Genomic DNA, 71,468 nt, shown 5'->3' with positions numbered 1-71,468 from the left:
CTTAGCAATAGGGTTGGGTCATGATTTTTGAATTTTCAAATCGCGCAACTTTGCACAGCGATTCGAGAGCAAAGCAGCCCGCCATCCACAGATCAACAATCAACCGCTAGCTCGATGTCATCAAACGAAGTGAGCTTAATGTTGAATATGCAAACAATAAAAAGGACTTTACTCCTTCGCGCCAAGTCCTTGACCTGTGTGTGAGAGGCCCAGTACAGTCAGTGATTTCTGAGGCCATAGAAGGAAAGCAGAGCAAAGACATCCAGGTCTAATTGTGAGCAGGTGACTAGCAGGCGAACAGCGGATGGACTGGAAAAACTGCCCCCGTTTCCAAATGCCAGTCACCCCGACTGGCTCTTCTCCCTCACAGACCTTTTTAATCTTTCATAACATTCCTTAATCCACCTGGCCAACTCTGCACACAGCATCCAGACACACGCTAACACACATACTTGTCTCAACCTTGCATTTTACTCCCAGGAGATGGATGTGTGTGGGCAGTTTTAACTGATGCATGCAAACCCCACAATGTCAACAAACAAAGGCGAAAGATCCACAACAATCAGTGAGTGGGGGACAACCAGGATGTGAGGAGGTCCACGTTACATGCTCACACATACATGTATTGTGTTACACTCTGCACCATACATCATACAAGGCTGAGTTGTTTATGTTCAGCTGACAGGTTGGTGTGCAAGGCGCAATCTCTTGATTACACACACTGGTTAAAGCCTTCGAAAAGTTGTTTGGGGAACCGGACCATCTGGTTTCCATATGTCTGTCACAAACAACTTTTATAATTGGCTGGAAACCCCAAAAATATCCGCACTGCCTGTTTGTGACTTGCTCAGCTCGTCATCGAACCATCTACCAAGCGGAAGCAATTTTATGTACCAGACAAACCAGGTATACCGACTTTGAAATATAGTTTGCAGCTTTGATATATGTTCTTGTTATGGCGGTTTTCCTGCTACTCCAGTTTTGCTAAAAACTGAGATGAGCAAACTATAAGTTTTTATAGGCTTAACCGATTGCCATCTTTTTAGTCCCTCAACTACTGGGTCAATACAATCTAACTTTACAATCATCCGTTAGAAAATAGCCAACAGCAAACAGCCAAAACTGCCCGGGCACAGCAGTGGGTCAGTTTCGCCTTTTAAAACCCACAAAATTCATAGAGACAAACCTGTTTCAGAACGTTGCAGCAGTGTGAATTGGACTGCCTGATAGATTATTGCTTGCAATATAAATCTTCAAGATTTATAAAGATTCAAGGTTATTCCAGGCAAATCCATTGGATAATATATGTGTTAACTCTGATCTCTACATCACACAGCAAATGGGACGAGAGCACGGCACAGAACAGGTCGGCTGTAATATCCTTTTTTTAAAAGATGAGGGAGACAATAAAAAAAAGATTAAGAGGCTTGGGCAGGAATAGGGAGAACATGAAGAGAACCAAGTTAGACAGAGTAAAAAGAAAACACAGAGATGTGATCTGTGAGGAAAAGGCTAAGTGAACCAAGAGATTCTGTAACAGGAGGATTTCAATCACAGATGATGTAAAACATCCTCTCCTGTTGAGATCTGTATGTTATTACCGCTTTAGATTGGTCAGGAAGCCAGAGTTTCCCTCCCAAAGCAACATGTATCTCCAACATTAACACTGTCGACCACAGATATGATGAGAAATACCTCGACGGAAGGGCCAAGCAAAACAAACTGACGGAGTGAAACACAGCAGGGCAGATAGAGATTTACAGAATCTGTTTGGGATACTTCCTTCACCCTCTGAGGTGCTCCCTAAGAGACAGCAAACTTCTTCCCTCTCATTCTTGATGGAGCCAGCTATGCTATCCGAGCATTAGGACTGGAAACAGCAAAAAAAAAACAGTTAGCCTGCCATGTCAAAAGGTAACAACATCTGTCTACCGACACCTCTAAAGCTCACTAATTAACATGCAAAATATATGTGTAGGTCTATTTATGTGAAGAGACTTCCTGTTAAACTGTTCCTTCCAAAGAATGAAAGTAAATTGTCAAAATAAAAGTGTTTTACCCGTTTACTGATAAACAAAGGGGCGAAAAGAAAGTAGTCTTTAAGGAGGTCAGATTCCATTCTTTACAGGTTTGACACTCACTCACGGTTATGTAATAGCATCTCATTGATTTAGCAGGGACATTTGTCAAATTCAAATGGCTTAAAATCATTTGTTGGAATCTTTTGATCCTAATCAAAGTAAGACATGCCACAATAGTTTATTACACAAAGTTGCAGATCAGTCTTGGTTTATATGGTTTAAAAATCAACAGCACGAGGAGTCACTTAGCCAGCTTTGCTGTGCTCGTTGTTCTCGTGTTCTGACAGTGTTTTACAGATGGACCCAATGGTTTTATAGCTGTTCTGAGGCCTAGGAGGAAGAGAGAGGAGCATGATGGGACTGATAGAACTCAACATGTCTGCTCCTCATCTGTTACACAAAACAGTTCAACCTATGAACCTCTAGATGTACCTGCTGTTTCCCCAAGACACTCTTTAAGCTCATCTCAGTCGCTATGTGGCGTCACAGTCATAACAGACTCAACTACATTGCTGTTCCTTGAGCTGGTATATCTATTGAACGAAGACGCACAAGCCCTTGGCCGACTCCCGTTTCTTCCCTCATCTCCCCACCTAGTGGCAATATTTCAGAGCATAATGACTGACAGTGGGATCTTGACTGATGCTTTGCTTAAGCTGCCTGCGCAGCGTATCCTCATGTACACGTTTTGTAATTGGAGCTAAAACAAACTATTTCACAGCACTACAATATGCTGAAACTTAAAAGAACTCAAACAAAACATGCATGAAGACTGCCATCATTTTGTTCTCCCTGGCAGAAATAAAACAAACAGCCCAAACCATTTTGTATTTAAAACCAACTAAAACCTAACAAATGGTGGGGGAAAAAAGAACAGTGGCTGTCTTCTCATAAGTGTCTGGTAAAAGAACTAAGGGAACAAACAAACAAATTAATATACAAAAAATGTTTACAACCACATTTTACAAACAAAAGCAAATACCCTCCATGCTTGAAACAAAGCCCTTCCCCTTGGTTGGAAGCATGCAGGTGCCTGGAGACTATTTATAAAAAAAAAAAAAAAGAGGCCAAGTTAATATGTTAAAAAGACAATCGATTAATACATCTTTTATTTTGTCTAAAAAGCTAAAAGGCACAGTGCATCTAGTAAAACCATGTTTTTCAACAAACAATTTAAAACAAAGGGAGCCTACCAAAATCACCATGAAGGCAGGCCTCAGCTTGAGCTCAGGTGTGCAGGAAAGAGGCCCAGGTGAGCTTCCTGTCTCCCTTTATTCCCTCTCCTCCTTTCCTCCCTGGGTCCTAGTGCTCGACTGGTATCTGCCCAGCCACATTAATCTAAGATCTAATTAACATATACCAGTTGTCTAACCTTAGGTATAATAGGATGGATGGATAAAATTAAGATCTATGACCCAATAACAGACCTACCAGACCTTTGTCATCATGGTAACAATGAAATATTAAAGGTCCGTCAAATATTAAAGGTCCAGTACAGAGTGGTTCGAAGCTCTTTTTTTTGTACCGTTTGGAGTGGTCATACCTATAGTTTTACTTTTTTTTTTTTTTGTTCACTTACTAAAAGTAGGGTATATTCTACTCTACATGAAACCATCCACGTTTTTAGGTTGATGTCACTCCCCAAACATTAGACTGGCTTCATTTTTTGCCAAAGGTACACTCATCCCCAGTAATGCAGTTGCAAGTTGGGTATGCACCAAACTCGCATTATCTTTTCCTGACATCTATGTTTTGGTTGGTTTGTCTTTACTACACTCTGTCAAGTGAAGTCTTGGAATAAGTCCCTGCTGCCAGCTGCAAAGAGCTGGACCACATTTTGATAGATTATGTCTTGCAGATTGATGTTTTCCTCAAGTTAATTCTCATACCGCAGTGAAACGACCATGGTTACCTGTAATGCAGGATTTTTGGTGAAAAACATCAGTTAAAACAACAATTACAGCTCACTGGAGACTAATTAATCTGTTTATTATTATAATTTTTTTTATAATTTAGGGCTGTATTTATTGCTGTATCAAATCCCTTTCCCATCATACTGCATGCAAACCCAAATGGTCAGCCATAGAGCCTCAACAAGCTGAAGTGTTCTTCACAAAGTACCGTGTGTCAGGTTTGAAGACTATATTTTTGGGTAAAAGAAAATAGCGAAACCCCAAAACGTCAACCTCTCGCCACTATTTCCTAACAGAGAAAGCCAACAAAAAAATGTGTTGAGGGAAGATACAAACCCCATCAAAGCCAGTTTTATTAGGTGTTGAATAAATGTTAAGTAAATCTAGATTAAAAGCTAATCACTGTGGCTCTCCCCACAAGAGAAATACCTAAACATGTTTGGGTTTAGTTCAATTTCTGATAATGATGATTGTGCTTCTGTCTGCAGTTTACATATTTAAATCAGACAGTTCTTTCCAGATGAGCAGATGGCCTCAGAGAGTTTTCGGTCTTCTCCTGTTTCTACACCTGCACACCGTCTCAGACTGTTTTCCTTTTCCACAAGTCATCTTTTTCACCCACATGATTCCTTGATGCTCACGCCAGCAGGTCAACAGTTTCTCACTCTCGCGCGCGCACACACACACACACGGACACACACAGACAGACACACACACACACACACACACACACACACACACACACACACACACACACACACACACACACACACACACACACACACACACACACACACAAGACACACGTGGTGTTCAAAATGGAAAGGACATTATCAGCAGACAAGTCGGTAGGAGAAACTTCCAGACACCGCTTCAGAAGAAAAATAATCACATTAAAAATTACAGTGACATTTGTAACACACCCGATTTTATTGTTCTCAGCCCATTAAATGGGCGTTGTCAGTTGGTTTTGGGGCGATATGGCTCATACAGCCCTCCTCTACCTTCCCAGTCTGTTAAGTAGGCCATTACTGACGACATAAATGACTCAGTAACAGACATACAAGACCTGTGTTGTCACGTCATGTCTGTAAAAACAGCAGGACAAACAGGACTGAACGGTGTTGAACTTTTTAGACAGCACAGACTACAGCTAAACCAAGCTATGATGACGCATGCTTTCAAACTGGTGAATTTACATGGGAGTTGTAATTTGTTGTTTGTGTTTCCCACTTATTCATTCAAAAGATTTCCTTTCTGGTTAAAATGTTGTAGTGGATGATGATTTCTCTGAAAATATAGACATTAAACCTTAGGAAAACTCTTGATTTTTTTTTTTTTTAGAAACACTGATATAACAAATGCTGACTAAGAGGGTGTGTTGAATAACAGAAGCCTGGACGTGATGTCATGACTCTGGCTCTCTGTGGTTTTGCACGAGCTGTCAAGGTCAAACGTCCAATGTGGTGCACAGACGCTCAAATTTGGCTTTGATCATTTCAGTTGGTGATTCCCATTTTAGACTCTAATGTCAAAGCACGAGTTCACTTAGGGCTTATTATTCCACAAAGACAGCTGACCAAAGAACATAAAACGTGACATTCATAACTTTGATCTAAATTTCTGGCTGGTCGTCTGTGACAGTTTTAGATTATATTATATTATATGATATCAGATTAGATTAGATTAGATTAGATTAGATTAGATTAGATTAGATTAGATTAGATTAGATTAGATTAGATTAGATTAGATTAGATTAGATTAGATTAGATTAGACTTTATTAATCCCACAGTGGGGAAATTTAGTCGTCACAGCAGTGTACACAGTATGAACAAATTTACAAATACATATGAAATAAACAAAATCATTATTTTAGAAAATAATAAGAGCAATAAAAGAATAAATACACAAAAACAAATACAATAAAATACAACAAAGATAAATTAATACAGCTTGGACGATGAATGGAAAGTGACAGGTGCTGTGGAATGAAATGACCAGTGCAACATTCTTTTATTGCGGTGTTGAAAAGTCTGACAGCTGTCGGAACAAACGACCTGCGGTAGCGTTCTTTCCTACACTGAGGGTGCAGCAGTCTTCCCCCATTAACAGTCAATATGGTGCAGATTGTTATGCAACCAAAACAGCAAAGACCTCCAGATGATTACTTATAGTGTCACAAAGCCAATACAGTAAAACCGCTCTTATAAACAAAGAGCACATTCCGCTATCATGAGGAAGAACAAAACATAATTTTGTTCCTTTTTTCAGCATTCAACCGTATGTCCACTAAAGACTTTGAGCTCATCGTTAAGTGATCAGCTTCTTCGAAACGTAGAAAAGGAAAACCTGCCGCTCTCTATAAGCTGTTGTGCTGGCGGGCCAGAGGAGGTTTCCCCAGGAACTGTTTGTTCTCACCCGCTCCAGCTGTGTTCTCCGCTGACAGAAGGTCTGGAACAAGACAGCTGAGATCATGTTTTTCACAGTCTTGATTTAGCATTTCTAATGCAGCTATAAATAATGTCGCAGACCAAACGCTCCATTACCCCTCTGTAATAGAAGAAGGAACATAATTTCAACAGAGTAAAAAAACAAAAAAATAGTGGTATTCATTTTGTATTTGTTTTGTCAGTGGGGAGAAACGCATCATCGCATCAAAGGGGATTTTTATACTCACCAACCAGGCCAGTGACTGTGTGTCAACTGTTTGCACAAAACAACAACAATCACCAAAACAGAATGCGATTCAGTGACAAAAATCCAACTGATAAAATAGTCGGCTAGTGAGTGTTGTTGCCAAAGAAGGTGATCTGAAGCTACCCCTGATGAAAGAAGGATGACAATAAGAACTGTTTTTCATAGAAAGCCTTGTGTTAAGATAAACCTGAGCTTCTTTACTGCAGGCATCAAAGCTATGTTATATCAAAATATCTTTTCCCACACGGAAATGTGTATCAATCAATTTGATGAAGGAGAAAGAACTTTCTGAAAGGGAAAAAAAGTGCCGTAAAATCCACACTGCCTGCCCACAGCTGGATTGATAACTAGAACATTAGACACATGCAAGAGAACTGAAACCCACAGCTGAAATATTCTGTGTGGACACGGCTTCACCATCACTCAGGATGCGCCTTGAGCTCGTCTGACAGGGTGCGGGACTATGACAAAAGAGGTTGGCTGTCATGTAGCGTACAGTACACTAATGTGCCTTTTCTGACAGATACTCAAATGATGGAATCAAATTCTCGTAAAGAGAAAAGAGCTCTATTCATTAAAGTGCCATAGGACCGCGAGTGTTTCCCTCGCAGACTACTTTTGGAAACATCAGGACATCACAGCTAGAGGCATTACACTCATCACACAGATACGCACACACTGGTTCCCAACAGGATAACCACTCATCCCAGAACATCTGTGTGGTATAAATCACTCTCAGAGAGGTTACCTCACAAACCACCAGGTCTCAAGATGACAGCGAGAAAAGCCCTTGGCAGCGACTGCCAAGCAAGAGGAAGGAATGTAACTATCAAAAACTGCAATACATCATTTTTAATTGCCAAAACACTGAAATTATGCTCAGAGAGGGATTTGGAGATGAGATGTGGAGACACACTGAAGAATGGGGTGATGCAACAGCAAGATGGAGTCAATAACCCATTATGCTAAATGCATCTCAGAAGGTCTGTCGATGTCAACCGATCTGCCTTGGATGCTGTTGTACTACTTATTTAAAAAAGGATAGCTACTTAAGTGGTGTGGACGTGGCTTATTTACAATGCATCAGATGTATAACAAACCACAGTAATATGTTAGTTTTTATAGACAAACTGAAGTTTATGCTGAGACATAAAGCATTAATACTTATTTTGTGCATTTGTATGGTATTGAAAATAATGATTTAAATATTTTCAGCATTTTATCATATTGTCAAGAATATTGTTTTCACATAAATACCCTGAAATATCATGATCATATTCTTAGACTGCACCAAATTCACTTTAATGCTGATATTTCGTGCAAATTTTAAATCCAAGTTGTTTAAATCCATTTTCATTTGTAAGCAGTCTTCTTCTTTCCTGCCTTGGCTGGAACAATGCTGTGGTTTTTTTTAACACATGAAAGCCACCTATTGATCAGAGGAACAATGTGACATGTGTATCGCATCTCCCACATGCACACACAAGACAAACAAAACAGAGAGCTGTCTCAGAAACACTGTTCCATAGCGCCATTAGAGGTAAAAAATAAATAAAATTTTTTTAAAAAAAAACGTATTTTCTACAAGTTGGGAAACACTTGTCTGTTAACACATTCTGCAGATAAGCACATTTCCACATTTGAGTTTGATAAACGTCAGTCCAATATTCACTCTCTTTCTAGCTCTGGTTTGGTCTTCCAGAGCCCGTGAGGGAAATATTTGGTTCTGTAGGTGATGGTGCTCTCCTGAGGTCACCAAACTTCCTTCAATATTTGCTGCTGACCAGTTAGCACACACTTTTTTAGACCAACTGTTAATCACATCAGTGACAATTCAATTCAATTAAATTTTATTTATATAGAGCCAAATCACAACACAGGTTATTTCATGGCATTTAACACAGTAAAGTCCTTACAGCAAGACTTTACAATGAAGCCAAAAGCAAGCTAATTAATGCTAACAGAATTGTAGCAGTGAAAGAGGCACCTGGTCTGAGAGTTCAACAGTGGGAGGATTGGGGCCTGTGGTGATGTTTATCAGGCTAGTAGGGCTTGGGTAAAGTCAATGATGACTTCCATACTCCTAACAGCCAATGAACTCTTGGTCACCCATTACATGCATTAGACTGCTGGTGAAGCACGTGGGCTTAAAAGAGGGCCGTAATCCAGCCACGTGCCTTTTCTGATCCTTTTCCCTCAACCCGATTCGCTCTCCCCCTGCCATTCCTCTGACACACACCCACAGAAAACATGCTGGAGACATTATCGGGTCCACATCAGGCATACAAGGAAAATACACAATGATAAGAGAGTAATAATGAGAGGAGGTGCTGGTGCGAGGGGCCCCGAGAGATTCAAGTAGAAAGAGGGAGAACGTGATATTACAAGTGATAAAAAGAGATAAAAGGGAATGTAAACTGATAATAAAAGTTATTGGAAAGTCTAAGATGACTTCATAAAAAAACTGCCATGTGGCTTTTCTCGTTACAGTAAAAATATTTATTAAAGCTCATCTGCCTCCAGATGTAGCTATTTGACAGGATCTTTATTAACAAAACCTTCCTTAACAGCTGTGGGAGCAATGATAAAACACGTTTAAAAAGGGTCACATTCAGAGGTACCAGGTTGCCTGCAGCAAACAACTCGCCTTGGTGGTTTAATGCTGCACAGAAACAAGAGATAAACTCTCCAGCGTGTGTGTTTCACACTGTGGTGAGGGCCATGGTTGCACTTTCTGCTCACTCTGTCATTTATCTGCTCATAAATCAGCAGACTTTTATAAGACACTTAACAAGAGTCTGTAGAGACATGAGGAAATGAGCTGCAGACTTATTGAGATATCAAATGCCACCTCTGCAGGCTTATCAGAATAATTACATGCTGTTGTTGAAGCAGACGCAGGAGGACAGGAGCCCTGTCTGAACCCTGTAATCCATTACTGTCCTGTGCAATCAGACATTTAATCCAAATCATCCTGTTTGTCAGTGTGCTGTAACTACAGATAAACATTCATCACAAGGCTTATTCATCTTCAATCACACTTTGGAGTTTCTCAAAACAACACTGATTTCAATCACTCACACAGGTGGTATGGAAACACAACCAGGGTAAAAAGATGTCTTTCTCGAGTTCTTTTTCTGAATCCAATGCCCAATGAAATGACTCAAATCAAAACAGAAAGGCCGATTTTAATTGGAGTGAGATTGATGCAGCCATTATCCAAAAACAAACACATACCCGGCCCTCTTGCGGCTGCACATTATCAAACACAACCAAAACACGGCAAGGCACGTCACTTGATGTAAATAAGCATCACAGACACCACAACAAAGTGAACAACTCCAACAGTAACTTTGTGCAGCTGGAAGACCTGACGGTTCCCATCCAGTTATCCCCCAGAAGAACTGCTCTTGTGAGTTGGGTTAGGCCTTAATAGTTTGATGAAATATTTGGTTTAGTTAAAAAAAAAAAAAAAGACAAACTCAAAACTGTCAATATTCATGATGAATTACAGGTGCAGATGTAAAATGTGTGTGTAAATTAATCAATTAAATGTATCTTGTACATTCTATACCATTAAGTTAGGTTAGGTTAGGTAGTTACTTTATTAATCCCTGAGGGGAAAAATTTTTCGCTACAGCAGCATACAGAAGCAATAAGATAATAATGGAATAATAGAAAAGCAATAAAATAGCAGAAAAATAGCAGTAAAAAATATAAAATATAAAATGCACAGTATATACAGTACAGTATATATCTATATATATTATATATTATATACAAACAACCAAGAAACAGTCAACAGTGTTATTGTTATGTGATGGATTTTGCCAGAGGTGAGTTATTGTAAAGTCTTATTGCGGTCGGCAGGAATGATCTCCTGTATCTGTCCTTGTGACAGCGGAGCTGGAGGAATCTTTTGGAGAAAGTGCTCCGCTGTCCCTGCAGCAGGTGGTGGAGAGGGTGGTCAGGATTATCCAATAAGTCTGTTGGTGTCACCGGCTCCAATGCTGCTCCCCCAGCAGACCACAGCGAAGTACAAAGCACTGGCCACAACAGACTGGTAGAACATCTCCAACATCTTGCTGCACACATTGAAGGATCGAAGTTTCCTCAAGAAAAAGAGTCGACTCATCCCCTTCTTGTAGACAGCGCATTGATGTTGGTCTTCCAGTTCAGTCTGTTGTCATGGAGACACCAGGTACTTGTACTCCTCAACCATGTCCACCTCCTCTCCCAGAACTCTCAGCGGTTGTGGAGCCGTCGTCTTCCTCCTGAAGTCGACCACCATCTCTCTGGTCTCGGCCATCAGGAGCAGGTGATTCCTTCCCGCCCACTCCACAAAGTCCTCCACTACTGCCCTGTACTCCTCCTCCCGTCCATCCCTTATACACCCTACCACTGCAGAGTCATCAGAGAACTTCTGCAGATGGCAGGACTCTGAGTTGTACTGGAAGTCAGTTGTGTATAAGGTGAACAGGAAGGGGGACAGAACAGTTCCCTGAGGAGCTCCGATACCACTGACCACCGTATCAGACAGCACACTGCCCAGACGGACAAACTGTGGTCTGCCTGTCAGGTAGTCAGTGATCCAGGAGACGGTGGACGCGTCCACCCCCACCACCCGCAGCTTCTCACTCAGCAGCAGTGGTTGGATGGTGTTGAATGCACTGGAGAAATCAAAGAAAGTGATTCTCACAGAGTCACCGGTTCCATCCAGGTGAGACTGAGCTCGTTGCAGCAGGTAGATGATGGCGTCGTCCACTCCCACACGAGGCTGGTACGCAAATTGCAGAGGGTCCAGTGAAGATTTCACCAGCGGCCTGAGGTGGGCCAAGACCAGCCTCTCCAGCACCTTCATCACATGAGATGTGAGGGCAACCGGTCGGTAGTCGTTGAGGCCAGATGGAGTCGTCTTCTTAGGGACTGGAACCAGGCAGGCATTCCCTGACTGTTCTGCTCGGGGCTCTGGAAACTCTGTCAAACTGCTTTAACACAAGACTACGTCAAAAACTAGTAAGTGGCCTGACCACCTATGAAACGTTAGAGGGCCTCAATTTGAAAAAAAGGGGTTTTAATATAAAAATGATACAGGGAGCTGTGCCATTTAGCAAACCAATAGTGTAGCTTAACTTTTTAACTCAGCTGGTCAGGGAGAGACCAAGGTGTTTATTGACAGGTTTCTTGTTTACAAACATTAGTGTCACATTATCAGTATAATATATTTGAAATTGTTTGTAAATTCTTGTTGACTCGATAGTACAGTGCCATTTCAGAGTTGGATCTGTTTGTCTGTCTTTTATTTGCATGTTAAAATAACATAATGTAAAATGGTAGCTAGTCGAATATGAGCAACTTATATTTTATAATGTTATGAAAACAGAACGAAGCATCGATTTAGAGCCTTTTTGTCATGTAAAGTCCTTTGAATAAAAGATAAGTAGTATTTGTCACTGACATTATGCGATAGTTAAAAGTAAATACGGTATCTCTAGAAAACTCAAAGTCTCTTCAAAACATTTCAGGAAACTTTCATCCATTGAAAAAAACAAAACAATATCTGCTCTGAATTTCCGGAAGATAGCAGAGGACAACCATCGCTGATTAAAACAAATCATTTTTTTATCGTTCAGTCATTGTGGATTTTAGAGATACCTTCAGCACCACCTGTCTTCACTTTTAATAATAATAATAAAAATATGAATGCTAATAAACTGTATTTGTATAGCACATTTCGTACAAGAAATACAGCTCAAAGTGCTTCGCAGCAAGAGAATTACATGCAGTGTTTCACATAAAAACAGATATAAAGGAACATTTAAAGAAATGAGATAAAACAGATAAAATGTACAAGAAACAGATAACAAGCATAAGAAGCAGATAAAACGGATGAGAAACAGATCAAATGCATAAAACTGAATACAAGTAGACTTGATTTGGGTCGTTTTCTACGATTCAATTTATGATATGAAGTAGCGGAAAAAGCAGTTGTACGTCTTGTGCACTTTTCTAGAACTTTACTTCATACAGTCTTTTTGTGCTGTGGTCTTAGTAAATTCTTTAAGGTAGACCAGTTAGTGTACCTCCAGGTTTCTGCTAAACCTCGGTTAAAAACTCACACGGATCCAATCCGTTCGTACACCACTAAAATTCCCTTTTTAGTGGGAATCCTATCGACTTCAGCCAAACAGGCTACAACACCATGTTTGACCAAACACTGGCTGACGTTTACCAGCCGTTAAAGTCCATGGGGGGCGCTGTTTCACTCATTTCAGAACATGTCCTGAAAATGGGAAAGACATCAGTCTGTAATGTGAAAAAAATATTTGCCTAAATTATTAAATAAATGTATGAGTCAGTTGACAGAAAATCTGTTTTTTATCACTTTAGGAATCGTCACTTTATGACCGCTATTTTCCAGAATGTTTTAACATTTTAAAGGCAGATAGAGATTTGTCTGGGCACTGCCAGTCACTGGTCCTCACCCAAAGCCACCATATGGTCAGAAGAAAAGAAAAAAGGGTTTCAAGATTTACATTAGTTTTAACTTTCTTGCACAGGAGTTGCGTTGCCATTCATTACACCGCCAGAAATTTGGCAGCAACTTAAGTTGGCATCTGAAAACGGAAGAAAATACTTTTCTAACATGAGCAACATCAACCAGCCCGAGCAAGAACATCCCTCACCACTGGTGCTTTTAATATTTAAGTCACTCCTCTATTTGTGTTATCCTTGAGCAAAAAATAAATAAATGGCATGTCAGTCTGTCAGCGTGCAGTAATGATTTCCTCCCTTACTTGGAGTTTTCCATTTTTCATCCGTGTTGCCCGACACTGAAGCAACACTGACTTCATGCTGGTAAACAGTCCAAACTGGGCTGGTGCAGAACCACTCATTGGTGCGTGTGATTCTCCAATGATCATTAACATTTAACATGAAGAGACCTAAAGCAGACACACCCTCCTGTTCGGTTACCGTGGCGATTTTGATTATTTATTTATTTTTTATATTAAAATTAAATGACGCCATTGCTGGCCACCAACAGGCCGGCTGACCTCACCAAACCACTCCAAATATAATCCAAACCTCTGGAACAATGCTCATGCTAAAAACATAACAAAAAAAGTATGCAGCTGGATTCAATTGTTTCTGAAAGCAGCACAATGACACACACTGATTCACAGTTGTATTGTTTCACCAGGCCAATGATATGTTTACATAATGTGCTTGTGCACGAGTGTTAAATTACACAAGCAGATCCTGGCACATGTATATGGTGTAACGCAGGCGGATTACTGGTATACACTCTTTAAGAAACAGTCATGGCTGCAGACGAGCCTATAATCCACACCCGGTGTGGCTAATCTGCTTTTCGGATAATCCCGGAGCAGCTAAACACCTGGTCAAACAGTTTGGGAAAGCCAATAAGTCAGTCATTCTATGAGAGAGCGAAGTACACTCCCACTCTCTTTGAAAGTAACATTTTGAGCACAATCTTTGCGAGCAGTCGTGAAAGTAGTTTTAAAACTATCAATACCACCGTGTCTGTGAAATAAAGAGCTGTAATCACAATCTAACTTCCTGATTTAGAGTTTTATTTTAGATTTATTCTATTGCTATATGTGTTGCATTATAGGATAGTTATGATTTCAGATATATTATCATGTAAGCAGCACTTGCTGTATTAGTTGCTGCTTTGTCTCCTATCGGGCTGCCTGTGGCGGAAGACGTATTCAGACCCTGTACTTAAAGAAAAGTACCAATACTGCAATATAAAAATATTCCGTTACAAGTTAAAGTCCTACATGAATCTTGTGAATGTTGAATCTTTAACAAATCATCCTGTTTTACCAGCTGATTCTGTCAATAAAATCCTAAGTATATATATAAAATGTAGTGAGGCAGGAATGATAATATTTCCAGTGAAGAAGTAGAGCAGAAGTGCAGTTGCATAAAAGGGATTTCTTTTTTTTTTCTTTACCTAAATGTATTTAGTTTTGTTCCCCCACTGGACCAGATTCTGTATTTTATATAAAATTATTTATTTTTGAACACATTTCACTTATTTATTAGTCATTTACACAGCTGCATGATATGATAACACTGTTAACAAGGTAAAACAGTCATAAAAAGTATAAAAAAAAGTTCATATATTGAAACATTAGAGACGCACATGATTTACATCCTACACGACAACTCAAAATAATATCTACAATGTTATTTACATGACAGAGAGCTATAGGTGATGGTTGGCTGTTTGTCCCAGTGGCAGATGTTAAAGAACAGTGACAACAACTGTATGCACACACACACACACACACACACACACACACACACACACACACACACACACACACACACACACACACACACAAATCAAATTCAGCACACAAAATGCAAAAGGCATGACATTGTCACTGGGGTCTGCTTCACCAGTGTTTTTCACTCGTGTGGACGGCTAAAGGAAGAGCAAAGGACAAGAAGCATGTAATGTAAACAAGGAGCTAGCACGTGATCTACGGGTGCGATTGTGACAACAAACAAAATCCTACAGGTTGTAATCAGCTGCAGCTGTGAGGGTCCGCTGTTGGAACGAGAGGGGTCAAGTACATGTCCAGAGAGGATCGGCTGAGAATACCAGAGAAAACACAGGAATCAGTCTGTCAGAAGGTTTCAGATTGAGGAGCAGGATCGTGGCCAAATAAGTAGTCTCAAGACAGATACATTTTTTTTTTTAAGAACTGCTGGTAATCTTAACATTTTTTTCTTCCATCAGGAGAAGCAACTTGAGGTTGTCTTTCCAAGGAGCATATGTTGTTTATCAGCTTGCTTCTCCTGGTTTTCCTGTTCTCTCAGTTGCATTACATATGACATCTGAAAGCAGAGCATTTGATCAAATCCTTGGGCCGCTTGCCTTCGAGCATTTTTCCACTGAAACGTGTTTTCACTTATTTCTGGATCCCAGAGCAACAGACGGTTCATGCTCTCTGCCTTTCTTCCCTCACCACTGTTTTTTCACTCTTGTCTGCCTTGTCATTCATTTGCAAACAAACACCGAACCTTCTCGTTGACTGGAGCTTTGAGAGAAGGCAGAAAAATCCCTCGCCAGTCGAAAAATCCCTGAAAAGATCCTTCTACTCAACGTTCAGACTGTGAAAGGCTAATTTTGGATTGATAAGCAGCCTATAACAAACAGGAGCACTACATTTGGCCACCTTAAAGTAATAGTTTGACAATTTGGAGGATATGATTATTTGTTTTCTGTAGGAGATTTAGATGGGAAGATTAATAAAAACCTTCATATCTGTACTTTAAATATAATTATACTATTTGGCTGCTATTTAGCTTGGCTTAGCACAAAGACTGGAAACAAGAGCACACAGGTTGCCTGGCTCTGTAGCTGCAAAGTCCACTTACTAGACCCTCTACTGGCAAATCCACATACAGTGTTTTTCGAAGGGTAACCATCACCAAAGGTTCCTCTGCTTTCTTATGTTTTAAGTCTTTTTTTGTCCTTCTAATGTACTTACAGTACAAAGATTAATACATTTATATGTTGGGAACTTTTTCATGGTATCAGAAATTATTGATCCGACTCCCAGTGTCATTGCGAGCTTCCTGGTTTCACTTTTCTTTTCTTTTTCAAATTCCACAATAAAATCGTTGAATCCACACCAAATAACAATGCTGATCTCTTCCTGTTGATGTAAAAACAACTTTTATCCAGTAAAATTCTACTGTCAGTCCACCTGGTGACAGCCAGACAGGTCGAAATCGGGACTAGACGGATTGAAAGTTTCAGCTTTGCTTTTATTGTGAATTCCTAGTAAAGCTCACGAATGAACAGGTTAAATCTTAAAGTGTAAAATATGTAAAAGCCGGAAAATGGAGTTTTATAATCAAATGGGCTGATTTTGTTTCCTTTGTAAATGAGTCCGGTGAACTGTTAGCCTTTCTTTTCAGTCTTGCTATTAAATGGCTGCTGTAGCTTCATATTTCACAGTTATTGGAGTTCAGTGGATCTTATCATCAAACTCTCCCCCAGACACTGAATACACTGAAGTGCATTTCATTGAACTATTCCTTTAACGTACAGTTGAAGATTAACGTGCACAGTTCATCCATTGGTGTTGCTTTTGAGTCAATGTAGACTACTACATTTCAAAATAATTTAGAATAGCACCAGTGACTAAATCAAAAAAAGAATCTCTGATCAGATTGATCAAAACTGTTAACTATTAAATCTTGGCTATTAAATAGTATTTCAACTATATACATATTTACAGTTATTGTTCTTCCTTTTTAAGAATGGACAGATATGACATAGTGAACAGAAACCATTATAGTGCTACACAAAAATACTACTTGGTACAGTTGCGTGTCAGTCCACACTTCAAGTAATAGTAACAGGATGTCCGGTTTTCCCTACAGGGAGACATCCAGGTGATGAGCAGCAAGCACATCCCTTGATGTCGCAGCAAGCTCACCCAGCCAAGAGAAGGCACTGAGGAAGGAGAAAGAACCGTCAACGCCTCTGCCCACACAGGCGGGGACAGACGCAGACTTACTGTGGATATTATAAGACAGACAGTCCAGTTTAAACCACGCAGTCCAGAACCGAGAAATTCTTGATAGGGAGTTTTTGTGAAGCAAAAAAAAAAAATGTCAGTACAAAAGTTTCAACTTTTACCCAAAGAACAGAACTTTGGGACAATGCCATTTCAGCTCTTTTACGATAAGCTAAGCTAACCACAGCTGCTGGTTGTAGCTTCACATTTACGATAAAGTTGATTAAAGACCTTCTTGTTTGACTCTCATAAAGAAAGAATTTTTTTTTTTTTTACGTAAATCTTAAACAAGTCCTTAACATCACTTAAATCATGAGTCAGAACCATTTTAAAATGTTATTTCTTCCACATCTGTTGTGACCTAATGATGTGGTTAATAAAATATAGTTCGAATGCGCGGGATCACAAATCATTATCTTTTCCCATTGCGTACTGAGCTTCTTTCCATCTAGTTTTACACTGTGGTTTACACCAACCAATCAAAGAATGCTCTACAACAATCCTTGAAAGTTGGAAGTGCTAAACCCCCTCTGTAGTTTTGGTGGTATTTTGTTTGTCCTTATATGTCTTAATTTGTTCCTTTGAAAATGTGTCCCCTTGTGTCCAAGTTTCTTTTACGGAAAAAGAAACATTAGGATAGGAGCCTTGGTAGTGCACAGTATTTAACGTTAAATTAAAGGTATTAATATCCACCATAATTATTATAGTTTACTGAGAGGTTCAATCAACTCTATAAATCTGTGATTATTACATATTCCGACTAACTTAACTTTCATTTTTAACAAAGATGTTGATATTACTAATTGTAATAAAACTACAAAGTCACCAAACAGTCTTCATATGAATAAGAAATACCTTGTTGTTCACAGGAAAGCTTCATTTGTGCACTGAGGACTTCTCTCTGCGGGTATCCACGACATTGCTGCAGATGAAGATACATACACAAACACCTCAGATTTCATCTTTCCAGGTAAATAAGTAACTTTATTTACTATATAAAAAGTACCCACAACTCAACACAGACTCATCTGGCATGAAGGATCGCTGTGGTAGAAAGAGGGGACATGTACAGCCAGATACAACTTCAAAACAATCAGCGCCACTGCACACAGGCACAGTACTACTGCCTGGCTGTTGGCAGTGGAAGGAATGTCTGCATCTCATTAGAGTTTCTGTCTCACCGTATCATCTCCAGGCCTGGTTGGTGAAGATTTAGGAATGATAAATCTGTCTCCACACTGGTTTGGCACGGCTTGAAGTCCTCATCTTCCGCCAGCTCTCGACTTACAAACAAACCCCTTTTTTTACTTCAATCTCATCAGCCTCCTGTATCTTAAACTCAATTCCCTTTTTCCTCATCTCCGGGTTTGTTTGGCCCCATTTCCTTATCACAGTTTTTTTTTAAAAGGGAAAACAAGCGAGGAACTCACGCTTGATGCTGCCGCACAAAGTCTGCAAACTGCCGGTCTTTAGCGTAGAGTTCAATGATGCGTATCCTGTCTTGGATTTCCTGCAGAAACACATGATATCAGTCAAGACTGGAAACACTACATCACAGGCAGATAAACAGTAAACTGAACAGGATGTGGCCTCAATCAAAACATGACATTTTACAGTCAGAAAAAAACACTACAAGGACTCTATTTTAAGGCTGCAGAAGCCAGACGGTGATTAAAACAAGTTTGCTAAACCAGATCCTGGACAGGTAAAATTTGGATGTATAAACAAGTGATGTGCGCTGCCCTGAGTCAGCAGCTGCATCCATATGCCCTTGGATGAAGCACATTTTACCCCTGGACTTCTGGTTAACTATATAAATGTTGGAGTGTTAAATGAGAGACTTAAAGTCACATCTCAGTGCTTGGCACGCATGGAAGGCAGAGCTTTTGCAAAACGATGACGTAAGCCAGCACAGTGAGGGTAACTTTTTCTGTGATTATTCCACAGTCATTAACATATTGATTTGATTTTGGTGTTTTTATTAGACTACATCATGCTATCGAATCATTTTTTTTTTCAGCTCTTCAGAAAAGCAACTTGGGTGATTTTACAAGATAGTTAATGGGGTAAAGTCAAAGGAAACCCCCTCTTAACGTGGCTGAGACATCTCTTCTAAATGAACCAGTGGACGACAGACCACACACACACACACCTCCTTGGTCAGTTCACTGTTCTCATAGATGTGTCGTATCTCTTCGCTGCTGTAGTCAGTGGAGGCCTCAGCGCTGGCACTGCTGTACACAGGGCCTTCCGGATAGCGGCGGTAGTAGTGGCTGTAGCCTGTGGTGGCCTCACTCTCATACATGGGGTTGTATTTGGTCGCTCTCTCCAAAGATGGAACACTCTCTACTCGCCTGCAGAATGACACACAAACAGAGAAATCAGTGACAATGCAGAGACAGGAGGATAAATGAAGTCATATATCACTGAGGAAGAAAATTGATGTACAGCTGCAGTGAATAAAACCTGCATGTGGATTCATCTTAATTTACCTAGGATTACTCTCTAGACCCGGGGCCCAACCCGGCTGACCACAAAGCCTGTTGTGTTAGGTGTTAAGGCATTTTAGAAATAGATCAGCACCATATCTGATCAGTTAATTGGCTCAGGCTAATGCCGAGATTCTCCACAGGAGGCTCTGGGATCCATGCCAGACACACACACACACACACAGACAAACACAGAATCTGTTTACCATCCATCAGTGTGTGTGTGTGTGTGTGTGTGTGTGTGTGTGTGTGTGTGTGTGTGTGTGTGTGTGTGTGTGTGTGTGTGTGTGTGTGTGTGTGTGTGTGTGTGTGTGTGTGTGTGTGTGTGTGTGTGTGTGTGTGTGTGTGTGTGTGAGTTTAAACAAGAGAAAAGTAAAGCAAGGGGCAAACAGGACAAGACGAAAAAAAAAATACCAGACTCCAAATACCCAGGCAGAGCAGCAGTAATGCTGCAACTTAAGAAGGATAAAGATGTGGTGCAGTGAATAACTTTGGCCGTCTGAGGACACAGTCGTGGGTTTCTCAACTTGTTCTGTCCCCTTGAAAAAAATAACAAAGCTCCATTCATCCAAAGCTCATTACACTGAGAAGAACGAGTCCTAAAACCCACTAAATTGCAGTATTTTGTTCACTTTCAAACTGAAAAGTATGACTTGTTTATATTCATGAGTAGAGTTACAAACTTTTGTTTTGGAATTGATTTTAAGTTTTGACCGTTGACTTTAAAGACTCTTCACGGCCTTTCTCCCTCCTATCGAGCTGACCTGATTGTTCTACATAAGCCTGCCTGTAGTATGAGATCCTCACGCAAAAGACTTTTATCTATTCCCGAGACACAGATTAAAACCAAGGGTGACAAAGCATTTTCAGTCAGAGCTGCCAAGTTATGGAACGAGCTGTCTGTGGTCTTCTGAGTCAGTGACATCTTTTAAATCTCTTCTTAAAACATACTTTTATCAGAGAGCCTTTGCCGATTTTAGTTAACTGTAGTGATCAACTCTTATTTCTTTTACACCCTGTTTTAATTTGTTTTATGGTTGTTTAATACGATCATTGTGTTGTTGGGGTTTGTGTTGTTAAGGCTTGTTTGAATTCACAGGTCGCTTAGCTTTGTTTTAATGGCTTATTTTATGTGAAGCACTTTGTAACTCAAGTTTAGAAAAGTACTAAACAACTAAAATTTATTAGCATTATTAATGTCATTATTAAATTTTGCCCTGATTTTCCACTATGTATGCCATTGTTCCACATACAGTATATTCTGTTTCTGCTCGTTCCAACTGCACTGAAGCTGTGTTTATACCCATGGAAAGGTGTTGTACAAGTACTAATATTAAATAATACTCATATTCTTTCCAGATAAGTCTTCCTGCTCTGTGTTGTTGAAAAACAATATCAAATGATATTTGACTGGTCTACCTCACCGTATGGGGTCCTCTGAATCGTCCTTGTCATACTGATCGCGTAACGTCCTGGCCAGGAAAAAGATCACTCCGGAGGCCACCAATAGGAAGCCAGCAACAGAGGCAATTGCTATGCCGACCACCAGCGGCTCAGATACATACTCCTCACAGTGTTCCCCTCTGTACCACCAGTTCTCCCCGACTCGACACCTGCGGGTGACGATGGAAAATTCATCAACAGTGTGATGAAATCATTTCCACTGCTGGGAGAACCAAAAACAGACGACTGAACCACAGACAGATGAAGGCCACTTTTTAAAACTCAACAGAAGACCCAAATGTTACAGAAAGAAAACAGTAGTTAAATTATTAAAGAGCGTAAAAGTGGATGACTGGATGCTCACTGACGTTTGCATTTTGTCCTGATACAGTAAATAACAAGTCTGCGTGTGTCATTGAATCAAAACGTGTGGAAAAAAATCTCGTCACATGTTTTTTTTTTCCTGTCTCCATGGAGCAATACAATACTTTTGGTTTGGATGGTGTGAGGTAAATAACAATCCAACAGCATCTGGAGCTGCCTGCGTGTTTTATGATGTGGTAGTGGGTGTGAAACAAAGGTTAGCACTCATCTTGGCTCACAGGCCTCCTCTGTGTCTGTTCGTAATCAGTTGAGTTAAAGCCCGATGCATACAAAAGCCTGAGCAGAGCCAACCGACATGTTTCTGTCGCTGATTTGGATTATTGGCAAATCATCTTACGCACATTAACCCATGCAAATGCCTGTTTGGACATGGAAACACTTGCACAGACATTTTAACACACAGAACACAATCTGTTTTGGAGCAATTCTTGGAAATCTTTCAGATAATTTCAAAAAAGTATGGGGGGGAAAAAGATCCAGGGGTTTATAATGATATGAAAAGTAGGGCTGTATCAGGCACAATATTGCATTAAACAAAAATTTGATCAAGTATCCTGCAGCTGAAAAATGGATCATAATGCTAATTCAATTTTAGCAATTAATTCTCCACAAATGGGACTCATTGTTTTCATTTAATTACAGTGAATTTAATGCCTTTGGGTGTAAATAAATTAACATGGTGGACTGCCAGAGGATTTTTTTTTTTTTTTTTTCTTGACCAATAACACAAATCTTTAAAAAAAAAAAAAAATGTTTTGTAGCCAACAAAAGTGTAAAATAAAATGCATATTTCATTAAGTTGTATGTGACTATAATTCATAATTAAGGTGAGCTCAATTATGTGGAAACAAATAAAAAATAAAAAAAAGACTTGGGGCCAAAAGGAGCAGCTTTAAAACGAGACAACTCTGAACCTCCTGCATGAACACTTGAAAATCTGTTTAGTGTTATGTGATGAAGTGCTAGCCTTGCAAATCTGCAAACTCAGACACTTCTTCCCGCAAGCCCACACATGGATCACTTACCCTAATTCCCACCCACCTGCAGATGGCTCCCTGGCCGGGGATGATGTCACACTTGCCGTCATTGAGGCAGAAGTCCGTCTGCAGCTCACAGATACTCTGACAGGGCAGGCCGTCCACGCTGAAGTAACCAGCATTGCAGACGCACTCTGCCTCCCCTGACCACTTGTTTACTTTACACTCTGCATACTCATTACACGCCTGGAACTTACAGGGGTCGGCCATGTCACCTGGAAATTAAAGAAACAGAATTAGTGTCGACTTGAAAGAAAAATGTGCCACTTTTCATATGGATGTCCAATCAGAGAATCTTGAAAATGTAGTCGATTGAAGGAAGAAATTCTTCAATACATTTTCTGTCTCTGGGAGGGAGCTGCAAAATTTGTTGTCCTTTCTGCACCAGCTCTGTCATTTGACGTGTACGGTGACGTAGTCGGTGGGCTGAAGAACCACAGGCTAACTGAGCAGCCTGAGTCACCCAGAGGGCGCTCTAGATGCCAAATGTGAAATCATTCCTTGTGACATAAATATAAACCAGTAAATTTTGTCAGTGTTGTTGTATTGATCGAAAGCACTGATCTTTGAGAACATACCCGACTCCACGTCCAGTGAGTACTTATCGATGGCCAGGTTCATGGTCTGGTAGGCTGTGTTACAGAAGTCCTCCAGGATCAGATAGACAGTGGTGGTGACGCCATGAGCCACAGGCTTCCCAAATTTCATGCGGCTGTTGACCACGATGCTGCCGTTCCTGAAGTTCAGGATCTCCAGGTTCTCAAAGTTACTCAGGTTGGATTGAAGGTAGGGCACAAGCTGAGGAAAGATTGAAACACGTACGATTTGAGGTGACAAACCAAAGAATGTCACACAACAGTGGGAATACTGAAAACCTGTAAATTGTTGTAAAACATTTACCAGCTCCAGGAAGCGTTGCTCCAAAGCTTTATACTCTGGAGAACTCTTGTTGAAGAGATCATCTGAGAACATCATGTTGGTCACCCGCAGGCTGAAAAACACCATCAGTGCACGTCCAGGGTTTACAGGCATGGCGATACTGGCGCGGTCTGTGCCGTGTACCACACCGAACGGGAACCCAGTGCTGCCTTCCTCCGTGTGGTTAATCAAACCATAATGAATCACGTCATAACCGCGGTCTGGGATGTTGGCATCGTCCAAGCCTTCATTATTGGGTTGGATCTGGGGGATAAATAAAAGTAGATTGATTTTTGTATGTTGCTTCTAACTGGGGTACAACAATGTTTACTTTGTCTTACTGCTTAAATGACTAATTCAAATAAATGTTTGCTAAGAAATCGGTATAAATATCTTTAGTGTTTGTTGTGACGTTTCATTAATTTTCTCCAGTGCAATGAATCTATGGTTCCCTCTGCCAACATTGGTGCTGGAACTTTGATTGATGAAAAATGTGGGTAGGAACTCCAAATACTATTTAAATTTCAACAGACATACAGGAAGATGAACCAGCTGCAGAGCCCACATTTGCTGTTGCTTAGTGCATAAGGTAATATGTGGGCAGCTGAGGTTTACAGACCTTCTTTGTTGCTGTGAGGTTTTAAAATGAAATTAACAAAAACTAACTCGTGGGAAACAGCGATTTTTAGCAAGCTAGCCCAATTAGCTTTTTTTTAACATTTTGGAGTGAAATACGATAGTACGTTCGTGACACGATGGGTTCTCCCAAATTTGGAATGTTGTAAAAGGCCAATCTTTTTTACATTTCTATTAGTTAACAGCGCAGCATATGCGAATTTGAAAACATGCATTCTATCAGTATTTGTAGGCTACAAAAGGTGTGATATTCTGTAGTTAGTGGCACGAATTTACAGTACGTCTAAAAGATCAGATGACGGTCGACAGCTGATCTGCTAAGAGAAACAGCAACCCAAAGGCCTCGAGATACTGTATACAAAGATTTGTCCAACGTTGGTTCATTCTTTGGCTTTACCTCCTCCAGTGAAGGGATGTCGAGGTCAGGTTCATTATCAAGATTATCAAGATTAACGTCAGAGATGCGGGTAAAAGGTGACTCTCTCTCTGGAGGCAGGACGGTCGGCAGCGGAGGGCTCAGCGTTACTGTTGGCTCAGGTTCGTCTTCGTTCACCCGTAAAATCTCGACCTTTTTAAAGTCATCTGTTGAGATCTCAGTAGGCTTTGGTACCTCTTCAGGTACAGTCTCCTCCTTCACCTCTTGCCCCTCGCTCTCAGGTGCAGGTTCCTCAGGATGGGTCAACATCACCTCAATGGCTGCATCTGCGAGGTCTACTGAGTCACCTTCAGCAGGAAGCAGACCTGTTTCTGCTGCCTCTGGCTCTGATCCTTTTCTTGCTACATCTACTACCTCTGGAAGTGGGACTAGGGCAGGGAGGCCTTCTTCTTCCTCTGTGGTATCAGTTGCAATAGTGGGTGTCGGTTGTAACTCCACTGCAGCAACTTCAACTTCCTCTGCTCCTGCCTCAGAGGGAGCAACAATATTATTGCCGGTTTCCTCTGTTATCAACACATCCTCTGCAGCGGTCTCCTCCAGTGACGTTTCTTCTTCTACTGCGGTGGTTGTAGGTGGCTCGAGCGGGCCCTTTATGTCATCTGTGCCTGAACCAGAGGCCTCTACTTCCACGGGCGGTTCAGGAAGTGGGACGCCTCCGGGCAGCTCAGGGGTGGGAAGTTCAATTGGCTGTTCTTCAGGTGGGATTTCTGCAGCAGAAGTCTGCACAGTGTCCTCTCGCAACAGACCCTCTTCCTCAATGCCTGGAAAAACAAAGATGAGAAGAAACTCAACCTCATGTCGTCCTTTCATGGAAACTGGCTCCCTTTTTCTAAAAACCACAAGAAAAATATTTTGACTTAAGAACTGAAAACTATAGAAATGATCTGAAATGAATTTTAAAAGCAGGAAGAAAAGATAAACAAATGCAAAAACTGTGAAAACCAAGAAAGAAAGACGTAGCATCAGAGGTGGATCACGACTCACTGCCATCTTCAGGTGCCTCGGTGGTCAGGACAACTGCAGGAGCTACAGCTTCACTCTCCTCCAGAACAATAACATAATTTTCTTTTATGTCGGTTTCGGAGGGTTCAGGCAGGACGTCAGCATCACGGTCCTGATCCAGGATCAAGACCTGCATCACAAACAGCTTTTATTAGCCTTTATTTACCAGATGAATTACTGTGTTCTTTAGAAAAAGAAGAATATCCATTTTATTTGCCTGCATGTTACATAGAGTACACACAGGAACACGCAGGAATTTGACCCGTGTATGTGACCAATCCTTGAGCGCACACACACACATCTGGAGCAGCTGCAGCACCCAGGGAGCTTGCTAAAGGACACTTCAGCTAATGATGTTTTGCCTTGTCAGTGCAAGGAATCAGCAGCCCTTCATTTCTAAGCCGTTTTCCTCAACCTCTAGACCGCAGATGCCTCCACTTTGAGGACCTAATGTTGGTCTTTCACATGAATTCTCTCTGTTTAATCAGGTAATTGTTTTGGGGGCATAGTGCAGGCTGCATACTTTTAATGTCAACTAAATGAAATAAAAAAGGAAGTAAAATTCATTTAATATAGCAAAGTCATAAAAGGGCTTCACAACAATAACAACAAAAGAAACAAAGCGATATTAAAAAATAAACCAACAATCAACACAAACATTTAAAGACCATTGAAATATGAGCACTAGAAGGCTAATCTGAAAACATGTGCCTTAAGTTGCTTTTTGAAGGTGTCGACAGAAACCGCAAAACGTTAAAAAAAAAAAAAAATCAAGAAGAGTTTTCCACAGAGTCGCGATCACCTTTTGTCTATAAAAGGGTGCGTGGAACAGCCAGTAGGTCCTGGTCAGAAGACTTAAGTGACCTACTGGTGGTATTATGATGGAGCAGGTCAGTTACATACTATACTTATACACTAAATAAACACCAGCAGCTAACTCTAAAACGTTTCAAATCTAAACCAGGGCAGCAGAGTGCTTCTGTGGCACAGTAGCTCTCTGCTCTTGCCTGTAAATCACTCAATGATGAGAAATTTGCCCAACTCATATAATGAGTCAAATTAACTTAATCACTTAGCAAGCTGAGCTTTAAAGTGAAGCAGCAGACGCATTTAGTGCAACCCAAACTGTAATTATCATCAAAGAGCACACTCGACCACAAGGCAGCACAAATGAAGACGGGCTTAAGATGGTATTACTCGTCTGCAAGAACTCATATGTGCAGTCTCTCCTGTTGACACGCTGTGGCGTGGTGCCCCGCAGTCTTCGCCCCAGAATAGCAGTGGATTATTATAGCAAGAGCCAAACTAATCCTCAAAGCTGCACTTCATCCCTACTGGTGAGATCATCCCCTACCTGCACTGGTGTAGTCTGGATAACATCTCGAGCCAGTTACAAGTTACAGCAACATCAGTCATGCTACAACCATCAGCAAACTCAAACAAAGGTTTCACCAACATTGTGGAGCTCAAAGTTGCGGGACAGCCTGGAGAGAGAGAGACTGTTGTCATGACAGTTGTGAAGGTAACCTGTTACTCACCGTGGCTCCGTCTCCAGTGTTGAAAGACTCAGTAATCTCAGACACTGTGGAACCAGAGGAGAAACAAATTGTAATACAAACTGACACAAAAAAGGCAAATGTGCCAACTAGCCTAAATATTTCTGGCTGCCAGAGTCTCCAGAATCCTTTTAACTGTAACTGCTTCAACGCTGACTGCCTATGTTTTGACAGTGTTACCTTCAGGGGTAAATATCCACAAATCAGTGCAAAAATCTGGAGAGAATATCAGCCGCTGCGGGCCTATTACCGCATCACCACCGAAGCAGAAAAACAAAGTCAAGCTGTGTCTTAAAGTTCCCCAGCTACGCATGCCTGCCATATGAGAGTGTTTAGCCTTTATTTCAGACGTCACAGCCGATAACTAATGCGACCATCAGAGTGCAGCCATCTCCAGAAGAGCTCGCAAACACAGTAAACTAATGACACACATTCTTTAAAAACATGAGCACAGAGACATCTCACCGGAGGAGATGGTATAAACATTATCGCATCATTCAAGGGCCCCAGCAGCTAACCTACTTACTGACTGCCTAAATCTAAGTGGGATAGCTTTGTGTGACTGTGAATCATAGGAGAACTTCACCTACTTTACATGACAAAGGTGGTTTTACTCAAGTTATATGTCTTCGTGACAAGAAGATGCACGTCAATCGAAAAAGGCCAAGTGACGGCAATCGTGATGAAAGTCACTTGACGGACGTCATGGCACAAAATACAAAGGCCACGATGCCTTAAGTCTCGGGCCGCCATGTTGGGGTCGCAATCCTGGTCTGGGATAAGATGATGTCGATGTGTGTTTTTGTTATTTGACATTTTTCTTTTGTGTGTTTGCGTGTTGTTTTGTGCAAACCTTCATCAGTTTTCCAACTTTTTTTTTTTTTATTGTCCTAAAGCCATCGACTACTGTGTAGCTCACAGGTCTGAAAAGTGAAGCCAGTGCCTTAAAGTGCAATACCACCGAATGCCGCCAGGGGTTGGCTCTGAAAAGGCTTTGGCTCCATAGACTCCCATTCAACTTCTCTCATGAAATACAAAGTCAATTAATTATTTTCTAGCACATGGTTTTTGATAATGCATGAGGAAAAGATGTGACACTGACACGCCCCGCAGCGGACTGGCGGGTGTATTACACGCTTTGCCGTGATACCAGGTAGCAGCGTTAGCGCCAAGATTTGACGAGAAAAACAAACTGTTGCCTAATGTCAGACTATGATATAGGAGTGCAATGTTAAACTAGAGAAGTACTCTTTTAACCATAAGATCCACAGCGTGTAAGTCAAACTAAAGAATTAAAGTAAAGCCATTAAACCGAAAGGCTCAGATTTCAAATGTCCTTTTTGCGGAGTTTTCTTTCGTAGACCATTTAATGACAAGGATTTTACTGTAGCACAGAATAAATACACAGTTCCTGTAAGTGATGACTCTGTAATTTGTTCATTAAAAATTCCCCTCTGTTAGGCTGAAACTTCTTATAAAAATGTCTCTGTCATCTTTGACAGAAAGAACGGTCCAATAAGAAACAGATGAGACTATTAAAAACCCAGGAATGTTTGCCCAAGTAGTGTACCGTATGTTGTAATATCAATGCAGGCTCTACTGTGTCTCTACTTGATATGACACATGGAGGATTGCCCTGCACTGCATCCACCACTTCTGCCAAAACCTTCCCACTGACTTCACTGCCATGCAAATTAAATAAATAGCCATAATGGAGGCATGTGAGGCTTCTGTTACACTGCAGGGAATATCTTTAGGGAGACTGGCAGTAATGCAGCGGCCAGCGTCTTACCCATGTCCTGGTCGTCGTTATGAAGGGCTTCATTGAGAAAGTTTTTGACCTCGCTGATGGTGTAGACCACCGCGGGGGGCTCGTTGATCTCGCGATATGAGTTCTCCACCAGGTTGGACTGCAAGGTGAGGTAGTCCAGCTGTTCACTGCTCACTCCTGCTCCATCCACCACCACCACTGTGACCGCATAGTCCACCACCACAGCGTCCAGGCTGGGGACATAAATATGTTGTTATTACATGCAGTCGATACGCTTATCACAGTTAGGACTACGCAAAAACATGTCGACTTTTGAGGGAGCAGTATAAACAAAACTATCAATACACTGTGAGTGAATGAGTTTTGCTTGATGTGAACAAATGAAACACAATTAATTGTACTGTACATCAGTTTAATTATTTAGTAGGTTATTTAGTTAGAATTTACCAGACTGCCATGAACATGTTTCCATTAAGTAAACTGCAAAATATTATTTCCACATCTCTCATTAAGCAACCAAAGGGATCCTTCAGCCTGTTTTGTCCTCTGAACTTCCTGTTTCCAACGTCAAGAATTACTTTTCAGACTTATTTATATTATGGCATTGATTTTAGTCATATTCCCCAGCTCTCATTTCTCTCTTCAAAAGCCCTTAATCCCTGACACGATTCACAACAGGTCACAGCTCCTCTACAGCAATGAATGACTTGGGTGCCTTGCGGAAGGTCACCTATCTAATTAAGAGTCCGATGTAACTCCTTTTCATGACCCAAACTTGATAAAGAGATTTCCCAGTCAATAGATTAGTGTGCAAATGACAAATTAAATTCCTCTTGTACACATATTTATAGTAAGGAAATTTTAAAGAGAGGAAGAGAAAGAAAATCGCTGCAGACTTTAGCTTGACTGAACATCAACATCACTGTAGAGCGCTTACACATGACTGATGACTGCAGGGATTTGTTCCTACTTGGAACGCAGGCGTGCGACCGTATAGGGCAAAAACAGCCGAGTCAGCAGAATGATCAATATCATCATAATAAACATGGAAACCTCACAAGAGATTCCAAGGTCCCTGGAAAAAGCCATCTATCAGCCTTCATTTGACTGCTGGAAGCCCTCCACTCTGACCTAGTTTGTTGGGTTTCTGGCGGGCAGCTGAGCACGTGCCGGCCCACAGTCCGCCCCAGTAAGAAGGCGATCCAGTTTTTTCTCCCTCTTCAGTTTCACAAGCGGGAGGCAGACGAAGCAGGACTACAATGGTTGTATCTACCAACTACTTTGCAGATTAAGAATTTACATTCAAAACTGAATTTTTGTATAAAATATAATGACTTGTTGCCTTATAAAATCTGAATTGAATGGATAGGGACCCTTACAGAACAATCACATGACTTTCCCATGTTTTCCACATGTACGACACATGTTGCAACATGTTATAACATATGATAACACAGGAAAAAATACATGTTTCACATGTGAAGGCGTTTGTGCTCTTGATATTTCCCGTTTTCACATTTTATGTTTCACATTTGAGCACGTGTGTTTTTGCAAATGTAAAATTCATGTGGTTGTTCTGTAAAGTAAAATTCATGTGGTTGTTCTGTAAAGTAAAATTCATGTGGTTGTTCTGTAAGGTAAAATTCGTCCACTTTCTTTCTTTCCCGGTTACGCGAGAAGATATCGCCCTCAAATCTGTCCATTAAATATGAAGCATAGACACTGGAAACAGGGAGTAACAGCTTTTCTCTGTCCAAAGATAATAAAATCTACCTACGAGCACATCTAAAGCTCATTAATGAACACATTATTTCTTATGTGTTTAATCTGCAAAATAAACAGTGTAAAAAAGTTGCTGTTAAATGGTGAGTTACGTGCAGGACTATTTTCTTGGCTCCATGAAGACTCCAGGAATCTCATCCCAGTCAAAAAGGAGCGAGGCACCCCACAGCCCATAAAATGTCAAATTGTCATTTCTACTCTTCCATTTTGTTCAGATTACACAAACCAATTGCAACGTAAATGAGCTTTGGAGGTGCTGGTAGGCAGATTTAGTTACTATTGGACTGAGCCAAGCCAGACACTGTTTTAAGCCAAACGGCCGCTGGCTGCAGTGTTATACTGACCATGAAAACAAGAGATTGATATCAACCTTCTCAACAAAAGCTCCATCAGAAAGCAAAAATGTTCCAACTTGTCAAACTGATCTCACGAACAATTAGCTTGCAAGACATTTATTTTTACACTTTGGAAGTTTTCCACTTGCTACAGGCCAAATCCTATCACCTTCTCTCTGTCCTTCCCCCCCCCCCGTGTCTTTGTCAATTCTCGTCTTTGCTCATTGTGCCTGCCTCACACTGCACAGTTCCTTTTCACCCTCCTCCTCTCCATTCTTCCACTAGAGGCTAAATGGCGAGGCTGTAAAACCCCGATAATCGTCCCTGTGGAGAAGCACCTGCTCTCTTGGTGGGACACAACCTGATCCCACTTAACAGGTGAGTGCACGGTGCTAAGACTATTAACAAAGGCAACTAGCGACACATCCTAACACGTGCCCACACCCGCAGGTAAACAAAGAGTGAGATGGAGGTGAGGACTCGAGTGAGGTGGGTGAGGACACTTACATGGATCTAGTAAGGGACTGGGCTCTGGGTGCCTAAACACAGGACAGGATGAGGAGAATTATTCAAGATCAAAGTAAACCGCTGATGACTCACCCGTGGACTTCCTTCTGCGGTCTATACAAAACAAGGAGAAGCTGTTAAACCTCTGCTGAGAGATGAAATTGTGTTATAAATGAGCTGGTGTTGGCAATAAAGTGCGTCCAGTTGTTTCGTCCAACGCAATAACAGGAGAGAAACTGACCTGAACTCGATGACAGTCACACTCTTAAATCCAGGAAGCCCTTCCAGAGCATCCTCAATCTGCAAACACACACATAATCTGGCATCAGACTAAAGCCACAGCTAGTTCTGAGGAGGTTACAATTAACTTTGAAATAAATCTGATTTATTGCTCTAAAAGGATTAATATTGATCAAAGCAGCAGAAAGGTCTTTGGTGCTATGGCCCGGATCATTACTCTCAAGAGGCCGATTATTGCTCAGCAGTCAACTCGCGATTAACTGTTTTTATTGGTAGATAAGGCTTCACACAACACACATACTGTTCTAAAGACCGTTGACCCAGTTCATTTCATCTTTCAGAGAGAAAAGAGGGTGTAAAAGGGTCTCTGGGGCATTTTATCTGCTGACTTGTCCCCCTGTCCTTCCTTCTTTACCCTTGTTTACTCCTCTGTCCCTGTCCTCCTCTCCACCGCTGTTCCTCCTTAATCTCTTCAAGGCACGCAAGCCTGTTCGCATGCAGTATTTGTGTTCGTAAATAGTACTTTACAGGTATGTGCAATATCATATATGTCTAGGAAATACCCACAGGGACTAAAAGGCAACAGATATGCCGAATGTTATGTATGATGTTGTTATTTAACAGCTTAAGCTGACTGTCAGGGAAAAATGCCATTCGATATATTTACTGCATTTTCCGATTACCTGTAAAATACTGGAGTTGCTTCCAAAGGTGTACCTGAGGTAGCACACATGTGCAAAAGCTTATCTATTCCCAAGACGTGTTATGAAGCTGTATTTTCAGCACATAGTTATTTCACCATAATCAACTCTGTTCCATAAAATCTGTGTGTGTTTTGAACCCGTGCCTGACATTTTTGGGTTTGCTGCTGTTGAAGTGCCGGTTATTAAAACTACCAGTGCATCAATCACAGACCATAAAGGAGCTCATGTGGTGGGTTCAAGCCGGTGCCAAGACACAGTAGCGCTAAGGAGAGATGTGAAGACAGGAGACAGTGCCGGAGACCTATTGGTTGTTCTTAGGTCCAAACTGACTTCCCGGGCCGACCGGGCCTTCTCTGTTTAAAAACCTATTTATTTTCACTGGCTTTTCCACATTAGCCACTATTTAAGTTTTTATTTACTGCTCCTATATTGTTGTGCGCTTTGTGTTGGCTTCAACTTGCTTTTGATTTTAATTGTTTTTAATTGATCAAGACTATTCGACTGTTTGTGTTTGGTTTTGTGCAGCACTTTGATCAAATTTTGTTGTGTTTTGAATGTGCTATGTGAATAAATGTGAATTTTTGACAAACCTTTTTGGCAAGCTGTCTGCTGAGTGTTTGGTACTTATGACTGTTTGGATCGTCGAGGTCGTCGTCGTACACCTCCCCAGGCAGGAGGATGCTCAGCTCCACCACCTGCTCCAGCACAGCAGGGCTGTGAGGCTGCATGGTGATGTCATTGTTCAGCTGTGTCAGCAGAAACATATACAGTCAGTGTGCACATCAGTGAAAGATCAATCCAAATCTGTTAACACTGCGCTTGGACTCACTGAATCCTCCTCCAGCTCTGGCATAGCAGCTGCATTCTCATCCTCTTCTTCTTTGGCTGTGCATAAAAAATAAAAATAAAAAAGGGATTGTTGGTTTCTTTGAAGTGGACGCAAGGTTAAAAACCTGCAACATGTGCCGTGATCTCTGATGCCGTTATGGATTAGACTGTCATGACCCCTCCTCCCCCGCCCCCCGAGTCTTTTCTAAATTTTAGGCTGAACTGGCCTGAAGCCAACTTTGACCAAACACAAGTACTACAGAATACAAAACGACACGTGAGACAATGATCTGACATAAAAACAGCAATCGTACAGCACGTGATTTTTCTGCAGCTGTCAGTGTCGACATGCAGTGTGTGTTACTGACCGAGCTCAGGAGCTTCAAAAGACCTCGATGTATCTGGTATCGGAGTGCTGTGAAACAGCAAAGGATTATTTTAACAATGCTGATTTCCCATTGCACTACGAGTAGAGGTTAAACGATAATTTTGAAAATAAGGAGACCAAAGCCAATATTCTTTTTTCTGTTAATAAGTATTGTCTCAGTGAAGGCAGCATTAAACAGCCTTATTGTTGTGTGTAAATCATGACATTTACCGGAACCTGTGGAGGGTTTTTTTCTGTCTCACGGTATAAGGTTTCGTGTTTTACGGTGGAAAAAATACACTTTACTTGAAAACCATCATTGAGCTTTTATAAATACTATATAAACATGCAATACATGATTTATAATACCCTGTAATAGATTTGTATGCTAATATAATGACATTTAAAATCACTAATAGCAAAACCTTTTATCTGCTCAACTATGGTGTACTGATTTATGTTTACTGTTGCTCCATTTTGTGCTTTGATTGGTTTATGATTGGCGACGTCATGGATACGTTTTATCAGGCTGTGATTACTCTGCAACTACTTGTTGTTACAGGATAAATTGATTGTTGGTTTTGGCCTTTTCACTAAATTTGTTAAAAACAATAAAAGACAAAATAATGCGATTAATATTATCCTTTAAATGACAGCAGAGCTTGGATGGTCTAAAACACAGAAACGAAGCGGGACACAGGAAAACATAACAAATAAAACGTGAGAGATCTGAAGTGATGTTTTGGACTGCTGATGAGTGGGATTATGAACAGGTAAGGTTGAGGAGCCTCGGAAACTTTACCTGCACAAATTCTGCCAGGACCTGGGGGGCTCACTGCAGATAGTGGAAGAAGGACACGTTTACAAAACCAGGCGTAATGATAAGACGATAAATGAATCATTTGAATAAGACACTGGGGAAAAACAGGTGTGGAGTTTCTTTTACCTTTTCCAACCAGGCTGAAATATTCTCTGGAAATGGAAAACAATGTTATGAGTATTGTGCTGTTCAGATATCCACTTTTATGAAATGGTTAGTCAGCAACTGACCTTTTTAACCACAGCCAGATGCTCCTCTGATTGGCTAAAGTAAATGCCAACATCCAGTGCAGTAACTGAGCCCTCTTGGCATTGGCTCATCCAGCTTTGGTATTCTTTTTGCTCTGGGAGACGGTCCCAGAAGATCTTGAAAGCCTCCCATATGGTCTCCTGGCACACTGTCAGAAAAGGGAAGGACACACTTCACTTAAAAACGAAACCTGCTAAACTTGCTGCTTTCATAATAATGCTTCAGAAGTATTTTTCTTGGGGCAAGTTCTGTTTATTGGAGGTTCCCGGCAACTGCCAAAAACAAATCGTGATTCACCTTTTGACAGTTACGTTCCACACTACCTGTAGATATCAGGAAGCAACCTCTGTAAATACTTTTAGAAAGTTCAAAACATATCTCTTTACTTTAGCCTTTAACTAGCTACGCCTACAGCTCTCTTGCACTTGCCTTCACTATGCACTACGGCACCTCTAAAATGCCTTTTTCTTTTATCTCCTCTATTTTATTAATGTCTTATCTTATGTTCAGTTGTATCTGTTCTCATGCAGATTATTTCTTTTCTATTTTTTTTTAATTACATTTTAACATGTTTTCAACCTATTTTTATTTTCCTTTATATCTGCTTCATGTCATTTTCTTGCTGTAAAGCACGTTGAGCTGCATTTCTTGTATGAAAAGTTCTAAACAAATAAAGTTTTTTTATTGTTATTATTATTAAAGCTCTATGAGAACTACAGACCATATTAAACTTATGTGTGTCTTTTAGGCCATAAACTAGAATTCACTACACTTGCTCATTTGCAGGGATATAAAATCAACTTTGACTAATTCAAACAATCTCAGACCAAGATCTTTTCCAGCTAGACGTTCTGAAGCTCAAACCTGCCTCCACTGCCGTGTTGACACCCTGACATAACTGCTTTTGATGACTCAGCCGACTGGGCACCGATCCAAAGATAGTTCACGCACCAATCGTCTTTACTAATAAACACCGTCTGAGAGGCCCAAGACACCAGTGGTCACCTCCAAATCCAAATCGAGCTTCCATAACATTCCTCAACCTTTTAGAGACACAGAGCGTCTCTCTGTACCAACGAACCCGTGTTTGACAGGTCATGAGTTGACTGACTCAAACCTTGATCTCCCTCACACATATCACAGAGATGTTCTGAAGCAAACAAAAATCAAATGTCTGTTGAATATCTGAAACACAGAAGTGACTTGAAGTGTCAACTGAGCCAAATCAAAAAAAAGAAAACAATTTTCATAACTGTACTCAAGTAAAATGATCACAAACAAAAAGCACATAAAAGCATTAAAAGTTAAAGTATAGTAAAATAAAAAGTGACATAAATCTCTGAAATGTATTGAAATTAAAACTATGGCCAAAACTAAATATAATGTGAGTAGAAGTATCTAAAAACAACAACACCAACAAAACCAACAATAACAATGTAAAAATCCATCAACATTACACAGAGATCAATACTTCTCTCCGTTTGGACCTACCTCTGAGATGAAAGTAGCTCAGATGGTTTGCAGCAACCTGCTCAGCAGTGTCCTGTGCACACAGTTTGATTCCACTTGGGAAAAGGATTTCCCTTTTCTGTCGAGAGACAACTGCATAGCCTTGATGAGATGCCCTCACTTCAGACACACGAGTGATGGATGGAAACACCTCAGAGTAAGGCAGAGCGAGGTACCCCATAGAGGAACCTTCGAGAGCTGCATCTGGGGCACCGCAACAACAACAATCAGTATACGAGACTTGGCCTTTGCTTGTGCTTTAGGTAAGTAAAGAGCAGGACTGTAAGATAACTATTGGTACATACCTGTCCTTATGTCCAAAAAGATGGCCACTAAACTAATAACAACAGAGTGGAAAACACATTTCCAAGATATAATGCTCATGTTAAATCCGTGATCAGGTTTTAAATCCTCGGACTCATTAAAGGATCAAGTAGATATGTATTTCCTCTCAAGTCGTGTAGCAGCAACTTCTTACAAGTTTGCATATTCAGAATTCTCCAGAAGCAAAAAAAAAAAAAATAACAGAACCCTAATCAGAAACCATTCAACGACACAATCTCAAACTGGTTTTCAGCTTCCTCCTCTGTGGCTGAAGAGAGGTGTGTCCCATGGTGCTGGAAGAAAAGCTCCTGGCTCAGGTATATAAGCAGATGGCCCTTAGTGAGAGGAGGATTTTTTTAATGCTCTCTAATCCTGTTTACTCTAAGCCTTTTAGACAAGCTCCCCCAGAAGTTACTGGAGCAGCAATGGGAAGGGAGGGAACCTGCTGTGGAGGAAATGTGGACAGAGAGGAAGTAGCAAAGGCAATCAACGGCAAGCAGACGAATGCATAACTTAAAACTCTTGTCAGTCAGTTCAACTGGCATCCACTGACGCAGGCCCATCCAAAGTCCAAAAATATCCCCAATCAAAAAGCCACGAGATTATGTAACACGGGAAAGGCCTGATCGAACGTTTTAAGAAGTTCATTGACAAACAATTGATCCTGTAAAAGAAATCCATCAAACATCCTCGACCATCCACCCACACAGACACACAGAGATCGACTGAAATCCTCTCTGTGTACTGAACGTAGTGCCAGCAGGGTGAATCATGGGCTTTGGAGTCGACCTCTAACCCCAAACGCTTCCAATGGTGTTGATCCTGTTTTTAAAAGAGGAAGTCTGTCTCTTCTTATCTTTAAGTCGATGGATAATACAGCATTGTATTTGAAAACAAAGAAAAAGAGACGCGAGTGATGAGGGCTTACGTTTTCTAAGATGTAGTGTCACCCAAGACGACTTAAGAGTCAGCAAAACCTGCAGCGGCTCCGTGACAATGTACTTAACGGGAATGCTCATTTCAGCACGCTAACAAGCCCACCGAGAATGCTGCAATGGTGATGTTTACCATGTTCGATTGGGACTGCCGCATTTATTTTATCATAACAAACACAGTGAAATCTTTAGAGATGATGGTGGAAGGTGTTAAAGTTAGAAACAACTTTCATCCTCTGGGGAACAGGAGTGTCTTTACATTCAACCCTTTCAATTATTGTTTGAGGTATCTCACTGTCGGGAATCACAAGAAGACAGCAGGATTAATCGCTTGGGATCTAGAGATGCTTTCATAAAATGTAGCAGAATTTGATATTTATTTCAGACAGGACCACAGCGGTGGACCAAGAGACCGACACCAACAAAAAGACTGCTCTTTGCTGACACAACTGACTTTTAAAACCAGAGAAAATACAGTTCCAAACAGATTTCAAGTATTTTGCTCCAGAGTAACAATTCATAAATGAAACTCTGATTGGCTGAACAGCTTTGTTTGTGGTCCAGGCGTCAAGCCAAATACCTGAAGTATGTTTAACTCTGCGAGTGCTTGATCTGATAACCTGAAACCATCTAGCCAAGCAGGCGGCCACGCCACTGGCTTTAGTCTGACTGTTCACTTTATGTATGTGTGGCTTCCTGAATGAGCGGGATCACTGAAGCCACGGTCCTCCGCCTCTAAAATCATGATGTGCAATACAATGTGCAGACATAGGGGAGTGTTTGATGAACCTATAGGAGCATAGACGGTGCAAACTGCTGTACATGGTAGCAGGAGGATTACCAAGTGACTGTGTTGGGATCTGACTGACAGTAAATACACCTAAGGTGACCTCTGTACAGATAATACAAAGCACTGCAATAAAAGGCTTTTTTTTTTTAAATTACATTTTTGACCTTAGAAACAAATAAATTATGAAGAGTTAAAAAAAATAATAATAATTTAAGGGATAGGAGAAAACTTCAAAATGGGTAAAAAAAAAAAAAAAGAAGAAAAGAATCAATTAACTGAATGCTAGTAAATGGTTGGCACTCATACAGCGCTTTATCACCTTAGAAGTCTCAAAGCGCCTTACTCTGTTTCCGATTCACCCACTTACACACATTAACACCCCACTGGTGGCACCGCTGCCCTGCAAGGTGCTCGCCCGCCATCAGGAGCGGCCTGGGGTTCAGAGTCTTACCCAAAGACACTTTGACATGCTGACAGGAGGAACTGGGGATAAAACCGTCAACCTTACAATTAGCGGGCAACCCGCCCGAACATCCGAACTACAGCTGCCGCAACTTGTAACGAACACCATGAAGGACAAAACGTCAAGAGTCAAAACCCCAACGTGTCTCCAGTTGTCCCGACTGGACTTATTCACTGCAACTATCTAGTTTCAAATGGAAAACCAGATAAAACAACAACAACAAAAACAATGTAATTTGTTCTACAAGTTTTAATACTTAATACATTGAAACCAAATGTATTTTTGGAATCAGCTCCTGTACATTCATCCAGCACAATGTCTGAAAAAGCATCGTGTTGAGAACGTCATAAAGGTGTTAATAGTGACATAAACATCTGGACAAAAACAGGGAAACTACAAGAGTATCAAGATTGATGTCTGTTGAAACGAATTTAGGCAACAACAGTAAAGTAGTATGTGTCTTGTAGGTCGGGATGGGTCTTAAGCGTGTCTTCATTTTAGAGCATAATGTAATACATGCCAGTGTTTATGCAGCCATAAACTTTTTGCAGGTTGTATTAAAATTAAACAAATTCCTAAAAGATTCTTATTTCTTCTACGGTGTTCATAAAATAAATGATTTGTCGACACTAAAATAAAGTACTTTGAGACATCACCCAACAGGCCCTGATGGTTTTAGATAGTGTGATCCATCCATTCCCCCACGTTTTGTACCAAAACGCTTAAATCTATTGTGTAGATGCTGAAGCTGTTAGTTTATATGACGGCAACCACTAACTTTCAGAAGGACAGCTGTCAAATTAGGACAAACAGACGACGATGCTTCAGTTTCGAGAAAAGTTGAGTAATATGTTATCTGCAGAGTGACAGAGTGTACAGTAGGTTGCATTGATGGATTTGGTTAAAATCTGCCAATTTATGCAGGTAAAGTTGTCATCAGCTAACACTGCAGTGTCCCAGTAGTATTTTGCAGTCTGATGAACTGCAATCCAGAAAGTCAGAGATACACAGTTGTTTTGCTGCTTAAAGGAGGCGACTAAATCCCATGTGTCCTGTCTGTAACCAAGAGGCTAATAGGATAACTGAGTGAGGCACATTCCTGAGGCTTCAGTGGCATTTTACAAAGATAGTCAGTAAGAAAAGTAAACTGCCATGTAGTGGATACTGGTGCCTGCATTTTTATTCCTATTTTTTATTGTCTTCAGTAAATCTCATCTAGTAAAAGTGTACTGATGCCAAAGAAGGTGAAATCAGAACTATTTTAATTAAAAAAAAAAAAAATGTTTTAAAAAACATGACTTGGAAGTGAACTGGACTTTTAGTCATACATCACATGAAATGTAAACAAAATGTCAGCAACTAAATGCAACTAAAACTGTTGAAACTGTTTCCTGTACAAACTAAGCTTTACCACTTATTAAACTCTCACAAGTAAAACATTCCTCTTGTGATTCTAAATAGAAAATTAAATACAAATATTTACTTTAATAAAATATCTATCAACATAAAAACAATCAGTAAAAAGTCCTGCGGTGTTCAAACATTTGCGTGTTTAGATATATTTCAGATCCTGGTTAGATGGACACACACTTATTCTAACTGAGCCGATACCTTCATGTTCTCTAGCAGGACCCACTGATAGTTAAAGGTTTACGTGTTTGGTTCAAGTTAAAAATGCATAAAATAACAACAGGATCTAACTAAAAGGGAAATATCTTCAGTTCATACTGAAATGTCCCTCGCTCAGTATGAGCAGTGATTTAATAATAATGGCTACGGGAATGCAGAGGCCTCAACGGCTGAGCTGCTTCATACGTCTGTTATCCAGGTTCTGATGACGGTAAAGGTTAAGAATCAGATCTCTGATGTCGTCTCGTTTCCGCCGAACCTGTTGCCGCGGGAACCATCGATCTAGTTGTAGAGGGAGGTCAAAGTGCACCACAGGGTCCTGCAAGCAGAAGCACAATCAATTACCCTCCAAATGTGCATGCCTTAAGTTTTATGCCAAATTAAGTGGCCATATTTTAAAATATGTCAGACTGCGGTGGCCTTAAAAAATTAAAAAAAACAGACAACAATAAGATCTTTACCTTCAAAAAACACTCGACATATTGGAGCAGGTAGAGGCCGCAGTCGCTGGTGTTGTCTTGAAGGGGAACTTTGCAGTGCGAGCTCGTCATCTGATCGGGACCAAAGTCTCGTGATGAACCACGCCGGACCTCCCACTCTGACTGCAAGTACCTGAGAGACAAACACAGGTCGTCTAAAAACACATCAACACACATGCAGCTACAGACAGACGGATTCGACGTGTCATACTCACTCCCGCAAGAGTTTGAATACTCGTTCATGAAGAGAAAGTTTGAGGGAATCCATAATGAGAATACACGGCCTGCAGTGAGGAGACACATCTGTGAGTCAGTGTTTAAGTCCACACGTTCAGTTTAATAAATACAAATGCAAGTCGACTACACTGACAGACCAGAGCTTAAGTGGGCTTTTTGTTTAACATCAGCTGCAGTTTCCTCCCAAATAAAATAAAGTGTGCGCACAAGTAGTCATCTGAATCACGGAGCACATTCTGATGTCAGGCGTTGTGTGCGGTTGTACCAAGTATGAGTTTGTGGTATCTGTGAATGTACTGTTGCTCTGTGGATACACTCACGCATGCAGTACAACCAATAATTCAATACAATCTGCATGAAACAAATATAAGTCAAAGGGCAGTTTACATCCATATCTATCAAAACTCGGAATATATATATGTATGTAGTGAAGACTTTAAAAGAATTCAATAAAAAACTATTCTATTTTTTTTTTTTTTTTTTTTTTTAGGCAAAATGGAAGCTGCCACTGAATTGACGTTTAGGCTAACTCAAAATTAAATAAAGTCGTTGCCATGACAGCAGACAATGCTTCAAATACACACGTTACTGCAGGGACGCTACAGATTCTAAAACGTGCTTGCTTCACACGTTTTTAAACCCGAAAGCACAGAAGATCTGTACAATTAGCAGTTTCAAGGTTAAACCCCTTCAGTATCTGACCATGTGTGAAATATGGTCACCATCTCCCCTCAGTTTCTGAGTTATGGTGTTGAATAAAAGCCAGACCAGTTTTTTTTAAGAACATTTTGATGTCACCGTGAAATTGACCTTTGACCCATTGAATAGAAAATGTCATCATCTCGTCGTTTTGGTCCATTAGATATTTATGCCAAATTCTGTCATAATTAAAGGAATGAATTCTGCTGGTGCAACAACTATACAGAACGATCAAATCAAATCATGGATTCAATAACAAAAATATAAACATATTATCTTGACTTTTTCATGGAAAAAAAAACCCCACAATCATTCTCATTTGTCATGAAGTCAGCGTAGCAGCAGCAGAGCAAACCTCACCTCTTGCAAACTGTCTTTTTCTGGCACGTCAGCTCGGTGCAGTTCTACAAAGACAAAATGAGACTGAGCACATTTGGAAAAACGAATGAAGACAAAATTGCAGGCAGTAAAGATAATATTGTTTTCCCTAGTGAGCACAACAGAATCATTTCTTACCACTGGACCAGGTGGTGGCTCTTTGGTGGGTTCTTCTTTAGCATTTCCTAAAATACATGAAAGCAGCCAAATTACCTTCAGCTTCATTCACAACTTAAATCAAAGCTTAAAATATGCACAAAAGGTAGAAGAAAGGGGGACACACCTGTCTCTGTGTCCACATTGTCACTGCGCTGTAACGTAGGTGGTGTCTCTGCATTATCATTCGAGCTTTTACATCTTTGGGGCACGTCTTGACCCCGAGTTTCGCCTGCCCCACCGGGGTTCTTTCCCTTCTGTACGTTCGGACCGGTCCAGTCCTCCATTTTAGGCTCATCCAGCCCAGGAAAACATATGACGACTAAATACCAATGAGCTCTAATCAGAGAACAGAAATGTGACGTGTTAAACAGCATACCAAAAATACCCTGGACAACAATACACCTCTTCATGTATTTAACTCACTCTTGATTGACAGGCACAAACAGGAAGTCCTTCTTGAAGATGTCCACATGCCGTGTCCATGTCTTCACGCGTTGGTGCCGTCTCTGCCTCTGACAGCTGCACACGATAATACAAACAGGATGCTTCAACACACTCTGGAGTCACGCTGGGAAGTTTGAAAGTTGTATAGCAATTTATTTATTTTTTTCTAGTACATCTGGACTTCAACGTGACATCTTAAGGGACTCCGACTTGGACTTTCCTGAGTTTAACACACCTCGTAATTTAAATAACCGAACTTTGTATGCGATACTTACGATTCACTGTTGTTGCCTTCCCTGGCGTTGTCCCTGCGTGTCAGCTGCTTGTAGAAGAAGCTGCTGAAGATGTGGGAGCGCTCGGCCACAGCAGCGGAGGCGTTCTGGAGGACGTACCTGGTTCAAAAACACAACAACACAATTTATTTAAACGTCTCTCTCTCGCTCTCGCTCTCTCTCTCTCTCCTAAACTCATGAGGAAATTTCATCATCAGCTTGATGCCTTTTGTTTAAAAATGTGTCACGTACTTGAGGTAAAAATCAATGATCACATCATTGAGGAACTGCCCGTTGTCGAGACACTGCAGGTCCTCCATTGTAACAGTAATTCCTCCTTTCAAGGGCGGAGGAGGAAACTGGATCAACCTAATGAGAGGAGGAGGAGGAGGAGGAGAGAAGAATGGGCTGTTAGTAGACAGTAGATGACAGACTGTAGATTGTAGAGTATAAAAGTTCAAATGCATTTTTTTGGGGATGCACTGATCCAATATGTCAAATCAATACTGGAGGAAATTATAACCTTATTAATACATAAAACAATGTCTTTGTTAAGGTCAATATAAAAGTCAGTGCTTTATGTTTCAGGGTACTTAATCAGACAGTATTCCCTTCAATTAAAAAGATCCCTATGACGAAAAGAGCACTTTGGTATCAGATTGCTTTTCTGTATGAGCAAATCTCAAATTTCAGAACTGAGAAATTAATCTCAAATATTTTTATTGCTAACAGAGAACTGCAGCGGCTGTGAAGATCCGCATTTGAAAGCCAGACGCCGACCCCTGTGGCACCAGGCAGCATGAGAAGCTGGATATATATGATAACTGGAGGTTACTTGCCTGCGGGGCAGACCCTGATGTTTATATTTAGTCCACTTGGAGTTGGGTTTACACAGCAAAGCAGAGTAGGATCCTTTGGTTCTATAATGGCACAGTGTGTATACAGCAGCCGGTTCCTCCTTCTTCTTCTGTGGGAGGGAACGTATATCATTGATGAGGGGTTCTTACCTCGGAGGTAAAGACCTCCAGTAACGAGCAAAAAATAAATCTGAGGGGTTGAGATGATTATAGAAAAGAATAAATTAATTCTTTTACCAACAGTGTTGCTTTTTTCATGTTTTACTAAGTTTTATTTTTGTTTGTTAGAATTAGAACAATTTTCTATTTTTTTTTCACTCAAATACAATAATGGAAATGATTCTGACTGAACCTCTGACAATCAGTAGACACACTGAGGAGGTGGACTCTCTGAGTAGCTTCACTTCGAATGGGAACCACGTACCTCAGAGGGCGGCTCCACTTCTTTTTCTTTCTGCTCTTCCTTTGGCGTGAGCTCCACTTTCGTGTCTTTCTGCGACACCGACCCCGCCTCCGACCCCGCCTCCGACCCCGCCTCTGACCCCGCCTCCGCCTCAGACTCCTGCGCCGACTCCAACTCCGGTGCTGCCTCAGATTCCGGCTCCGACTCCACCTCAGACTCCGGCTCCGCCTCCAACTCCGCCTCAGATTCCGGCGCCGACTCTACCGCTGACTCTGCCTCCGCCTCCGATGCCAACGCCGCCTCTGACACCAATACCGCCTCCGACGCCTCTGCCTCCGACGCCTCCGCCTCCGACGACTCCGATGACTCCGACGACTCCGCCTCCGGCACAGGCTCCGGCTCCGACAGCTCTTCCTGTAAGTCCATCTCCACCTGGACGGTTGCTGTGGGGTTTTTATCTCCATCACAGTCCTCCTCGGGTGTGTTCAGTTCAGGGTCGTCGATCGTCACGCCCAGTATGGAGAGCAGGTGAGAGTCCAGTCCACTTTTTCTAATCAGCTCTATGCTCTCGTCCAGGGAAAGAACGTGAGTATGGTCCAAGATACTGGCTGTGTCGACATCATGGGTCGTCAACATGATTTGTTCATGTGTTAGACTGCTGAGACAGTCAATGTCCAGGAAAGAGCGCAACAATGCGCCCTCCATTCCCTCCAGGGGATCTCTCAGAGTCAGCAGGATGAAGGGGCTGGCCTCCCCTATCAGAATAAAATGCATAACAATATGAAAAATACTGAAAATCAGGTCAGAAATACATAACAAAAAATAAATTCCAACTGCAAACAGCTGCCAACAGTTTAGAGGAAATCTAGTCCGCATCACATTTGTCTGCTCAGACCAGATTGGGAATTTGTGTTTCTGCATCTGTATCCAGAAAATCTTCCAGTCGTCTCACCGGCGTTTATGGCTCCATCTTGTTCGACACACAGCTGGCAGAGTTCCTTATGTATAGACGCTGCAGCAGAATCAGACACACAAAGCAGCAGGGCCGCCGTAGGAGGAGGATCCCTGTCACCCTTAAAGTGAACCTCCCGTTCCTCCAGTTCCTGCTGCTCCCAAACGCTGTACCTCCTCAGCTCTTTGCGCTCGAAGGTCAACACCACATTCAACTGCTCGCTAGTGTCTGAGGACAAGAGGAGGTCAGGTTACAGATTCGTCTAGAAGTGTTTTCTCCTGGTGCAGAAGTAAATCATTCGGGAGTAAAAGCAATCAGTCAATTTCTTTCACCAAAAACAGTCTTTCATATCTGCAGCATTTAAACGAATCTTATGCTTCACTGTTGATGCGTTATACTGCGTTAGTGACGCTGGATTGGGTTTCACCTGCTGGTTGCATTGCTCACTTCGTGTTACGCCCATCCTAAAGTCTTATTCATGATTCATTATTCATATTGTATTTGTAAAATGTATCTTCGGTTTTAGTTTCCCTTTCGCAAATATATATACATATTTACACATACACAAAGCTGAGATCAGACCTCCTCAGTTCCCAGAAGGGGATATTCTCTGGCTCAGCGGTGACAGTGCACAAGGGTCTTCAGGGTCTAATCCAAGAGGTCAAACAAACTTAACTAACTGAAATAGACCTCTAAACTGGGAGACGATGATGTGCAGACAGCTCGACTAAAACGAGATGAGATGAGATCCTTTCGTGTCAAAGTTATGAAGACCCAGACCAAAGGTCACAGGCAGGTCTTAGAGCTTTACCTCACTGCAAACACTGATCAATCAGGCTGATCAAGAAATATTATCTTCAGGATTATTAAAAAAAAAAAAAAAAAAAAAAACTAGAGTCAGAAGGGAGATTGCTGGGAAACCTAGTCAGATACTCAAATGTAGTATTGATGAAAAAAAATATTCACATTGTTACCTTTCAATGGGATGATGACATTTTGCTCTACAATCTGTGAAGGTAGAGAAAAATAGATTCAACTTTATACACTCGAATTCTGATATGAACACTAAGTGGAATATGCTGGTGTTTGTGTTTTGTTCAGGTTACCATGATGCCTCCATTTGCTTTCCCCTCGACACTTCCACAGTGGAAGGTGAAGAAGGGCACCCCCATGTAAGCGTAGTCCAGACTAGGGATGGGTGGCGCTGGCAGAGGACGAGGAACTTCTGCAACGGCTGCTTGCAACACCTGCAACACAAACATACGCACGTATAGTGTGTGGAAAATAGTGCAAAGAGGGTGGTGTGGTGGCAAAATAAGGCAGACACAGTAATACGCACAAACATCTCAATAATCTCCAATTTTCTTTTTATGTAAATATTTTAAAGCCATTGTGTGCAAGCTTAAAAATAATTTGGCAACATCTAGTGGTGGTAACAAGAATGACAGCATGGAGAGTGTGGATGACAGCAATAATTTGTAAAGGTAAAATAACTGGTGGAAATCAATCAGTATTAACCTTTGAATGTGAAGAGAGTGATGCTGCTTTATTATTAATCAGATATAATTTAGTAACGTCTTCACCTGCACATTATTCTCGTAAACCTTTTTTTATATTCTAGATGAAGCAAAACTAGAATTTCTTTTAATAAACCAAAAAAAATTAATGAAGAGCCTACAACTTTTTGCAGTTACAGTGCGCATCACATAGTAACCACTAGATGGCGCCAAAATGTGACTGGACCTCTACATCAGGTTACATATGATGAAAACAGATGGTTCAATTTTAGCGTCTGCTATTCGGACATGAAAGTCAGCACTATCAGAGGAATCTGACCAGACTGAAACTGCCTGAAAGGGCTGGTAGCTCCTCCACAGAAGACGTCTTGACACTTATTGGACAATGATAGTGATTGGCAGGACAAACTGACTCGAACAGTCACAAGAAAAATCCCTCCCTTTGAAACGACCCATCTCTGCAAGTGAGCCATCGATGCAACGAGTTTGCTCATTATTTAGTGACGTATATGTTCACAACATGAATTCGGCTATTTAAGCTCCAGATATACCTTTTAATTTATTGCCACATCCCCTTTCTGCTATTGGCAAGTGTTACAATATATTACAGTGTGTAATATGTATACACAAATGTTTAATTCAATTGGCAGGCGGTGAGCATGGCACCCCAGGGTGAAGTAAAACCTCAGCTCCCCGCATAATGTCTCTAAACACTCCGGCTGTGGGCATGAGTTTAGAGGCCTGTGGTAAATGGTCTGCACTTATACAGAACTTTATCACCTTAGCGGTCTCAAAGCGCTTTACACTGTTTCCCATTCACACACGTAGTTTTCTGTGGGTAAAATAAAAAAGTGAAAGAACTGTATAAGGGGATCGGAAACATTGATGACATCAGTTAAGAAATGTGTTCATGATGTACCGCATGGATCAAATAAGACACGAGGGCACATTGTACCAACCTGCAGGTCCTGTATGTCGGGAGCTTGCTGCTGTTTGGCCACACCTTCCTGAGAGGACTGTCCTTTTATTACCGCGTCTCCCAGAGTGACCAGTGTACAGAGCACTTGGCTGCAGCGCTGAGAAACTCCACCCTCCTCATCATCACTGGACAGCACGACTGAAATACAAGCATGAGGAAAAGCCTTAGGAAAAAGTTACGCAAACTCTCAAGCCGATTATCGGTGGAGCTCGAACAATCAGACATTTCAGGCCAATTATAAAATCAACAGAGTTAAAAAAAAAAAAAAAAAAAAAAAGAGAGCATTAAAAGAATCTGTTCAAACAATATTGACTAACAGCAAAAACATAAAGAACCAAGAAAAGCACTGATTTGGAGAACAGCTGAAATCGGACAAATTAACTCTTAAATGCTCAGAGATAAATCTGTGATTGGCAATTTATCAGGAAGGCTTGAATTAGTTAGTCGATACAAGTTTGTTAAGCAAATATAGCTGTAAACGTGCAAGTTGCTATTTTTCTTTTCATGGATTAATGTTTTTATATGATAGAGATCACTGTGGGAGAGAGTAGGCATGTCGCAGTAACCCAAACAGTGGGGGTGACGTTTTCTGTTAAAGCCTAAAAACAGGTAAATACTAATCAAAGACTAAACAGCAATCTTTCAAAACGACAAAGCATGAAAGTTCAATCCTACCTTGGAGATTGTAGAGCCCCCCCAAAAAATATCTCAAATCAGAGTAAACTTAAGAATTTGTGAGTTTTTCTTTCATCTGAATCTCGTGATCTTCAACAACAGATGGAGACTGCTCAGATTTCATTACATCATCTAAGTTTAGCACTTTCGTCATGTTGTACCATGTAACTGTTTCATGAGCAGCTTTAATCAAAACAACACACTCGTTAATGTGTTTCTATGACAATTGCAAAGTAAAGAAATTAAGTTTTGTGTAAATATTTAGTTCTTTTTTTTTCTTCTTTTTTTTTACTACAACCTTTTCTTATGTTGTGTTCCATTAGTCTTTTGGTTTGGCAGCTTGTGTGGCTTATTAGCTGCTGTTGTGCTTCTAATGTTCAGCCGCTCCACATGTCTTTTGTAGGACGACCACTGTCTGCTTTAAAGGTCATTACATCTCCATTATACACCATCAAATAAGGTCATATACTATATGTTTGTATGCAGCTGCTTATCATCTCTGGAGTCCTAATACATTAAGCACACACACACACACACACACACACACACACACACACACACACACACACACACACACACACACACACACACACACACACACACACACACACACACACACACACACACACACACACACACAGCAGAATAATTGGCCAGCACATTGTTTCCTCAGTGACAGAAACAAACAGACATGGTGAACTCACTGGGCTCAGCCGGGCTGGTTATAGTCGTGTTATCCTGGCTGGACGATAAACTTAGTCTGGGGCTGTCCATAAAGTCTCCAACTTCCAGATTGGGGGTGATGACTGGGACCAGAACATCGGTCATATCTCCTCCCACTGTGAATTGTACAATGCTGCGCTCCAGGCTCTCCACATCTCCATCTTCTTCATTATCCTCCTGACAAATACTCGCAGGGCTCAGTTCTCCATCACTTCCGTCTTCCCCGGTGAGGCGAAGCACTCTCTCGCAGTGGCGTTTGGGGCTTCCCGTCCCATTACACTGAGACACAGAAACCTTTCTTTTCCTCTTCTGTTGAGACAGCGCAGATTACAATGCATCATTTTTGGTGTTTATTCAACAAACATCTCAGATGGATAAAACAACAACTACAGAGCCAAGTTCAAATACAATATGAGAGGATTATCTTTAAAAGCCTTTTTCCACACAGAAACCTTCTTTGGCTAGCAGGCTAGCTGTTTTCCTGCTTCCCTTCTCATGTAACTCTTGGCCACAAAAAAAAAAAAAAAATCCTTTCAAAGATTTTGTTTGGTATTTCTATTTCTGCCTTTAAATGACAGCGGATGGTGAAGAGGCAACAAGGATCGAGAGGGGCATGACATACAACAAAGGTCCCTTACTTAAAAATTATTGCTTAAAAATATATTTTGCTGCCTTTAATATGTCTGATAAAGGCCAAGAATAGAATGACAACATCTGAATGCATGGGAAAAAATTAGATTTTCATAATATAAGTGGGCTGAAAGCCAAAATTGCAACGTCCCGGTAAGATAAACATGGAAAGAGCCAGAAGTGAAGTGTTGCCACCAAGTTCACATCATAAGGTGCACACCTGTGCTTTTTTTTTTTTTTAAATGCCTTCTACAGGAATGGGTTTGGTTTAATGAAAGGAAATTATCCTTGGTAACATTTAGAGTTTTTAAACCTGTGGCTTTGTGCGATACCCACCAAACTGTGTTGTACGTCTTTTTCTGGATCTGTCCACGTGTCCTTGATGCTCGGTGGAGAGAACTCATCACAGCTTTCTGTATCCTCGCTGGGCTCCCAGCTCACTGACAACCCACAATCTGTTTGAGACAGACACACACTGATCAGACTGATGCTAAATTAAATGCATACAGTATCGACAAACTACAGACGGACTTTCCTGTCTTCAAAGTGTATGATAAATGGAAAAACATACAGCTGACCTGTGAACTCAGATGTGCACATCGGCGTATCGCAGAGTAAAGTCTGTCTTGTGAAAATTCAAATTGCATCACGGGTTTATTTACTCTAGAAATAAGGCGTGTGAATAAACCTCTCCTCTTGAAAAAAAAGCTCGACATTAAAGGACACCTGATAAAAACTTCTCGGCAAAGTCAAGGGAGAGTGGGAAAATAGGAAGGGTGATGCTTTCCAAAGGAAAAGATAAATGATTCATGATTCCAGGTAAAAAAAAAAAATCTAAAAAAATCAGTCATATTCACAATATTTCCATGAGCTTGCAATTTTGACAAATTCACACAATTCTTCAGCAAAAAAGATTCTTCAAAGAAGCACAAAGTAAGCCTTTCCAAACAAAAATCACCTTATCAATAAAAATAACTCCTTTATTTATTTATTATTTCACTTTATTAATCCCCGAGGGGAAATTTCTTCACTACAGGAGGGGGGCTCTCAGGGGGGAGCTGCTGCAACAGGCTGCCACTAGCGCGGCGCCAGGTAACCTGACGTGCATGTTTTTGGGTGATGGGAGGAAGCCGGAGAACCCGGAGAGAACCCACGCAAGCACAGGGAGAACATGCAAACTCCGCACAGAAAGGCCCAGGACCGGATTTGAACCCGGAACCTTTTTGCTGTGAGGCGACAATGCTAACCACTGCACCACCGTGCCGCCCAATTTATAGTCAGCGGGGCTCTTCAACCTCTTCTTTCATCATCAAGACAAACGACTTACTGGCTGACCAGACAAATCAAAACAACCAGAAAAAAAGGAGTTTATGAGAAATGTGGTCCTATAACGGGAATGAGGAATACTGTAAATTGAATTACCTTTATACACACTTCCAGTCGTAAGAGCGTGCATTTTGTTTTTGTGCATACAGTAGGGTTCAATTAGTATTATTTATAAAGCTTTTTAAAGCCTTTATCTTAAGTCCAAATAGATAGAAAAAGGAAAAAAATAACCTAAATATTTCTGTGATATGCAGTATGTTTATTATCATACGCAGTGATTAAATATGACTCTTTATTAGGTAGTAGATGGAAAAAAGTAAAACAATTTTACTTCTCACAATTTTACCACAACATTTTTTTTTAACTCCGCAAATTACAAAGCAATCTTTAAAAAAAGGATAAAATAAAAGGCAAAACTCCCTGAAATCCTGGAGGGACTCAATAGAGGTGAAATCTTCAGGTTTACCCACCTACAACCTCAGCAAACTTGTCATCTTCTTCGCTGCCCTTGCCTATTATCACCTCCTTGATATCGTCATTATCGTCTTCGTTATCAGCGCCGAGTAGTCTTCTTGTGACTCTGGACCTGAGGACATGAAACCAAAAACACTATTTTCTGATTCTGCTGTACACTTTATTTTCATTTTTAGCAAAGCCAAGTTAAATTGTGTAAAACATCTCAGGACATTACGCTAAAATTATATTTAATCACAAAATAACCAGGACTAGGCTCAGGAAAAACAAATGCAGAAAATTAGATTTCTGTGAGGTATTAAAATCACCACATATTCAGCCTGGGAAATAGCTGGCCAAACCAAACTCTATGAAGAAGTAATTCCTCCTTAAACTAATCGAAAACAAATAGATGAAATTACCCCAATAAAGAATACCTCCCACTGCTTTTTAGTCAAGAGTTGTGTAAAAAGTAACGACCTACTACACAATCTGCCTTCATATGTCAGAGAGAGAGCTCAAACTGGTGCACAAACTGTCTTCTGAGAGTGGACTTAAATTACGAGACATTTTGTTCCCAACTGGTAAATTTATAAAAATGAAAGACCTTTATTATTCAAAGATTCTGAACTTTTTTTTTTTTAAATTTAACAAGGGAGAGAGAGCTTTTCAACAGGAGAATTTAAAGTTAATTTTTTTGTTTTCGAACAAACATACGAGACAGATTATCATTCCAAGCAGAGTATTTTCATATGTAATTTTTTTTTTTTTAAACATCTGGAGAGTTTGATTACAAATTAAGAGTAGATTCAGTAAGACTATCAAAATGTCCTTCGTGTATGCTGGCAGTCGATCAAACTAATATCCGTGTGGATATCCAAACAGGAAGTGGGGGGGCAGCAGGTGTTTTTCAATCACAAAGATGCGTCCTTGGTCGGCTGCATTTCTAGGATGATACATCAAGAAATCATGCAAAGGACTGTTCCAATGTCTGAGATCCTTCATAACCGAGTCCTTCGTTCATGCATCATCTGTATCCTCAGGGTCCTTAAAGTGTCCACAATCCCACGCTCACATACAAGCACACCTCAATGACGCTCACCTCGCTCGCCGCTAAAGGACGCGAGGACGCATCCTTGAGACTGAGAAACACCCGCTGTTATAATAACGTACAGCTTGATCAGCTTTCACTGGAGTATACAAGCTGCCCATATTTCTGTCTGTGTATCTAGCTTAGTCACTTCCTTAAGTCTGGTTGCCGGGCAACATGATGTTCATGATAAGACTCAAGGAAATTACTGCTACCCACAAAATAACAGTCCAGCATATAGATTACACTTTGCATTAAAACAAATGAGATATACATGTCAGCTGGAAATCAGATTTTGTTTCCTTTGGACGGAGGCCGGCTGACTGCTCCCCCCCCCCCACTTCCGGTCTTTGAGCGATGCAGGGTGTAGGTTTACACTGGAAAAGATATGGGAGAAGGACCGATCTTCCCATCTAACTCATTTCCAAAAATGTTACGGTTTAGGGAAGCTGTGGATCAGTCGGTAGAGTGGGTTGCACACTCGTCGGAAGGTCGGTGGTTCGATCTCCAGCTCCTCCTGTCCACATGCCTAAGTGTCCTTGAGCAAGACACTGAACCCTAAGTTGCTCCCGGCACCATCGGTGTGTGAATGTACTCCTGATGGCAGCACCTTGCATGGTGATCTGTCTCACTAGTGTGTGAATGGGAAAACCATGTTAAAGCGCTTTGAGACCAAAAGGTGATAAAGCGCTATCAAAGTACAGACCATTACCAATGTTTTCCCACCTTTGAGTGGACGAAGGGGCGCTCCTCAAGGTGCGTTTGGGGGTTACACTCTCGCTCCTCTTATTCCCGGTCTCCCTCTGGCTGGACCGAGTGTCTCTGCAGGTCGGCGGCTCGTCTCTGCATCGACTGCTCTCCCTCTGCGTACTTGCCGTTTGCCCTCTGCTGCTCATGGTGGGACTCTTTTTCATCCTTTCTACGTATGCCTTGCCCTGTTCCGTCTTCAGGACATCTGTTAGGATCAGAAGGGGCTTCCTCCTGCAAGAAGAAACAGAGAAATGTGTATTTGTGGCCTTTCCTGAGCAGCATCTTCCATGCAACATTATCACCCATCAAAATATTCTGACTTAAAGCTTATCTGTCATTGCAGGAGAGGCGATCGAAAAGGGAGGAGTCGAGTGGCGTGGATAAGCCATGTGTGTTGTTGTGATAAGCTCGGCTTTGAGTCCTCGTGCTCAGAAGTGATGTTTCCTTTAAGTGTTGCAACTTGAGAAATGTATAATTACTATTGTACGCAGACACGGGATAAATGTGAAAATGTTCAATTTATCAGTGAGAACAGTTTTATATTTGTTTTATGTATTTAGATACCAAAAGTCAGACTAAGACAGTGACATCAGAAGTTAGTAGCGTAGTCCATAACTTAACCACTGACCGTACTTTTATAGAACTTGATGAGTTGGTGAGGTGCTATGCTTTATGCACCACGTTTGTAACTTTATTATTATTATATTTATTATATAATATTTTTTGAGACATAACTACTATAGAAGGTAAATTGATAACGATAAAGAGTGCAATGATTATATGAGAGACAAAAAAAAGCTGTTATTCACCTTAAAAGCAACAACGTCCTGCAAAACTTGTTCTGTAGCTTCATGAGGTTTCGTTCTGAACAACTTATCTCACTGATAAAAAAAAAAAATTATACTACTCACAACAAGATAAGCATGCGGCACATTCGTGCACACACGTCATTACATGGAAAAAAAATGTTGTGTCTTTTTTGCAGTCTACAAAATTCAGTTTTTAGCTTAACATGTTATTTTAATATTAATAGATTATATATAAATATATTTAATATTTTAATTCATATTTTAATTCATTTTTATACAGAGTATATATATTTATATGTATATGCTGGGAATTTATTTCAATGCAAGTTGCAGCGTATATTCCTGGTTTTAAGGTTCAGCTTCAGAAATGTTGAAATTCTCTTATGACAGTGAAAAAAAAAAGACATGTTGCTGCTCATTAACACCTCTTTAATATTAAGTGTGAGAGCCCCATCTTGTGAAAGTTTGAGAAATTGCAATGAAATACACAGAGGGGGGAAAATAACAGACTAAACTCACAGCCCAGCTCAGTTGAGACAACAACACATATTTGTTCGTTTTAACTGACGTGCAGAACAAAAACCAAATACTCAAGTGTGCAATAAATACTATCAGAGCTCCTGTGTTTGCCTTCTTACCTGGTCATTTCCAACGTGATCATAGCTGCAGGGTTGTGATCAAACATCATGGATCCATTTTTATGCTGTGAATTACGATGTCTGAGTTTGCAACCTGTGAATGCAGTCCAGGAAACCTTTTCAAAGGGACAGAAACGGTGTCAGTCTTCAGAATAACTCCGACCAGCCACCACATGTTGATGTGCTCTGACCGAGAGCAAAGATATTGCTGTACCTGTCTGTCTAACTTCTCACAGTTTGATGAAAGACATGTCATGGGGATTCTGAATGGGCTTTCCATCTAAAATTCACAGGGGGTTAGTGCACATGCCTGAATGAAATGTATTGCTGGCAACAAGCAAAATCTGAAAGACTCTTTAAGAGAAGCGCAACTAAAGCAAGTGCAAAAGCTCGTGACTTATTTATTTACATGAAGCAAGCATGTGGTTTCAGCTGTGAAACCACTGGTATTAAAGCAATGTGCATAAGCTGCCTTCTTAAATCAGATTTCCAATGCAGTTATAAGCAGCAGAGAAAGCGGAGTCAATCATGAACTAATAAATCAGCAACTCTTTTGAAGATTTGCAGATCTTATTAAGTTCATATCAAAGTAAAAGATATTAACAACACTGAAGTTTCAGCTTCTCATCAGTAAGAATTTGCTGCTTCTGTGTGATGTGACAGTAAGTTTAATCTTTGGTTTTGGGCTGATAGAAAGAAAAGGCCTTCAACTTTAGGAGATCAACTTGGGGAATACACTTTTTTAACCGGTAGCTATATATCAACCATTTCCTGTTATCTCGTGTTTTACATACAAAACAATTAACCAGTTAACTGCAGAAATAGTTGGAAATGAAAGTAAGTGTTAGTTGCAGTCAAAGTAACAGCTAATGCAAAAACATGCAAGTTGCAGCTGCAGATGCTTAAATTCTCAAAAAGTTCAGCATTTAGTGCGGAGAGTGCGTTTGCTTACTCAATTTAACAGTGCAAAGAGCAAACCTGTGCGAAAGTACAGCGTAGAGCCATAAAGCGAGCGTTGCGACAGTATCTTGCCAAGAAGAAAATGCAACCGATGCCGCACGCTTAAAGCTACCATATAACATGAACGTCTTGAAAAGTTGTTTTTGATGTTTCAAAAAAAAAAAAATAGTTAACATTTACCAGGTTATTGTTCTCAGCAGCAAATGGAATAGTTAAGGCTCTTCTCTGCTCCATCATGGTCCACGGTTTGTTAAGGCACAGCAAGAACGCTGCAAGAAACACACACAGAGAGAGAGAGAAATGTTATTCTGAGTTACATTTTAATTTACACGTAAACAGTGTTATAAAAAAAACAGCCTTTTATCACCTCAGAAATACTACAAGTCAACTCATACGCTTGCAATTTCTTGACTGATTGTAACGAACTTTTTTCTGGTTTATCAAAAAATAAATTTAAAAAAATGTATATGCTGCAGCTCGCACAGAATTCAGCGTGAACGAGCTTTAACACGTTCATCGTGTTATCACATTACTCCAGTTTAAGCATCATTGCACTGGCTGCCTGTGAGGATGAGGAGTTATTTCTGAATTATTTTAGCACATCCACTCTTTCCTCATAGGTGTTAATAGTGGATATTTAAAAAAAAGAAAAGAATTAACTACAAAAAATATGGTGAAGTAATTTTCTATTTCTACACACCGGCGGGTCGGATCGTACTCCCACAACAAATCATATAAGCAACTTCTGTCGATAAGAAACAGCTCCAAACCAATATTTACAATCCTGCTTTTGAACAATTTGTATCTTTTTTTAACATTACTGTTTTTATTCAATACTTCTTGTTTTTACTTTTATAACAGTTTTTATCCAGTGATTGTTTTTTGTTTTTTTTAAATCACTGCAAACTTTTATCTTATTTGATCCGTTTTTCATTTTCACTTTCTCCCGTAAAACCCTTTGAGCCCGATTTATAAAGAAATGATCAATTATTCACATAAATCATTACTTATTAATATTATAAGCACCTTGCCTCTGTGGGAATGAGTCCAACATTGTACGACAGGTTGAAAACATATTCTAACTACATCCATTGTTTCAGAAACTTCTCAGGGAATAAAAGCCACATGGAGGAATTTCAACCAACACAGATTCACATGTTGAATTATTGGTACAACTGAATAATAGATAAGATTCTTAACCAAAACAATAACAACAAAACAAAGTTAATAGTCGTGACAAGACGGACAGTTAGTACAATACCGAGTTGATGGAAACATAAAGGCACAAATAACTGGGTGGTAATCTGAAGTCTGGTTGTTGTTTTTTTAATTCCTTAAAAACAGGAAAATACTTGTTGAATTTTACTTTTTCAAACTGTCGAGACTTCCAGCTGTGCAAATCAAAGCCGTCTTGACAAGGACAGTGAAGCAACTTTCGCTGCTTGCATGTATAAGTTAAGCAAAGACTCCCCGAGTGTTTTCTTTTGTCATTTGGAGCTGATGTTTATGTGTCACAGCTCACTCAAAACACACCAGGTGCGCTACAGACGTGCACACAGCTGCAAAGACCACGTGTTCGCCCTTTCGGTTTTCCACTTTCTCAGCCTGAACTCGAACAGAAAGTGCAACAACAACAACAACAAAAACAACAAAAACAAAAACAACAAAAAAAAGACATCGGCTAGCGCTAGCCGACTAGCCGCGGTAATGCTACACCCGGTCCATGGTGATCGGTGCTCGGCTGCAGCTTACCCGCGGCCGGGGGAGGTTGGGGGGTGGGGTGGGGCCTCCCTGGATATTCACACACAATATCAGTCAAATGGAGGCGACTTATTCCACCGGGAACGTTTCCGCCAGCGCCCGGCAGACACGAAAGGCACACATTTTCAAGGATCCGAGTCTGTACTAACAGTAGCTTCGGGATTTCTAAGCAACATCCGCTGAAAAGCGGAAGTGTATCCAGAAAAAAAAAAAAAACAAGGCGCTAAAAGGGGTTACGATCTCTTCCGGTTTGTTCCCGGCAGCTCGCAGAGCTCATGAATAAACGCGCGCTCACGGAAAAAGTAATAAAGCCTTGTATTAATTGACAATTTATTGTAAGTAGAAAAAGGACATTTACACATTTGTCTATAACAAAACTAAACTCTGTAAATGTTTATGTAAAACTAGTAATGCGTAAACTAAATTACAAACGAATTATTTTACATTTTTATGGGCTATAAAATGAAGAACTAGGCTATAAAAAAGAAGTTGCAAAGCAAGAATGAATGCACCAATAAATAGCTCGAATTTAAAAAGGAATTTACAAAAAAAAAAAAAAAAACATAAAACAGTCAACAAGTGCCCCATTTAAAAAGTATTTGGTGAATTCATAAATAGCCTAGATAATAGTCTTTTAGCATCAAAATGTGTGTTGCATATATAAAAATTGTGCTTCATGACTAAAAAATAATTGTCATATTTGTGCCATTAAGCACTTAGTTTTGTGGTTTTGGCTCAAAATATATAAACTTTAATTGTGTGTCTTAAGTATTCACAGCGCTTCACTTTTTCCACATTTTGTTATATTACAGCCTTATTCCAAAATGGATTAAATTAATTTTTTTCCCTCAAAATTCTACACACAATACCCCATAATGACAACGTGAAATAAAAAATTTAGAAATTTTTGCAAATCTATTAAAAATCAAAAACGAAAAAAATCACACGTACATAAATATTCACAGCCTTTGCCATGACACTCAAAATTGAGCTCAGGTGCATCCTGTTTCCACTGATCATCCTTGAGATGTTTCTACAACTTGATTGGAGTCCACTGTTGTAAATTCAGTTGATTGGACATGATTTGGAAAGACACACACCGTCTATATAAGGTCCCACAGTTGACAGTGCATGTCAGAGCACCAACCAAGCCATGAAGTCCAAAGAATTGTCTGTAGACCTCCGAGACAGGATTGTATCGAGGCTCAGATCTGGGGAAGGGTACAGAAAAATGTCTGCAGCATTGAAGGTCCCAATGAGCACAGTGGCCTCCATCATCCGTAAATGGAAGAAGTTTGGAACCACCAGGACTCTTCCTAGAGTCGGCCGCCCGGCCAAACTGAGCGATCGGGGGAGAAGGGCCTTAGTCAGGGAGGTGATCAAGAACCCAATGGTCACTCTGACAGAGCTCCAACGTTGCTCTGTGAAGAGAGGAGAACCTTCCAGAAGGACAACCATCTCTGCAGCACTCCACCAAGCAGCCTGTATGGTAGAGTGGCCAGACGGAAGACACTCCTCAGTAAAAGGCACATGACAGCCCACCTGGAGTTTACCAAAAGGCACCTGAAGGACTCTCAGACCATGAGAGACAAAATTATCTGGTCTGATGAAACAAAGATTGAACTCTTTGGCCTGAATGCCAAGCGTCATGTTTGGAGGAAACCAGGCAGCGCTCATCACCTGGCCAATACCATCTCTACGGTGAAGCATGGTGGTGGCAGTATCATGCTGTGGGGATGTTTTTCAGCGGCAGGAACTGGGAGACTAGTCAGGATGGAGGGAAAGATGAATGCAGCAATGTACAGAGACATCCTTGATGAAAACCTTCTCCAGAGCGCTCTGGACCTCAGACTGGGGAGAAGGTTCATCTTCCAACAGGACAACGACCCAAAGCACACAGCCAAGATAACAAAGGAATGGCTTCGGGACAACTCTGTGAATGTCTTTGAGAGGCCCAGGCAGAGCCCAGACTTGAACCCGATTAAACATCTCTGGAGAGATCTGGAAATGGCTGTGCACCGACGCTCCCCATCCAACCTGATGGAGCTTGAGAGGTCCTGCAAAGAAGAATGGGAGGAACTGCCCAAGAATAGGTGTGTCAAGCTTGTAGCATCATACTCAAAAAGACTTGAGGCTGTAATTTCTGCCAAAGGTGCTTCAACAAAGTATTGAGCAAAGGCTGTGAACACTTATGTACGTGTTATATTTTCGTTCTTTATTTTTAATAGATTTGCAAAAATTTTAAACAAACTATTTTCACTTTGTCATTATGGGATATTGCGTGTAGAATTTTGAGGAAAAAAATGAATTTAATCCATTTTGGAATTAGGCTGTAACATAACAAAATGTGGAATAAGTGAAGCGCTGTGAATACTTTCCGGATGCACTGTACATCTGCTTTACCCGAGTGAAAATGTTTATCACAAAATTGTTTAAATTAGTTGGAAAACCTTTTAAAAGATACACAAGGTTTAATTTTGGCTCATTACATTCAGCCTAATAGCCTTCTAATTCTTATCTTAAGTGAGGATGAAAAAAAAATAACAACACTTTATTGATTATCTTTTTCTTTATTGATGTAACAGCAGAAACTTCAGGCCTGCTCAGCCCCTGGACAGAGGTTGGTGAGTTGGCCTTCAAACGCTGCAGTACATACGGGAAATTCAGGCCTTTCTCACAGAGAACATGTTGACTAACCACACACACACTTAATAACATGAACATCTGCATTACATTCAGATGTGCCAGTGCAGGACCCTGCAGTGTACGAGGTAGCTCACCAACAAGCCTACGAGACATCGTAGACGTTATGAGTCGCAGCTTTTTCTTGCAGCTATTAAAGTCAAAATGTTTGCTGTGAAAAAGACCTTCATGTGTGTCATCCTGAGCTGGACATTGGTAACTGGGTACAACACGACCACTGGAAAGTACTGGAATAACGCTCTGTGTATTCCATAAGTGTCATGTAGATGGTTATGGACAGACACGGGATCATCCTTGACAGTAAATTATTGTCTTGTGCTGCAAAAACACAAATATGACCACTTATATTTTTCCATTGAGTTGACCACAGCCCCGGTGTCCAGCCTAATCTTTACGTCAGGGGCCACATTTCTGCACAGCCGTCTCCGAGGACATCCCAGAGCCTGCAGCTCCACCGACACCTTCGTCAGGTCCGGGGCTCAGCGCGGCAGCTGGGCCGTGTCCTTTCGACTCGTGCCCCGATATCCTTTGAGCTAAGGTGAAAAGAGAAACACGTGTTAAGTCAGTGACATGTGCAGTATAATACTCCACTATTAACCTACATGCTCACTCTGTCGTTACCTCGAATACCCCTGATCTCATGGATGTGCTTTACCACATAATGGTCATATAAATTAACAACAGTGATGTCTGAGCAGGTTAATGTATAAAAAGTGTTCAATGTTTGTTGAAATCACATAAAAGTGAAGTGTATAACGGCATATAGTATCATAAAATCGTGATTTATAGTGAACAAAGTCTCCTTGAAAAGTCCAGTTTAACTAGAGTCACAGTTCAGTTTATTTTTAACGAAAGGTCTGATGTTCTCCGAATATCTCTTTTTTTAAAAGAAGTCTACAGTTGTAATAATTTTCTACTACACTTTTGCAGAAGTCTCTTTACCTATCGCACTACATGGTGTGATGATGGGCTTTTCCAGATGCTCTCCCTCAGCAATGGAAGCCCGGATCCTCCTGACCACGTAGATGCTGGCTGGGATGTGAAACAAAAAGATGCATTGTAAGCAAGTAGAAAAAAATTAAAAATAATATATATATATATGTGTAAATTAAAGCATCTACCACAGTCTATTCCAGTATATAGACTACTTAAAGTTTAAGTATTCACTGTGCAAAAGGGCCAATTTCACAACAACATTGTAGCCTATTACTGGACAGTAATTAGTGATGCATTAATCATGCTAGATCACTTAAATGTTGCCGATGGTAAAGGTTGGGATTAAGTCATGCTGGGTATCTTAATTGATAATACGATGACTAATTTTTAAACAGATAAATGAATTGGAGTGCAATATTTCCCTCTTAATGTCGTGTATAATGTAGTATGAAATGGTATTGCTCAAGGAAAAGCGTCTCATCCGAAGCAAAGGACAGTACTTCAGTAAATGTACTTAATTACTGTATATATTTTACATAATATATCTTTACATAACGAAACAAAGCCACACAGCTTGATATCACGGTCCATTTTCCCCATTTCTACTCTCACAAGGACGGTTTGTTGCGTGGTCACGCGCTGATTTAATACACAAACAACGACGAAAACAAGTCGTACCTTTTATTAACAGTCACACCATTGCCTCCTCCTCTTTCCGTCGGCGGCTCAGGTAACTTTGTCCTCTGCAGGTACACACAGCTCCGTGCGTCTTCCAATATTAATTCCCGGGCAGTTACGAAAGCACACAACCAATTACATACCGCGAATAATCCTGGAGGCGGGGCTTAGAGGGACCTCTGCATTCTGATTGGATGAGCTGTTACGCAATATAAGAGGTGAACGCGTCCTGGACTAAAGCTGAATATTTACATACAAAAGAGGATCGAGATGAGCCGCACCTGCTCAAAGACCGGAGGGATGACATCACCGCAAGCGTTGGTTATAAAATTTAACCAAATTCAGATTAAGATGTTCCACATTCTAAGAAACAATTTATTTTACTGGTACTCCATTTTCTTATATTTTAATTTTAGACGCATGTAAAGAACTAGGTAATTTGGTACGACTCCTTAGCAATGTTGATAAAATTAAAAAAAAAAAAAAAAAAGCAAAAAAAAAAGAATTGAAACACATAATCGCACATATAATCGCAATTAGAATTCATTTATTAAATTATTCCTTCAGGCAGTCTCAATTTCCTTGAGAATTGGTATAAATTTAGAGTCTTTTAGAGAAATGTTTAAGAATTTACTTACTTGACAGTCGCTCACAAGTAAATTAAAGGAAACTTTGGGACCTATAAAATAACTTTAACCCACAGTCCAATGTCCCTATCAGTCAATTTCCAGGCGAGGTGGATTTTGCCCCACTTTATTTTGAAATGCTGCAAATATGAATATAAAAAAAATGAGTATCAAATCCAGTTAATCCATGTAATAATTTATTGTCGGGCATTCATTGCAATTTACAGAGTTTCATTAATCCTTATCCAATCTTGACAACCAACATTAATGATCATGTGCTCCATACACATTTGTCATTTGGAAGAGAAGCACGGTCAAATTTACCTGGACACATCTTTTCACAACAAGAGTACAGCAGTTTCTTATACAGTTGCATTTCTATATTCAATATATACACATACGATTTCATTTAACTTAAAACAGTTTCAGGACAAGCACAACAACTTCACACAGAAACTAGATAAATCTCACTCTTTCATAACATTTCAATACGTTTTTTTTTTTTTTTTAAATAAAAAATACAGTTGCAATCACCAAGGGAAAGAAATGAAAATAGTTAGAGGAGTTAAAGTTGTAAGGAATGCTGTGAGCTTGAAGGGAGGAAGATAAATTTGTTCAGTGTGTACACACCAGTGGACAATGATATTGCTGCAGACAAACTTAAGAGACACTACTTAAATGTTGATATTTTTATCTGTTATCATGTCTGTGTTGTAAACAAAAAGGTGATTCAGCATTACGTTTCTTCCTCCCATCAAACTGTCATGTTTTTTTTAAATCACTAAAGGAGACCTCACACAAAAACACAAACATTCACTAGAGGGCTACGAGGGAACCGCAGGAGTGTCGGCGGTCAGGACTTAGTCCATCCTGATCTTCTGATTGGTCATCCTGTAGATGATGCTGTCATATCCTGGGTCCATGTTCCACAGGTTGTAAGCGACGGCGATGACAGCGAGGGCCAGAACGATCATGAGCCACAGCACGATGTTGAAGATCACAGCATAGTGGAAGTTGTACTTGTAGGCCAGGTTGTAAGGGCTGCCTGGGTTACTCTGGAAAAAAAAAAAATAAAATATGGTAACTACATGCACCGAGTTACCAGTTTTATTAGGTACCACTAATGCAGTCAGTCCTCTCTTCATGAAGTGTTCAGATTTTGTTCAACTGCTTTTACTGACCAGCGTCAATGAGGAAAGACTGAACACCTTTCTGTAACTGCAACACAGTTGAACAGCACCACAAACTAAAATCCTCCAAACTCACCAAACAGTTGAATCAACACCTGTCTGAACGTTTCCAACAGGCCTGCTTTCCTCTGCTACCTGAGGTGGACCTCTAACCTTCGGTTTTGATGCGAGTGTTGGAGATAATAAGCATTAACAGGACCATCGGGACTCGCTCTGCACGGCTCTGCCACCCTCTCATCATAGACTTGTCCTACCCATTTTTTTTTTATTGGTGAAAAGATCAAAGCTCGCTTTGGTTCCAGACCTGAGGCATAAAAACTAGAAAGACGAAGTTAGACGACTGCAACTCGATTCATATTTGATGCACGAAGTTGGCGTTAACTTCTTGCATGAAATGGCTTTAATTGTTAATTCAGTGGCACCGATAGTTCCACCACAACACCAAATATATTGCGAGTGATCAGATGTTCTCCACAGGGTTTTTGTTCACATTTTGTCATTCATCATGTTATGCGACTGATCTTTTTCACATTTTTGACTTGTCGTATACGAAAAAATTGTTCCAGTCAGCCTGGACTGTGAGGCAGCATGCAGCAGTACCCTGCACTTCTCTCCTTAATGTATGCAGCCCTTTGTAATGTTAAAATCTGTGGCTGAGCGCCTTCTGTTATGACAAGCAAAGATGTCTGCTGTGAAAAACGGTCTATAGCGCGTTTATGTTCTTTCACTGTGATCGCGCGCTGTAATTGTGATGCACTGAAGGTTTGCAGCGGCAGATGGGATTTGGTTTTAAAATAGAGATTCGTGAGACTTTCTTCTTTTCTTCAAATTCCACCAAAATGAAAACTTGAAGGCGTGTAAATTTTTGAGGGGGTACATGACGCAACTGAACTGCAGCTCCAATGAGTGTAGCCTCAGAAGCTGGTCTCGCATCTGCAGCTTCTGTCCCCTCCTGACTGCACAGCGAGTCCAACCTGCCGAACATGATCTCTCTGACATGTGGAGCGGCTCGCCCCACACCAACAATATATGCCGCATCCACATTCATCTATCGGTCTGATTACAAATGCATTAAAACAGCAGAGATTTGGCCGTCTGTGACCGACTGTAAACTCTTTGAGACCGCTGAGCTCTGAGCTGCCAGCTGACCTCCCTGATGGACCCATCTGCACAAGTTATCATGTTATCTTCTCACCAAATGTCACAGAAAATACTGTCCTTCTGTCATATTATGTGAATGTGTTCCACAAAGATCGTCTGATCAGTTATAATAATATTCTCCCTTCCTGTGCACAGGGGAGAATAAAATTAATTAATGCTTTTATTCAAAGGGTTACAAAACGTGTGTCACAGAGGCACGAGATTACTTCCACAGTGGTCGGTCACCAGACTAGAACCAAATCAGTCCCATGTTTTTTAATGTTTTGTTGGAACTGGATTTAAATTTGTGATGCTGTTGATTTTTTTCACATGATAACGGAGTATTTCTGACATTTAGTCCACCCACATTGACAAAATGGGGTGGACAATATATTTACAAATAATATTCCACTGAACCAATGTTTAACCTTTCTTTTGGCACTAAACAGTTAAATAGTGGGCTCATTCAGACTTACAATCTGTCTGGATTCCAGGATTGAACGGGATTTCCTGGTTAAAGGAGCTTCGAATGTCTTCACTGTGACAACCTCCACCACAGCACTGTTGCCATAGAGACCATACACATCCTCTGCGAACTGCAAATGAAAGACATACACTTGGTTAAAATCAGATTGAATAAAAGGCTGACGAGGTGCACCACGTCTTCAGATCTCCTCCTTACCTTCTGAAGGACAGACGCAAGAATAGCCGTGGCGTCGCGGTACTGAGGGGAGTCTTGGCCGTAAAGCCGGCTCAGCTCCTCCAGGCCAGACAGCTCCAACGAGTACAGGTCAGGGGAGTGGTCCTTAGCCAAATGTCTATGTCTCTGCAGCTGCATAAAGGGAAGAAGACAGAGACATTGGAGTCAAACAACCCTGTTTATAAGAAGTAAAACAATGGTTTCAGACAGCCTGGGTGACTTACCAGAGCTGTGATATCATGCAGAACCTGGACCTCAGACAGGAAGAGCAAGTCAGCCTACGAAGCAAAATAATAGAGTTAAGAAGGGTAAAATATGATCTACTTCTTTTTTTTTAACATCAACACAGAGGAAATTTCATTAAGTAGAACTAAAGTCATATCATAGTTTTGCTTAATAAATATGACATAAAATTGAATAAAAAAAACATTTAAAACTAATGCTTGCTGGCTCCTAGAAACTGACCTCTGCGTTTCGGCTGAGGGAGTTGAGGGGAAGAGAAGCCAGCACAGAGCCGTCCTGGGACAGACGGGCACGGATCTGCTGCAAGGTGACCGGCAAGTCCTCAAACACAGCGTTGGCCTTCCCAAGCATATAGAGCCGCTGAGAGAGATAACACACAGGTTCACAGTTAAAGATACATAATAAGTAAGTGTCTGAAGAGTTAACTCGCAGCAATTCAAACCCTGTGGATCATAGTGCGTTACACTCTATCACAAGTTATACATTTCGTACTTATCATCGCACTCTGTGTCACACAGTTGGATGGACTTCTTTACAGTCATCAAGAAATATTAATCTCATACATCTCTAATGCTTAAGTTTCCAAATCTACTCGCATCTCTTCTCTCATTTAAATCTACTAAAGATCCAGTAACGATTGAACCTGAAATATCCCTCAAGTGTGCACCAACGTTGGCAGAACTGGTTTCCAGTTCACGTCTAAATGGAATCAACTGTCCTAAGATTTTTGCCTTTAGTCTTACATTTAACACTTATTTGATGTATTTTATGATTCATCTGACTGTTTTTATTAATTTCTTATTCATTGTGTAGTTGTGTTGTTGTTTTTTGCGAGTTGTGTTCTTAGGAATCTTTATTGTTCTCAGGGCTCTCTTGGAAAAGAGCTCTTGATCGTAATAAAACTTCCTGATTAAATAACATCTTAAAAATGAAGCGGATGGTAAGTATTACCCGTTGATTAAAAGTATATTTTCATTACCTCCTCACTGGGGGCCAGCTGCAGCACTACAGGTGTGTCCTCAGCAAACAAAGAGTGTACAGTCTCTGCAACATTATCCAGGGTGAAGGGTACCGGCTGCAGGAAGGAACAGAACCCACAGAAAAGTGAAGCTAACTTTCTATTCACACCCAGGCATAAATATGGTGTTCAAAAGGGTTGTGGCTCACGTTCTCCAGGGGGTAGGAGGCCACACTCTGAGGCAGGGCCAGGCTGTCGACTCCTCTCACCACCACCAGTATGTTGGCTCGGGGTCGCTGGAACAGCGGGCCGGCCTGCAGGCCCGGCCAGGACAGATCCTGGGCAAAGGAGCGCACGTTGTACATATGAGACACTGTAATCAGGAGCTTTAGCTACTTCTATAAAACGCAACACGCAAATAATACTGGTTAGCATTATGTCAGGTAACAAAGCACCTCTTGAACAGAGAAGCCCATGGTTAAAGCCACCAGGTCAGGGATCTTCTCTCCGGACACAGGCCAGTCGCCTTTCTGGAAGGACACAAAATCTGGAGCCTGCAGCACCGTCAGGCTGTCTGCATGGACACCTGTGTGGGAAAAAAAAATAAATAAAGAGACGACCGTTAATCCCAGTAAAACGTGGAAAGGAATAAAGTTGCTGACCAAATGTTTCCAAGAAGAAAAAGGGCATTTTCCCACCAACAGACTCGTTAAAGGACTTCAAGTCTACAACTTTTAAGCTTTATTATGGGCTTAGCAAAATTTGCACTTTTTTTTTCTCGGCCAATATATTACAAAACGTACTACTTATAATTCCAATAAAAAAAAATATATTTCAGCATTTGAGTTAATTCTGCCAAACGAATGGAGCCTGTGTAGATGCAGACAGAAGACGTTCCTGTAAAAAGGTTCCCACAAAAGGAACACGTTTTGACAGAAATGCCACGTAACACTGTACTCCTGTATTCCTCACGTAGAAATAAATAAACATTTCAGCTTGTGGTGTGACAGGAATAACTAAAGACCTGAATTTCAGACATTGTGTATACATTATCTGCTGCTTCGCAGTCACGCGTGGGAAGTAAAACTTGGGCAGATGTGAAGATGGAGAACTGAACAATTACTAACAACTGCATCTCCAATAGGTTTGGACATTAGGATTACACTGAGAAGTGACTGTAAACACCTCCTTCCTCCTCTGAGATGAGGATCCATGTTATTTCCGTCCCCGTAACGCCAACAGTATCTTCTGACTGATAGATTGTGTGTTGCAGCAGTAAGGAGAGCCCCTTTTTTTTTTTTTTTTTTTAACATCCCTGTACTGCAGCATGGAGGCACAAACTCGTGACCGATGATGAACGTAAAACAGGAACTAGCCTGGGTAGGCTCGGTCACATGACAGCGAAGGCTTCTGTAAATTAATAACCAGCTCAATTAGAAGCAAATAAATGCGCATTTCATTTCAATTAGTCGGGTTTGGATGTCAGGGTTAACGTTTTAGACGGATACGTTTACGCGTCCACGCTCATATGCGTAAACTGGACACGGGAGCGCAGACGGTGTTCCTGGCTGCGGTTGTGAGCGACCGGCCAAACGTCAAAATAAAATAAAAACGAGAGAGCGGAGTCACATCGAAAAGGTAAATAACGTCTCGTCTGTAGTTGCGCATTTCTTACCGGTTGTTACAAGGGAGCAGAGGAAAAACGCGACGGAGAAAACAGCCTCCATCCTTCGCCTGTTCGTCAGCGACATCTTTCTCCTTGCAAACAGCCAGCGATCAGCTGACACGACGCCGCAAAGACTGCTGGGATACTGACGTGACGTCAGCGCGGCTCTCGTAGGCAGGTGCAGCCGCAATACAGACAGTATTACTGAACATATTTGTTCAGATAAAGTTTGGTTATTGCCACATTATGTTTACCAAATGATATCAAATAAATATCCTTTCAAAAAACAAACAAAAAAACGCATCACGGCTTTTATCCAACCAACATTACAAAAATGTAGGAAAGAAATAGATTTAAGTTGTTTATTTTTCTATTTTTGTTTTCCTGTACTAAAACCTAATGTAGTTATATAAACAAGAGGCTTCTTTTTGTTGTTGTTGTTATATACCTGCAAGCTGAAACTAACAACTTCAATGGATAAAACTCGACACCTTTTTTTTCTTTTCCTCTTTTAACTTAGTGGTTAAGTGAGAAAGCTAATGACAAAAACAGTCCAATAACAATCCAGAAATACTTAACTTCAACTTCTTTCTTATTATCAACATGGAGCAAATGTGATTTGCACAGATCACGGGTGTACACTGACAAAGAACGGAAACAACCAAAGCTCGAAAAAGCGAGGAAATACACTGTATGCATGCATACAAATATTTAAACAAAAAAATACACCAGCAGAAAACTGCAGCAGATCGAGCCAAAAATGGACCCACTATTTTCATTCTGTTCATAAAAAGGGAAAAATAAGATTAAACCAAATACAAACTGAGGATATGACGAAATCCATTATATAAAGAGATTACGCTTTGAGGGATAAAACAGAGTCTCTGTTGTTTTTATCTCGAGCATCTTGCACCACCAGCCTGAAGGAAAAAGGTCAAACTTTATATGAAGTTGGTGACCGGCTCAGCAAGCCTGTTTTTATTCACCAAAACCGAGGCATCTAAACCAATAATGTCGGCTGCGTGGATAAACAGATATTTTTCAGACGGTTTAATTTCATTTTTGTGAGATTTATATACTGTATATTGCTTACACATCCTTTTTTTTTTTCTCGAGAATATTGGTGTTGTTCTTGGTTTTGTGGATTTTGGTCATTGATGAATCATTTCTAAATTCCACACTTCTAAGTTCATAATAATATTTCTTTTGTTTTGATTTTTTTTTTTTTTAGGCATTTGAAGACACCCCTGAGAAATTTGTGCATTTTTCTTTGATATATATTTTTTTTGACAGTTAACCATAATAAATAAATAAATATATCAATAAAAATAATAAGATTAATCAACAACTAAAATTACCATCGGTTGTAACTTTAACTGATTCAGAAGGTCGGGAGAAGGAGACATCTCTCCATTATCTCAAGAGTCTTCAAGTATTGAACAACCTCTTCTTTTCTTTTGATTATAAAATGGTTTAAAAAATAATAATAATTTATTGGAAAAGGAACAACAGCCACACCAAGAAATGTAAAAAAAAAAAAAAAAAAAAAAAATTGGATTTTCAATTTAATAGTACTGCACTACAAAAGAAGAAAATAAAGAGTAGAAAGTGATTAAGATTTAGTGAGATGATAAACAAACTCAAATCTGCATTTGTGTCCCTCTGGGTGAGAAGGGGTCCTTCAAAAGCTCTTTGACAAGTCAAAACGAGCTGTGTCCTGATCTGGTTGGTAAACAAAGAAACTGTCAAAAGCTGCTGTTTGTTTTAAAGAAAAAGAAAAAAAGACAAAGTTTTCTGGTTACGGCTCTTATGTGGGCAGCTGAGAGACGTTTAAACCCGCAGCACTTGTTCAAAACCTTTAAATGTTGCACATCAATCATATCAACCTTATTTCTGGAGCACATTAAGACTCAGTGAATCAGACACTAACATCCAAATGAAGCAATAACTCCGCAGTCGGCCCGCCTCCATTCTGGTACATTTTACAGACAATTACAGAGAGAAAACCTTCACAGTCGAGTAGGTGACGACTGTGCAGTGTAATCCAGTTTAGTATCTACGCCGCACAGAAACGTACAGCCATTTTTTTAATTTTTTTTTTTTTTTTTTTTTACTCCCAGATGACGTCCATTCATAAACCATAATGGCTGCTTATTAGAGGCTTATGTTCAGAGGCGAGACTTCAAATCTGCAATTACACCACGCTGTTCGCTAAAGAGGGAAGTTAGTCAGAGTGGAGCTCTCGACACTGTGACCCTCATGCGCCTCCTGCCTCAGGATACGACTCTGATGGCGGTGTTAGGACTGAAAACTTCATCTCTTCAACTCTTCTTATCCAGCGTCTCAATCAGCTGTCTGACAGTCTGAAACACTTACCTGGATGTGTGAAATGAACCATCTCCTCACGGCCTGCAGACACCAGCTCCAAGTGCTCGTTAACTCTGCTGCTAAATAAAACAACAACAACAAAAACACAAGAAGTGATGCTGAACATATTTAGTCACCTTTTTAACCACTGGAGAAGTCTTGAGATCATCCCGGAGCTCCGTGATGATTTTGGTTTGATTTCTCCCGCATCTCTCCACAAGTTCATCTCCGGCCTGAGGAGCTGCTAACAACTATCATCTAACAACTTTATTCTGAGTTTGTGGATCAATTTAAAAAAAAAATAATAAAAAAATTCTTCATCATTGCATTTTTGACTTTTGTAATGTAAGACAATGTGGGACAATGTGGAACAATGTAAGACAATATGTGACAATGTAAAACAACGTGGGACAAGGAAAGACAATGTGGGACAATGAAAGACATTGTGGGACAATGTGAGACCGTGTAGGACAATGATGGACAATGTGAGACAATAACTGGCAATGTGAGACAATGTAAGTCAATGTGGAACAATGAAAGACAATGTCGGACAATGTGAGACAATGACAATGTGAGACAATGTGGGACAATGAAAGACAATGTTGGACAATATGAGACATTGTGGGACAATGCGAGACAATGTAGGACAATGATGG

The 71,468-nt window shown here is 40.6% G+C and overlaps 3 protein-coding genes and 1 long non-coding RNA gene across 5 annotated transcripts; all 4 read right to left on the bottom strand.

Annotated features, from left to right (window-relative positions):
* Positions 1-14,602: 14,602 nt before the first annotated feature.
* impg2a (interphotoreceptor matrix proteoglycan 2a) lies at positions 14,603-36,454 on the bottom strand. The gene is made up of 21 exons (XM_069707072.1): positions 36,256-36,454; positions 34,746-34,912; positions 34,642-34,667; positions 34,498-34,530; positions 33,697-33,743; positions 33,330-33,385; positions 33,091-33,246; positions 31,798-31,856; positions 31,650-31,670; positions 28,954-29,165; positions 27,144-27,187; positions 25,588-25,735; positions 24,565-25,364; positions 23,514-23,795; positions 23,192-23,411; positions 22,618-22,828; positions 21,174-21,362; positions 19,413-19,614; positions 18,691-18,770; positions 18,116-18,182; positions 14,603-17,196 (listed from the first exon to the last, which is right to left on the bottom strand). Exons 1-20 carry the CDS (start codon positions 36,452-36,454, stop codon positions 18,137-18,139), a joined length of 3,198 nt encoding a protein of 1,065 aa, XP_069563173.1. The 3' UTR covers positions 14,603-17,196; positions 18,116-18,136.
* Positions 36,455-39,019: 2,565 nt separating this feature from the next.
* LOC138625832 (uncharacterized) lies at positions 39,020-57,602 on the bottom strand. 2 transcript variants are annotated; one of them, XM_069707041.1, is made up of 23 exons: positions 57,597-57,602; positions 56,025-56,113; positions 55,099-55,164; positions 54,885-55,000; positions 53,414-53,668; positions 51,615-51,730; positions 50,155-50,273; positions 49,170-49,497; positions 47,771-47,928; positions 46,401-46,541; positions 46,269-46,302; positions 45,295-45,522; positions 44,364-45,097; positions 43,922-44,049; positions 43,335-43,451; positions 43,086-43,202; positions 42,790-42,885; positions 42,491-42,702; positions 42,346-42,392; positions 42,190-42,233; positions 41,109-41,177; positions 40,876-41,026; positions 39,020-40,733 (listed from the first exon to the last, which is right to left on the bottom strand). In XM_069707041.1, the coding sequence occupies exons 2-23, from the start codon at positions 56,079-56,081 to the stop codon at positions 40,578-40,580; spliced, it is 3,489 nt and encodes a 1,162-aa protein (XP_069563142.1). In that variant the 5' UTR covers positions 56,082-56,113; positions 57,597-57,602; the 3' UTR covers positions 39,020-40,577. The 2 variants fall into 2 exon arrangements, with proteins under 2 accessions (XP_069563142.1, XP_069563143.1); XM_069707042.1 differs by lacking the exon at positions 55,099-55,164.
* A 2,545-nt stretch (positions 57,603-60,147) lies between these two features.
* Positions 60,148-62,040, bottom strand: LOC138625850 (uncharacterized). The gene is made up of 3 exons (XR_011311257.1): positions 61,923-62,040; positions 61,251-61,340; positions 60,148-60,841 (listed from the first exon to the last, which is right to left on the bottom strand). It is a non-coding gene; the product is annotated as an uncharacterized lncRNA (long non-coding RNA).
* A 692-nt stretch (positions 62,041-62,732) lies between these two features.
* atp6ap2 (ATPase H+ transporting accessory protein 2) lies at positions 62,733-68,568 on the bottom strand. Its single transcript, XM_069707040.1, has 9 exons — positions 68,455-68,568; positions 67,235-67,365; positions 66,989-67,117; positions 66,801-66,896; positions 66,044-66,181; positions 65,803-65,856; positions 65,561-65,710; positions 65,355-65,474; positions 62,733-63,603 (listed from the first exon to the last, which is right to left on the bottom strand). The coding sequence occupies exons 1-9, from the start codon at positions 68,528-68,530 to the stop codon at positions 63,409-63,411; spliced, it is 1,089 nt and encodes a 362-aa protein (XP_069563141.1). The 5' UTR covers positions 68,531-68,568; the 3' UTR covers positions 62,733-63,408.
* Positions 68,569-71,468: the final 2,900 nt, after the last annotated feature.

Source organism: Brachyistius frenatus, unplaced genomic scaffold, assembly GCF_029030835.1.
Source record: "Brachyistius frenatus isolate BFR_SWC_R1_liver_20210118 unplaced genomic scaffold, ASM2903083v1 Contig_66, whole genome shotgun sequence".
In the NCBI taxonomy this organism is placed as follows: domain Eukaryota; kingdom Metazoa; phylum Chordata; class Actinopteri; family Embiotocidae; genus Brachyistius; species Brachyistius frenatus.
This window is presented reverse-complemented; position numbering and strand designations above follow the sequence as displayed.

What these genes read in the sequence shown, in the direction of transcription:
- atp6ap2 (XM_069707040.1), bottom strand. Translation starts at nt 68,530, where the DNA reads ATGTCGCTGACGAACAGGCGAAGGATGGAGGCTGTTTTCTCCGTCGCG. An exon ending in CTGCTCCCTTGTAACAACCG is followed by an intron (nt 67,366 to 68,454) that starts GTAAGAAATGCG and finishes TTTCCCACACAG; the next exon opens with GTGTCCATGCAGACAGCCTG. An exon ending in AGCTGGCCCCCAGTGAGGAG is followed by an intron (nt 66,182 to 66,800) that starts GTAATGAAAATA and finishes TATCTCTCTCAG; the next exon opens with CGGCTCTATATGCTTGGGAA.
- LOC138625832 (XM_069707041.1), bottom strand. Translation starts at nt 56,081, where the DNA reads ATGATGGAGCAGAGAAGAGCCTTAACTATTCCATTTGCTGCTGAGAAC. An exon ending in ATCACGTTGGAAATGACCAG is followed by an intron (nt 53,669 to 54,884) that starts GTAAGAAGGCAA and finishes TTCTTCTTGCAG; the next exon opens with GAGGAAGCCCCTTCTGATCC. An exon ending in GTATTCAAACTCTTGCGGGA is followed by an intron (nt 41,027 to 41,108) that starts GTGAGTATGACA and finishes TTTGTCTCTCAG; the next exon opens with GTACTTGCAGTCAGAGTGGG.
- impg2a (XM_069707072.1), bottom strand. Translation starts at nt 36,454, where the DNA reads ATGGGGTACCTCGCTCTGCCTTACTCTGAGGTGTTTCCATCCATCACT. An exon ending in TTTCAGCCTGGTTGGAAAAG is followed by an intron (nt 34,531 to 34,641) that starts GTAAAAGAAACT and finishes CACTATCTGCAG; the next exon opens with TGAGCCCCCCAGGTCCTGGC. An exon ending in TTTTGAAGCTCCTGAGCTCG is followed by an intron (nt 33,386 to 33,696) that starts GTCAGTAACACA and finishes TTTTATGCACAG; the next exon opens with CCAAAGAAGAAGAGGATGAG.